This window comes from Macaca thibetana, chromosome 11 (genome assembly GCF_024542745.1).
Source record: "Macaca thibetana thibetana isolate TM-01 chromosome 11, ASM2454274v1, whole genome shotgun sequence".
Lineage (NCBI taxonomy): Eukaryota > Metazoa > Chordata > Mammalia > Primates > Cercopithecidae > Macaca > Macaca thibetana.
In genome coordinates, this window is record NC_065588.1 from 112,655,397 (window position 1) to 112,727,485 (window position 72,089).

At 47.5% G+C, this 72,089-nt stretch overlaps 1 long non-coding RNA gene across 1 annotated transcript; it reads right to left on the reverse strand.

Annotated features, from left to right (window-relative positions):
- Positions 1–24,495: 24,495 nt before the first annotated feature.
- LOC126930352 (uncharacterized) lies at positions 24,496–24,661 on the reverse strand. The gene is made up of 2 exons (XR_007717581.1): positions 24,612–24,661; positions 24,496–24,541 (listed from the first exon to the last, which is right to left on the reverse strand). It is a non-coding gene; the product is annotated as an uncharacterized LOC126930352 (long non-coding RNA).
- Between the last annotated feature and the right edge of the window lie 47,428 nt (positions 24,662–72,089).

Consider the following 72,089-nt stretch of genomic DNA (forward strand, 5'->3'; position numbering starts at 1 on the left):
GTCCTCCCGTCCACCTTTCTCACTGTTTCATCTCAAGTCTGTATTTTATGTATGTGCTTTGTTAGAGACAGGATCTCGCTCCCTCTCCCAAGCTGGAGTGCAGTGGCATGATCATAACTCACTGCAGCCTTGAACTCCTTGGCTCAAGTGATCCTCCTGCCTCAACCTCATGAGTGGCTGTGACCTACAGGCACGCACCACTGCACCTGGCTAATCTTTTAAAAAAAAAAAAAATTTAGAGATAAGTGTCTTTTTTTTTTTTTTTTTTTTTTTTTGAGACGGAGTCTCGCTCTGTCGCCCAGGCTGGAGTGCAGTGGCCGGATCTCGGCTCACTGCAAGCTCCGCCTCCTGGGCTCACGCCATTCTCCTGCCTCAGCCTCCTGAGTAGCTGGGACTACAGGCGCCCGCCACCTCGCCCGGCTAGTTTTTTGTATTTTTTAGTAGAGATGGGGTTTCACCGTGTTAGCCAGGATGGTCTCGATCTCCTGACCTCGTGATCCACCCATCTCGGCCTCCCAAAGTGCTGGGATTACAGGCTTGAGCCACCGCGCCCAGGCCGAGATAAGTGTCTTATTGGCCAGGCGCAGAGGCTCATGTCTGTAATCCCAGCACTTTGGGAGGCCGAGGCGGGCAGATCACAAAGTCAGGAGTTTGAGACCAGCCTGGCCAACATGACGAAACCCCGTCTCTACTAAAAATACAAAAATTAGCTGGGCGTGGTGGCATGCGCCTGTAATCTCAGCTACTCAGGAGGCTGAGGCAGGAGAATCACTTGAACCAGGGAGGTGGAGGTTGCAGTGAGCCAAGGTCGTGCCATTGCACTCCAGCCTGGGCGACAAGAAGCAAGACTCCAACTCAAAAAAATAAAAAAGAGGGAGAGAGAGATAGGTGTCTTACTATGCTGGCCAGGCTGGTCTCAGTCTCCTGGCCTCAAACAATCCTCAGCCTCCCCAGTAGCTGGGATTACAGGTATGCAGCACAATGCCTGGCACAAGTCTCTATTGAATGGGTGGTCTACAAGGTTAAGGACTTTAGAGCTGTGCTGGCAAGGACTCTTGGGAGAGAATGGGAAGAAAGTGAGGAACACCTGCGTTAGTAGATTGCAGAGTTCTAGTTCATGATTATCCCTTGGTCTCATCTCTCTGCACCCTCCTGGAATCCTCTCTATGCCTTGTTGATAACCATTCTCAGCGAGGGGAGGCCCTGTCCCTCCCCTCCCCAACCCTTGGCTACCTCTTCTGCTGGCCTATCTGCTTCTTCTTTAAGAGTGATCAGGCCGGGCGCGGTGGCTCAAGCCTGTAATCCCAGCACTTTGGGAGGCCGAGGCGGGCGGATCACGAGGTCAGGAGATCGAGACCATCCTGGCTAACACGGTGAAACCCCGTCTCTACTAAAAATACAAAAAACTAGCCGGGCGCGGTGGCGGGCGCCTGTAGTCCCAGCTACTCGGGAGGCTGAGGCAGGAGAATGGCGTAAACCCGGGAGGCGGAGCTTGCAGTGAGCTGAGATCCGGCCACTGCACTCCAGCCTGGGTGACAGAGCAAGACTCCGTCTCAAAAAAAAAAAAAAAAAAAAAGAGTGATCAGTCATGCATTGTCCCTTTTATGTTCTTTCCCTAGGGTCCCCAGGCACACGTAGCCACTCCTCAGCTCTGGATTCCACTCACATACATGCACTTCCTCAACAGTGATCTGCAATGGTTTGTCTATAGGTAAATTTCATCTTTAGGCTGTGAGCTCCCAAAGGGCAAGGACCGATTCACTTTCATCCCTCTATCCTCAGCACTGAGTCCTGCAGACATAGCAGGTGCTCAATAAATATCGCTACATACCAGAGACCCAAGAAAGGCCTTTGGAATTGAACTGAATTGAAAATAATAGTGAAGACTAAAGATTCTGAGCATAAGGACTGACATTCCTCTGGAAGAGGGAGAGCAAAGGCTGACTGCCTCATTTCTCATTTGTAGCCCTCTGGATAGTCTGAGGAGGACAGCCACAGCCAAAGCCCTCCCCTATCCAAATTCGGGACATCTGAAGGATCCGACACAACATTGTACATGGGGAAAATCAATATGCCCCCAGTGCTCTTTTATTTCTTCCTTCCAATTCCAGTCCCAGGAACTTCCTTGCCATCATTCCGGGGGTGAACGAATTGAGCTCTATGCCCTCCCTTCCAGCACAAGGTATGCAACCCCCACTTCTCTGTGCCACATCTTTCCATTCCAGGGTTAATAGAAAACACTGATAAAAGTGGTTTTCCCTGGGTGGGTAAGGAGACACCCTTGGTGTGCTGTATCCTTAACTGAGGTGGATCATTTCCAAAGACCCCATCTCATATGCTCTTTTGCAATGGATTTTGCCACTCCTCCCATCCAAAGGAAGAATTCTTTATCCTCTCCTTGAATCTGGGCTGGCCTGGTGCCTTGCTTTTAGCAACAGAACTCAGGAGAAGTGAGGCTGGGCAACTTCCAGGCCTTGCAGCTTCTATTTTCACTTTCTTGGAACCCAGCCACCATGTAAAGAAGCCCAAGCTATCCTTCTGGAAAGGCCACATGGAGGAGAACCAAGCACCCCAGCTGACAGCCAGAACCAAGTGCCAGACACGTGAGTGAGGTCATCTTGGGTCTTCCAGCTCCAGCCAAGCTCCGGGGGAGTGCAGTCACATAAGTGAACCCAGATGATACCATGTGAAGTGGAAGAACTGCCCGGGGGGCCCTGCCTGTATCTCTGGCTCACAGAACCATGAGCAATAACGTAGTTGTTATTTTAAGCCACTGTGGGTTTGGGGTGGTTTGTTACACAGCCATAGATAACTGATACATTAACTTTTTTTTCTGTATGAGCAGAAAAATTGATGAGGGGGTGGTCTGTGGCTTCTGAGCTGGGACTCAGGGTATCATTAGAATTCAGGCTTCTCTGTTTTTGTTTTGTGTTTAGCTTAAAAGAATACAGTCTCAACCTGGTGATCAAAGTTGGCATCCCCAGAATGAGGCAAATTGACAGTATGTGCCACCTGATAGGATGCACTGTGAATGAAAGCGTGTAACCTGAATCTAACCATGAAGAAACAGCTGACAAACCCAAACTGAGGGATGTTCTATAAAATCTCTGACCTGTGCTCTTGAAAAATGTCAATGTTATGAAAGACATAAAAAGACACAGGAACTGTTTCAGACTAAAGAAAGCAAAAGAGAGGACAACGAAACGCCATATGACATCTGGAGCTTCCTTTGGTGACAAAGGACATCATCAGTACAAATGGGGAGACCTGGAGACAGTTTGTAGACGAGACAATATTGCTGTATCAGTGTTCATTCCCCGCATTTGATCATTGTATTGTGGTTTTGTAAGAGAATGTTGCTTGTTTTTAGGATATCCACAGTGAAGTATTTCACAGAGGTGTTATGTGTGAGAAAACAAGCATTTTTCTCCTCTTTGTAGCTGGATCTATAAATACGGGGATAGGGGTGAGGAAAGGATAACAGTAAAGTGGTAATGTGGTAACATTTGGGAAATCTGGACGAAAGGTACATGGGAATTCTTTGTATTGTTCATGCAACTTTTTCCTAAATCTGAAATTATATTTAAATAAAAAGTAAATTGGGTTGGGCACAGCGGCTTACACTTGTAATCCCAGTGCTTTGGGAGGCCAAAATGGGAGGACTGGGGTTTGTGACCAGCCTGGGAAACACAGCGAGACCCCCATCCCTACTAAAAAATAAAAAAAAAAATTATCTGGGTGCAGCGGCATGCACCTATAGTCCCAGCTACCTGGGAGGCTGAAATGGGAAGATGGCTTGAGCCCGGGAATTCAAGGCTGCGGTGAGCGGAGATCACGCCATTGGGTGCCAGCCTGGGCGACAGAACAAGACCCTGTCTCAAAAATAAACAAAGAAATGCATGAAGTAAGAAGTTAATAAAAAAAAAAAAAAGAAGGAAAATAAACTGTCATGTGTGCATGGCGGCTCACTAAGAGGAAAGAACCAGTTGCCTGGGGCAGGACCATTCAGGCTCTTCCTGGAAGTCCCTGGCTCAGAGCAGACTCTTGCCCCTTTCCCCTGTCCCTCTGCCTCTGGTGGCACACATGTGACAAGGAGCCACTGACCAGCCTGGCTGCCCGCAAGGCCCGGAGCCCGGCATCTGGAAAGGATCAACTGCCACCGCTAAACTCACCCCTCCACCCCCAGCTCATTCTGGGAGTCTCTGAAGGCGGGGCTGAGCCTTGGGGGTTTCGCAATAAGAATCTACACATCCTCTTCTGAGGAGGCTGTCAGGAAAAAAGCCTTCTCGGGAGATCCCTGCAAGCACTTTGCCAAGCCCTCAGTGACACCTTTGCCTTCCGCGCTCATCTGAATGTTGGGGGTTCCTGTCCAGAGGCCACAGAGCACAGGATGACAGAGGTGATGGGAGAGCAGATCTTCTGTCAGGAGGCTTCCTGGGTGGTTTAGCTATTTCGTCTGCCTGGGGCAGGGAGAGAGGAGGGGATCCCTGTGGCCCCGGGGGCATCACGACATCTCTCCAGACTTTTGTGCTGAAATCTACACTTTACCTCTCACTTCATCCTCGCTGCGCTTCTAACGCAGTGCCGGCGGCTTTCATGGGATTTGGGCCATGCAGGACTCCCAAGATTAGCAATGTCAACCACGCACGTTTCTGGGCAGAGCTTCCAGAGGGGCGTGGGCTGGGCTGGAAAGGGTTTTGGAATCCAAGCCAGTCAGGAGGGCAGTCTCCGATTCACCACTTCCAGGCTGGGCAGCATTGGTCTAAAGACTTCTCCTAGGGGCCAGGCACGGTGGCTCACGCCTGTAATCCCAGCACTTTGGGAGGCCGAGGCAGGTGGATCACAAGGTCAGGAGATCGAGACCATCCTGGCTAACACGGCAAAATCCGGTCTCTACTATAAATACAAAAATTAGCCGGGCGTGGTGGCGGGCGCCTGTAGTCCCAGCTACCGGGGAGGCTGAGGCAGGAGAATGGCGTGAACCCGGGAGGCAGAGCTTGCAGTGAGCCGAGATCGCGCCAAGGCACTCCAGCCTGGGCGACAGAGCAAGACTCCGTCTCAAAAAAGAAAAAGAAAAAAAAAAAAAAAAAAAAAAAGACTTATCCTAGGGCAGAGCTTAACACCCCCATATGTGTAAAATGGGAAAAACCAAACACACCTGGGAGGCGAACGAAGCGATTGGAAAGTGCCCGGCAGAAAGTAGATTTGTCCACATAACCAATTCTGCAACTCCGCCTGCACTTAGTGAACACTGAGGGGGAGCCAGGGATAGCATGAGGGCCCCCCTAGCACGTGCCCTCTGCCCCACAGCGTGGACACAGTACCTGCCCCTCCGTGCTGCTTCACCCTGTTCTCCTTCTCACATGACAACGCTGCAGCCCCAGCCCAGCTGTGGGAGCGTTTAGGTTCAAATCCATACCTCACCTCCAAATAATTGAGTTTAAATTACCCAATGTAACATGTGCCTGGTTTCCCTAGCTGGTAACAGGTATAATAATAGCATCCACTGGCCAGGCGCAGTGGCTCAGGCCTGGAATCCCAGCACTTTGGGAGGCTGAGGTGGGCGGATCACCTGAAGTCAGGAGTTCAAGACCAGCCTGGCCAACATGGTGAAACCCCGTCTCTACTAAAAATACAAAATTAGCCAGGCGTGGTGGTGTGCACTTGTAATCCCAGTTACTCAGGAGGCTAAGGCAGGAGAATTGCTTAGAACCTGGGAAGCAGTGGTTGCAGTGAGCCGAGAATGCACCACTGCACTCTAGCCTAGGCAACAGAGTGAGAGTCCGTCTCAATAATAATAATAATAATAATAATGATAATAATAGCATCCACCTCTTAGACTCCTGTGGGGATCAGCTGAGTCCATACATGTAAATTCATTAACAGTGAATGCTTCTGTAGCAGATATTGCAGGCCAGACATGGGTCTACACTCTTTATTAGTATTACTCCCATTTTACAGATGAAGAAACTGAGGCACGGAGAGACTGGGTAATTTAGTAAGAGGCAGAGGTGGATCTGACTCAGGAGTCTGGGTCCAGAGTCAGTGTTCCCAACCCTGAGCTTTGCAGCCACAGGCATACAGTAAGTGCTCAATTAATGTTAGCTGCTACTAATGCAGGGCCAGTTTCACGGGCATGAGACCAGTGCCCACACAGGGGCTGGTGCTTAGAAGGGTAATGCTGTCTTGAAGCTCTGATGTCACCAACTTGAACTTTGTAATAATTTTTGCACAAGGGACCCTGCGTTGTCATTTTGCCCCAGGCTGCACAATGCAGCTGCCCCTGCTGAATATCTTACAGGGACAATTGCCTGCTTCTCCCTCCTCCTCCCTCAACTCTGAGCTCCTTGGGATGTAAGATTCAGCTGAGTCATCTTTACATCCACCCCTAGCCCAGGCCGGCCTGCAGCAGGTGTTCCCATTCTGGTGGGGAGCGACAGAGGTAAGCAGAGCCACAGCTGCTGTTCCTGCCCCCACAGCCCCCTAAACACCCCAAGGATAGCTTCTAGCCCAGGGAGCCTCGGGAACGGCCTGAGAACAAAACTTTCCCAAAGGTGCAGAGAGTCTGGCCAGTAGCCACAGAACCAGGCCTTTCCAGGATGATTGGTGCCACCGGGAGACCTTGGAGCTCTCTGCAATGGAGAATCCTAGCCAGGCCTGTAAGACCCTAATCAACAGTTCATTAAGATGCCAGCTCAGAAAATGCAGGGAGACCCAGCGTAACGTGTAACTCTGCCGGTGCGGGCTGGAGCGGAGCAGGGTTTTCACAAGCTGGCAGGGCTCGCAGATAACACCGAGCCCAAAGTGCAGGCTGTGGTCGGAACACAAGGCAAACATGACCCTCCCTAAGTGGCAGACGTGATTCAGTCCAAAGGTTCAAGTACGGCAGTTACACTGGTTATGAGATTTTTTTTTTTCCCTCTTTATACAGGGAGCTGGCAGTGTGGGGGAGGGGGAGAAACCAACACTTGTTGAGCACCTACTATGTGTCTGACTCTGATCTGGACACACATTAGGAGAAAGGGGCTCAGGGCCAGGCAAGAAGTGGGTTTAGGTATTTCTGCGGGTGGAGTTGGACATCATTTCTCTTTCCCACCTCCCTGATGCCTCCCCGCTCTATTCATAATGACTGATTTTTTAAAAAATTGAAGCGAAATGCAGTAGCAGAATAGATGGTTGTTGGCCGGGTGTGGTGGCTCACACCTGTAATCCCAGCACCTTGGGAAGCCAAGGTGGGCAGATCACCTGAGGTCAGGAGTTCGAGACCAGCCTGGCCACCGTAGTGAAACCCCGTCTCTACTAAAAATACAAAAATTAGCCAAGTGCGGTGACACACGCCTATAGTCCCAGTTACTCAGGAGGTTGAGGCAGGAGAATCGCTTGAACCCAGCAGGTGGAGGTTGCAGTGAGCCGAGATTGTGCCACTGCACTCCAGCCTGGGCAACAGAGCAAGACTCTGTCAAAAAGAAAGAAAAGAAAAGAAGAATAAAGAAAACAAATGAAAAGAAAAAAAGAAAGAAAACGAAAGGAAGGAAGGAAGGAAGGAAGGAAAGAAGGAAGGAAGGAAGGAAGGAAGGAAGGAAGGAAGGAAGGAAGGAAGGAAGGAAGGAAGGAAGGAAGGGACAACATAGTGGCATTTAGTACATTCCCAGGGTTCTGCAATCACCACCTCTATCAAGTTCCAAAATATTTCTGTCACCGCAGAAGGAAACCGTAAACCCACTATTTTTCATTCACCTGCTCTGCTCCTATTCTCTCTCCTCCCTGCCCCTTTCCCTGTCGTCCCTGGCAACCACTCACTCATGTGCTTTCCGTCTCTATGGATTTACCTATGCTGGACACTTTACAGAAATGGAATCATACAATTTGTAACCTTTAGTTAATGGCTTCCTTCACTTCTTTAGCACGATGTTGCTAGATTCATCCATGGCATGGTGTGTGTCAATACTTCATTCCTTTACTGCCAAATCATATTCCGTTGTATGGCTATGCCACGATTTGCTCATCTTCCCATTCATCGATGACCATTTGGGTCACGTCCACTTTTTGGCTTTTATGAATAATATTAGGTACATTACACTTGCTATGTGTACACGTTTCCATATATGTTTCGATTCTCTTGGGTGTATATCTGGGAGTGGGACTGCTAGATCTTAGGGTAATTGTATGTTTAGCATTTTCAGGAACTCTCAAACTGTTTCTGACGGCAACTGCACCATATTACCTTCCCCCACCAATGTAACATGTGTAACACGTAGGAATGCAGCATGGAAGGAATGTACGAGGGTTCTGATTCTTCACACCCTCGCCAACATTTATTGTTTTGTTTGTTTCATAATCACCAATTTTTCATGCCCGTGGAGATGAGGCCCTGACTGCCACGGGGTCTTGTGCACAGAGCCATGTCTTCCAGATTTGCAGGAGAGTCAGATTGCAAGAAGAGCAATTTGGGTCCCGCCAGAAAGAATTAATCATACAGCCTGATAGGCTGAGAAGCTCCAGGCTGCACTGGTCTTAAAGGGCCTGCCTCCGGATGGTATGTAGGTGCCTTGGGGAGAACGTGGCTGTGTGTGTGAGAGAAAGCTGGGTCACTTGGAGTTGGTGACTTGGAGGCAGCTATGCCAGGGACACCTCTGCCCAAGTGTTACTGCAGTAGGCAGCGTTTTGCCCACTCTGCCATGTCACTGATGGCCTGCATGAGTTGGCAGACAACGATGCTGCAGGTGGTTGGAGCAGATCCAGCCCATGTGAATTAATCACGTGACATTTCCTACTCCAAAAGGAATCAAGAAGTACAATCATATTATCCTTGGAAGGGAAGAGAACCGGAACTATTTGGCAAATAGCATTAACAACTACCACATTTAACTGCCTGTAAAGAATGTACTGACAATAATGTATTGATGGGTAAGTAATAATTACAATAATGGGCTGGGTGCAGTGGCTCCTGCCTATAATCCCAATACTTTGGGTAGCCAAGGTGGGCAGATCACCTGAGGTCAGGAGTTTGAGACCAGGCTGGCCAACATGGTGAAAGCCCCCCTCCACTAAAAATACAAAATTGCCCAGACATGGTGCTGCACACCTGTAATCCCAGCTACTTGGGAGGCTGAGGCGGGAGAATCGCTTGAACCCAAGAGGTGGAGGTTGCAGTGAGCCAGGATTGCACCAATGCACTCCAGCTTGGGTGACAAGAGCAAAACTCCATCTCAAATAATAATAATAATAATAGTAATAATGTTTCCTGAGTGCTTCTTAGGTGCCAGGCATTGTGCTAAATGCACCATTTGATGAATTCTCACAGCAATCCTAGGGAATAGGCATCATGATCTCAGATGATGCTCAGAGAAGGCAAATACTATGTTAGTCTGTTATTTAGAATGCTTTAGGCTGCAAGTTATAGACCACACAACTTAGGTGGGCTCAGATGCTCTTAAGAAATGTCATTACTTCACATAATAAGAAATCCAGGCAGGACACAGTGGCTCATGCTTGTAATCCCAGCACTTTGGGAGGCTGAGGCAGGAGAGTCACTTGAGGCCAGGACTTCAAGACCATCCTGGGCAACAGAGGAAGACCCCATCTCTACAATTTTTTTTTTTTTTTTTTTTAATCAGCCAGGCATGGTGGCATGAGCCTGTAGCCCTAGCTACTCCAGGAGCTAAGGCAGGAGGATCGCTTGAGCCCAGGAGTTTGAGGCTGCAGTGAGCTATGACAACACCACTGCACCCCAAACTGAGCAACAGAGAGAGATTTCATCTCTAATTTAAAAAAAAATCTGGCCAGATGCGGTGGCTCACACCTGTAATCCTAACACTTTGGGAGGCCGAGGCGGGTGGATCACCTGAGGTTGGGAGTTCAAGACCAGCCTGGCAAACATGGGAGAAGCCCCGCCTCTACTAAAAATACAAAAATTAGCCGGGCATGGTGGTGGGTGCCTGTAATCCCAGCTACTTGGAAGGCTGAGGCAGGAGAATCACCTGAACCCGGGAGGCAGAGGTTGCAGTGAGCCGAGATAGTGCCACTGCACTCCAGCCTGGGCGACGGAGCAAGACTCTGTCTCAATACAATAAAAAATAAATAAATAAATAAGTAAATAAAATATCCAAGGAAGGGCACGCTTTAGCTGTAACACAGCCCACAGCTGCGCAGTATCATCCTCAACATTGTGAGTTCTTTACAACTTGGATCTAACATCCTTGGAATCGACTCTGTCTCAGGCTGCAGAGATTCCCAGCTTTTCATTCAGACACAGAGAGGACTGTTCAGTGTCTCCTCCTTAGGAGGAGAGAAGTTTTCCCAAAGGCCCTGCAGACTTTCCTGTCACTAGATCATGTGGTCACCAGTGAACGAGTCAAGGGCCAGGGGAATGGAAGTCCCATGCCTGGCGTCATCAGTTGGGTAGAATAGATGTTGGGGACATGGGGTTACGGGGAGAAGGACAGGGTCAACTATAGTGAACACAGCCACAGTTTGCACCCAGAGCTGCCTTCTTTTTGACCTCCTGAATATTCAAGCAAACACAACCCAGGCAAAGGTTGTCCTGCAAATCTCCAGCCTAGGGAAGGAAGCCCCAACCCGACTTCCTTTTTTTTTTTTTTTTTTTTTTTTTTTTTTTTTTTTGAGATAGGGTCTCACTCTGTCACCAGGCTGGAGTGCAATGGCATGATCTCGGCTCACTGCAACCTCCACCTCCCAGGCTCAATCAATTCTACCACCTCAGCCTCCTGAATAGCTGGGACTACAGGCATGCGCTACCACACCCAGCTACTTTTTGTATTTTTAGTAAAGGCAGGATTTCACCACGTTGAGTCCAGGCTGGTCTCGAACTCCTGGGTTCAAGTGATTTCCCTGCCTTGGCCTCCCAAACTGTTGGGATTACAGGAGTGAGCCACCGCACCTGGCCCTGACTTCCTTTTTTACCATGGTTTTAGCACCTGGGCATCCTCTCCCTTTGATCTGACACCCCTGGGGTCCAGCCAACCAGTGACCCAGCATGTCTATTCCAATCAGCCAGTCCAGCTCAGAGCCAGGGCAGGAAACTTCTCATTCTGCTTCTGATCATGTGTCCGCTTGCCTCAGCCTTCCCGGGCCACCCACAGGGCTGAGGCCTCTGAGAGCCGCTCCTGTTCACTCAGACATATCCAGCAGATCAGCAGTTCTGGGCCCAGGGCCTCTATGGCAGGGGCCTTTTGGATTGGCTGTCTGTCCACATGCATCAGCTGATCCTGGCCGGTGGCTCCAGCACTGCCTGCAATATGGAGTGTGAGGCCCGGCCCCATCATCAAAGGAAGCTGGAGGGAGCTGTGCAATTAGCACATAGCCTTTCTTGTACAGGATGCTAAAGCCTGAGACTCGGCATAGGCAAGGAAATGCACAATGATGGGGAGGGTTTCGGGGGAGTGAGAGGGAGGGATGAGAGAAGAACAGAGGAAATAGAGGCCGAGCACGGTGGCTCACACCTGTAATCACAGCACTATGGGAGGCTGAGGCCGGCGGATCACCTAAGGTCAGGAGTTTGAGACCAGCCTGACCAACATGGAAACCCCGTCACCATTAAGGACACAAAAATTAGCCAGTTGTGGTGGCACATGCCTGTAATCCCAGCTACTGGGGAAGCTAAGGCAGGAGAATCTCTTGAACCCAGGAGATGGAGGTTGCAGTGAGCCAAGATCATGCCACTGCACTCCAGCCTGGGCGACAGAGAGAGACTCCATCTCAAAAAAAAAAAAAAAAAAACAAAAAAAAAAAAAAAAAAAAAAAGGGGGGGGTGGAGAAAATAGAGCAGAGAGGGAAGGAACAAGGAGACTCTGAGATGGCAAACTCACCTTACTCTTGTCTGCACCTCTGGCACCTATAACACAGTGGTATGTACAGTGATACGGGCACGGAAGAGTTGTTTGAACTGGCCTGAAAAATGAGAGAGACAGAAAAGATTCCAAGATAAAGGAGGAAGATGAAGGGAGGAGAGGAAAGAAGAAGAAAGAGTGGCCAAGCACAGTGGCTCATGCTTGTAATCCCAGTGCTTTGGGAGGCTGAGGTGGGAAGACTGCTTGAGGCCAAGAGCTCGAGATCAGCCTGGCCAACAGAGCAAGACCCTGTAACACATGCTCCTCAAAAAGGAAAGAGATTCAGAGAAGATAGCAACATGGCAGGGCAGGAATGGGTAACTATGACCCTAAAGGGACAAACCTTATTGCCTTGTTTGTCTTTTTTTGAGATGGAGTCTCACTCTGTTGCCCAGGCTGGAGTGCAGTGGAGTGATCTCCACTCACTACAACCTCCACCCCATAGGTTTAAGCGATTCTCCTGCCTCAGCCTCTCGAGTAGCTGAGACAACAGGAGCCCACTGCCAGGCATGGCTAATTTTTGTGTTTTTAGTAAAGACAGGGTTTCGCCATGTTTGCTAGGCTGTTCTTGAACTCCTGACCTCAAGTGATCTGCCTGCCTCAGCCTCCCAAAGTGCTGAGATTACAGGTGTGAACCACCACACCTGGACTTATTTTCTTTATGCTGTCATTGCTATGGTCTGAATTTACGTGCCCCTCTCAAATCCTTACGTTGAAATCAAACTCTAGGAGGTGGAGCCTTTGGGAGTAGATTATGAGGGTGGAGATCTCGTGAACGGCATTACTGCCTTCATAGAAAAGGCCTGAGAGAGCTTGTTCACCCTTTTGCCCTGTCCAGCCTGTGAGGACACAGCAAGAAGGCCCATCCAGGAAGCAGAGACCAAGCCCTCACCAGACATGGCATCTGTTGGTGTCTTGATCTTGGACTTCCCAGCCTCCAGAACTGTGAGCAATATACCTCTGTTGCTGAGAAATTACCCAACTTCAGGAATTGTGTTAGAGCAGCTCAGATGGACTGAGATACTCACTGTGAGATCAGTCCCTGGAATTCTGTAGTGGTTGCAATAAATGTTTGTCTTGCTGAACTGAAAGAAAAGGAAGAGAGGCTGGGCATGGTGGGTCACGCCTGTAATCCCAGCACTTTGGGAGGCTGAGGCGGGTGGATCACCTGACGTCGGGAGTTCGAGACCAGCCTGACCAACATGTAGAAACCTCATCTCTACTAAAAATACAAAATTAGCTGGGTGTGGTGGCGGGTGCCTGTAATCCCAGCTACTTGGGAGGCTGAGGCACGAGAATCACTTGAACCCGGGAGGCAGAGGTTGTGGTGAGCCGAGATCACGCCATTGCACTCCAGCCTGGGCTACAAGAGCAATACTCCATCTCAAAAAATAAAATAAAATAAAAAAAGTAAAGGAGACAGAATAGAAGAGGAAAGAAGACAGAAGGAAAATAGGATGGGGTAGGGGCCTTGGGATGATGAGAGGAGGCGCAGAGACAGAGAAAGGGGAGGGGAGGAGAGGATAGGAACCAAGAAAGGCTGGGACTGGAAGGCATCGGAAGAGGGAAGGGCGAGAACAGGCAGGGACAACCAAGCAGGGAGGTGGAAGCAAAGAGGTTGGACCAGCCATGGGATCTCTAGCAGGCTCTTCCTTTGATGAAAATGCACATTAGTAAACGTGCTAGGATCTGGCAAGCACCAACAGGCCCATCGCAGAGTTAAAAAGCTCTACATCTGTCAGGGTTTCAATTTTTAAGTCAGCACTTTCCTTCTTCTCATGCTGGGATTCTGCAACTGTGGTTTCCCCCCACCCCCACATCTCCCGCCAGTGCGTGGGGATTGTCATGGAGCCGTCAGACTTCTGAGGAGCCTGGCAGGGCAGAATGGGTATGGGTTGTGGGGGTGGGTGGTCTACGCAGGGTGAGGACGGTGGCCTCCTCCACAGCAGCTGTTGCAGGGATGTCCTGTGGAAGGAGGGCCCGGGGAAGTGGGTGATGTGGTAATGTTCTGTGCAGATACTGGGAGCCTCCAAGGAAATGAACTTCTGTAATGGGTTGAAGAGTTTCCCCCCAAATTCATGTCCACCCAGAATGATGGTGTGTGACCTTATTTGGAAAAAGGGTCTTTGTAGGTTGATATGGTTTCGCTGTGTCTCCACCCAGTTCTCATCTGGAATTGTAGCTGCTATAACTCCCAAGTGTTGTGGGAGGGACCCAGCGGGAGATAACTGAATCACGGGGGAGGTTTCCCTTAATACTGTTCTCGTGGTTGTAAGTCTCACGAGATCTGGTGGTTTTATACGGGGAAACCCCTTTCGTTAGGCTCTCAGTCTCTCTTGCCGCCACCATGTAAGATGTGTCTTTTGCCTTTCACCATGATTGTGAGGCCTCCCCAGCCATGTGGAACTGTGAGTCCATTAAACCTCTTTTTATTTATTTTTTTAAATAAATTACCCAGTATGTCTTTATCAGCAGTGTAAAATGGACTAATACAGAGGTGTGATTGGTTACGGATCTCCAGATGCAGTTATCCTGGATTTAGGGTGGGCCTTAAACCCAATGACTGGTGTCTTTATAAGAAAAAGACACAGAAACAAAAAGAGGCAAGGCCAGGTGGAGACAGAGGTAGAGGTTGGAGTGAAGCATCTACAAGCAGAGGAACGCCAAGAATTGCCTGGAACCACCAGGAGCCAGAAGAGAGGCCTGGATCAGACTCTTTCCGGAAACCTCCAGAAGGAACCAACCCTATCCAAACCTTGATTTTGAACTTCTGGACTCCAGAACTGTGAAACAATAATTTCTATGGGTTTAAGCTACCCAGTTTACAGTACTTTGTGACAGCAGTCCTGGGAGACAAATATACCCTCCTGGCCTTGGGGACATGTTTTCCCTGCTCTTGTGTCCCAGGGGGATTTGGCAGGACTGTTAGAAATGAGGGTTGAGCCTGCATTTGGCCCACCATGGGCCAAACCTCCAGAGCTGGAGAGCGCGATTTCTCCGCACTTGGGAGTGGTGTTGATTCTCTTCTCTCTAGAGCTCAAGGTCCTGGGCTAGCAGCTGGAGAATGGGACTCTAAGGGACTTTCATCCAGCCATGCATTCAGGGACCCAATGAGGGTGATGGGAAGCCACCAAACCCTACCGAATCTGCGCCTGCATACTGAAGAGGGACCAACCTGGGTGCCCCTTAAGCATAGGATTCAGACTCCCACACATCTGTTTTGTTTTTGTTTTAGAGACAGGGTCTCACTCTGTCGCCTAGTCTGGAGTGCAGTGGTGTGATCATAGCTCACTGCAGCCCTGACCTCCTGAGCTCAAGTATCCTCCTGTCTCAGCGTCCCAAGTTTCTGGGACTACTGGTGCTTTCCACCGCATCAGGCTAATTTTTACGGTTTTTGTAGAGACAGGGTTTCACTATGTTGCCCAGGCTGGTCTTGAACTCCTGGCCTCAAGAGATGCTTCTGCCTCGGCCACCCAATTTGCGGTGATTATAGGTGTGAACCACTGTGCCTGGCTTACATGAGTTTTAAATCCTACAACTTTCTAGGTGTGCTAGCCTGGATTGGTCACTCAGACTGCAGGGTTTTACAGTCTTATGTGTAAAACGAGAAGGAGAATATCTACCTCATGAGGTCACTGGGAGATTTAGAGAAAAAACACACATGAAGAGTTTAAATAATGATGATAATGAAGACCTTTCAAAGCCTGTTTCTGTGTAGCCCTGAAGGGTTACTGTGGGTCACCCTAAGGAAAGATCTATGCTCTCAAGCAAAATCAGAAGACTGGACATAAATGTGTGAAATGAGGAAATCATAAAATATACAAGATTAGCAAGTGACTAGGATTTAATCCAGGCTGACTGGAGTCAGGTTTTACATGGTGTCATGGAGGTAGGTAAGGTAGGGTGGCCAGCTTTTCTCAGTTTGCCTGAGACTTGCCTGGGTTTAGCACCGGAAGTCCCATGTCCTGAGCAAACTAGGATAGTTGGTCACCTTGCAAGGAGAAGCATTGAAGGAATCATCCACCTATCCATCCATCCACCCATTCATTCATCTATTCATTCATTTAATCATTCCATGAACATGCATTGAGTGCCCATCATGGCCAGTCTCTTTGAGGCACTGCCCAGGATCGAAGGAGCCCCTATAGCAGTCACATGCATACTTGCATTCATTCATTAAGTAAAGCATCTATTATGCAACTACTGTGTGCCAGGCATTCTTAGGTGCAGCAAAGACAAAGACAAGTGGTATCATTTATGTCATTAAGATGTTTATATCTGGCCAGGCGTGGTGGCTCATGCCTGTAATCCCAGCACTTTGGGAGGCAGATCACAAGGTCAGGAGTTCGAGACCAGCCTGGCCAATATGGTGAAACCCCGTCTCTACTAAAAATATAAAAAATTAGCCAGGTGCGGTGTCGCACGCCTGTGGTTCCAGTTACTTGGGAGACTAAGGCAGGAGAATTGCTTGAACCCGGGAGGCGGAGGTTGCAGTGAGCCAAGATTGTGCCATTGCACTCCAGCCTGGGCGACAGAGCGAGACTCCATCTGAAAAAAAATTAAAAAAAAAAAAAAAGTTAGCCCAGCATGGTGGTGGGCACCTGTAATCTCAGCTACTAAGGAGGCTGACACGGGAGAATTGCTTGAACCTGGGAGGCAGAGGTTGCGCCACTGCACTCCAGCCTGGGTAACAAGAGTAAAACTCCATCTCAAAAATAAAAAGACGTTCATATCTAGCAGTGGAGAGACATGGGGTGGCAGACAATTTCCTCCCATGCAAGAAAGGCTGTTGCAGCATTGGTTAAACAGAGGCCTTAAGGAGGAAGACAAAGGATTTCCAATTCCACCCTAGGGTGGAACGGGTGAATAGGAAAGCTTCTGGAAAGAGGTGGTGCTGAGCTGTCTCTAAAAGGACAGCTGGCTGGAGGCAGCTAGAGAAACAAGTAAGGGCATTGATGCAAAAGGATCAGGCTGAACCATGGTGGCCAAGTGAATTCCGCACTTAAGAAGTGCAAGCATGATGCCATAGGGAGGTGGGAGAGACGAGGAAGGGCAAAGAGAGGGGAGGAAACAGAGGAGCTTGGTTTGTAAAGGTACAGAGATAGGGGCTTGGAAGGACTTGTGGAAGGACCAACAGTGGGGTGTTGACAGAAGGGAGGTGTTTAGATTTTATTCCCTGGCCTGGGGTGGGCCAGTTGTTCTGGCTGGTGGTCAGGAGTGAGGGCCTGCCAGAGCAAAGCCCTGGGAGAAGATCTGAAGAAGGAAAGAGATACAGGATAAGCTTCAGGACTGACCACCCTATGGGAGAAACAAGGAGAAGAAATAAAAGTTGGGCCACTCTGGCACTGGACAGGCTGGATACCATCTTAGTTTTGGGTCTAGCTTTTAGGACAGTAAGGTGGCACTGAGTCTTCCTTGTGTTCAGGTCAAAGAAGCTCATTGTCCCTACTTGCTCTGTTAATTTTTTCTGTCCAGTGCAAAAACATTTATTGAGCATCTTGGAGTTGGGCCCCCCATTGCTGAGCCCTCACTGTACAAAGAGAATTAAGATAAAAGCTCCATCCACAAGGAACTTATGATACAGTGGTGAAGACAGATGCAGACACACACACACACACATACACACACACACGAAGAATACAATAACAGAAAGATCCATTGTAGTGACCACTTTCTCTCTCTCTCTCTCTCTCTTTTTTTTTTTTTTTTAAACACAGTTTCACTGTCGCGCAGGCTGGAGTGCAGTGGTGCTATCTCAGCTTACTGCAACCTCCACCTCCCAGGTTCAAGCGATTCTTCTGCCTCAGCCTTCTGAGTAGCTGGAATTACAGGTGTGCACCACTACATCTGGCTAATGTTTGTATTTTTAGTAGAGACAGGGTTTCATCATGTTGGTCAGACTGGTCTTGAACTCCTGATCTCAAGTGAGCCTTTCGCCTCAGCCTCCCAAAATGTTGGGATTACAGGCGCGAGCCACCGCACCCAGCCATCCGCAACTTTCTGATTTCCTTTCGACTGGATCCCACTTCCCCTACTAGGGAGGTGAAGACAGCGACTCTGCAGGCATCACAGAGGACTTCTCTGGGTTCTATGGCTGCCTTGAAAGGCTTGGAGTGTCTGGACAGTGGGGCACTGCCCCTGGCGCTTGGGACCCAGCCCTGTGCTCTGTTACACAGTCTTTACGTCTGCCCCTTAATTTCCAGGACTTTCAATTTCCTGATCTAAGAGCATTTTATAGACATGGTGTGCGTGGCTGGCTGTAATAACCGTCTGTTGAATAAATGACCCCTTCTGTCTTGACTTGCAGGTAGTTAAACCTCATGCTGAGAGCAAAGGTGAAACACTCGGGGCGAGCAGGGTGGGAGTTTGCTTTGCCAGTGACCTGCAGGCTGTCTTCACTCTTTCACTTTGTCACTGACAGAACATGACTAACAATGTTTATTTAACTCCTTTGGTGTTTGGAACTGCTTAAGCAAAAATATTTGGTGTAAGAAATGCTTCCTGAATTCTGCTGCTGGGTCCCACTGAATTAGCACCCAATTTTCCTCTAGGGGAGTCACCTGTCCCCCACCTACCCCATGTGTATCTTGGGCTTTGGGTAATATTAAATGCATCCTGGCCAGGCGTGGTGACTCACACCTGTAATTCCAGCAATTCAGGAGGCCAAGGCAGGCAGATCACCTGAGTTTTGGAGTTCAAGATCAGCCTGGCCAACATGGTGAAACCCCATCTCTACTAAAAATACAAAACTCAGCCATGTGTGATGGCAGGTGCCTGTAATCCCAGCTACTCAGGAGTCTGAGGCAGGAGAATCACTTGAACGTGGGGGACGGAGGTTGTAGTGAGCTGAGATCGCATCACTGCAGTCCAGCCTGGGTGACAGAGTGAGACTGTCTCAAAAAATAGAACAAAACAAACAAAAAATGCATCCTTCAGCTCTGGGGGTGCCATGTGACTCAGGATTGGCCAATCAGAGCACTGTGTTTTCCTGGCCACAGGGATCGGATCAGAGATAGGCCTGTGGTCCAATCAGAGCCGACAGGATGCAAATATTTTTGCAACAACTTTTGGAAAAGGCTCCCTAATCTTCTCCACTGGACTTGAAGCTGAGAAAATGGGACAGGGCCTTCTGGCAGCCATTTCCTGGAGACAGGAGTGGAAGCAGTATGGAAAAAAAGCCAGGCTCTGGTGAGATTTGCACCCCTAGATTCCACAGGGCCTGAAACCAACCCTGATGGTTAATTATATATGTCAACTTGAAAGGGCCACGGGGTGCCCAGATTAAACATTGTTTCTAGGTGAGATTAGCATATGAATCTGTGGATTCAGTACAAGTAGACTGCCTTCTCCCATGTGGGCGGACATTGTCCAATCCTGAATGAAACAAAAGGCAGAGGGAGAATGCATTCCCTTTTTTCCCCGCCTCAGTGTTTGGGCTGGGACACCTTATCTCACCTTCTCCTGCTCTTGGACTGGGATTGACATCATGGACTTCCCTGGTTCTCAGGTCTTCAGACTCTGGCTGATTGACACCACCGGCTTTCCTGGGCCTTCAGGTTGCTGATGGCAGATCGTGGTGCTTCTCAGCCTCTGTAATCGCATGAGCCAATTCCTCATACAGTGTGTATAAGCATATATTATAGGTTCTGTTTCTCTGGAGAACTCTGGCAAACATACCACCTATTCTCTAGACTTTTCAGTTGTATATGCCAAAGCATTCCTCATTTTGCCTAAACCAGCTCAAGTTGGAGCAGTGCCTACTTAGAATCTAAAGAGTCCTTGTGTGCTCATCATTTAGACTAGGGGTCAGCAAACCACGACTTGTGAGCCAAATCCAATCCAACACCTATTTTTTTTCCCTCCTTCTTTATGAACCTTATTTACATCGTGTCAAATTTGTCCATTTAAAGTATATGATTTGATATGTTGTAGTAAATATATACAGTCATGCAAACCAGCACCAAAATTATTTTTTGGAACACTTCTATCCACCCCCACAATTTCCCTCATGTCCTTTTTTGCTGTATCGGTAAATGAATTTTTTTTATAATAGCTTTTTTGAGATGTGATTCATATGCCATAACATTCATCTATTTAAAGTATACAATTCAATGATTTTTAGTACATTTATAGATATGTGCAACCATCGCCACAGTCAATTTTAGAATACTTTCATCACTTCAAAAAGAAACTCTGTGTCCTGATTCCCCCAACTCCAGCCCCCAGCAACCATTAATCTAATTTCTTTCTCTATGGATTTGTCTATTGTGGACATTTCATATAAATGTAATTATCTCATGTGTGGTGACTGACTCCTTTCATTGAGCATAATCTCAAGGTTCTTCCATGTTGTAACCCATATCACTACTTCATTCCTTTTTATGGCTAAATAATATTCCTTCCTATGGATATGCCATATTTTGCTTATCCATTCATCCAGCTGAGGGACATTTGAGCTGTTCGTATATTTTGGCTATTATGAGTCATGCCACCATGAACATTCAGGCACAAGTTTTTGTGTGGACATATGTTTCCAGTCCTCTTGTGTATATAACTAGGAGTGAGATTTCCAGGTCATATGGCAATTCTATGTTTACTCATTTGAGGAACCAAGTACCTGTGGAAAACAGAACCTCGGTGTTTTTCAGAGTGGCTGCATCTTTTTTTTTTTTTTTTTTTTTTTTTTTGAGTTGGAGTTTTGATCTTGTTGCCCAGGCTGGAGTGCAATAGCACAATCTCGGCTCACTGCAACTTCCACCTCCTGAGTTCAAGTGATTCTCCTGCCTCAGCCTCCTGAGTAGCTGAGATTACAGACATGCACCACCACGTCTGGCTAATTTTGTATTTTTAGTAGAGATGGGGTTTCTCAATGTTGGTCAGGCTGATCTCAAACTCCCGACCTCAGGACATCTGCCCGCCTCGGCCTCCCAAGTGCTGGGATTACAGACGTGAGCCACCGTGCCAGCTGCATCATTTTACATTCTTTTTTTTTTTTTTTTTTTTTTTTGAGACAGAGTTTCTATTGGCCATGCTGGAGTGTAGTGGTGACATCTCAGCTCACTGCAGCCTCTGTCCCCCAGGTTCAAGTGATTCTCCTGCCTCAGCCTCCTGAGTAGCTGGGATTACAGGCACCTACCACCATGCCTGGCTAATTTTTGCATTTTTAGTAGAGACGGGGTTTCACCATGTTGGCCAGGCTGGTCTCAAACTCGTGATCTCAGGTGATCTGCCCACCTCGGCCTCCCAAAGTGCTGGGTTTACAGGCTTGAGCCACTGCACCCAGACCATTTTACATTCTTACTAGCTGGTTTCTCCACATCTTCACCAACACTTATTATGATATTTAGATTACAGTCATCCTAGTGGGGGTGAAGTGCCTCCACCAGTTTTGTAAATAAAGTTTTATTGGAATACTCACATTCGTTTGTCATTTACATATTGTCTATGGCTACTTTTTTTTTTTTTTTTTTTTTTTTTTTTGAGATGGAGTCTCGCTGTCTCCCAGGCTGGAGTGCAGTGATGTGATCATGGCTTCACCTCCCTAGCGCAAGAGATCCTCCCACCTTAGCTTTCTGAATATCTAGGACCACAGCTGCATAGCACCATACTCAGCTGGTTTTTAATTTTTAAAATTAAACTTATTTTAATTTATTTTTTGGTAAAGATGGAATCTCACTATGTTGCTCAGGTTGGTCTTGAACTCCTGGTCTCAAGCTATCCTCCTGCCTTGGCCTCTTAAAATGCTGGAACTAGAGGTGTGAGCCACCGTGCCTAGCCTAGGACTGGAATCTTTCTGGGACTCAGTCCCAACATCTATGAAGTGGGATACAATACCACCTTATAGGGCCAGGCCCCATGGTTCACATCTGTAATCTCAGCACTTTGGGAGGTCAAGGCAGATGGATGACTTGAGGTCAGGAGTTTGAGACCAGCCCCGCCAAAAAGGTGAAACCCTGTCTCTACTAAAAATTCAAGAATTAGCAGGGCTTGGTGGTGGGAGTTTGTAATCCCAGCTGCTCAGGAGGCTGAGGCACGAGAATCGCTTGAACCCAGGAGCTGGAGGTTGCAGTGAGCTGAGATCGTACCACTGCACTCCAGCCTGGGTGACACAGTGAGACGTGGTCTCAAAACCAACCAAGCAACCAATCAGCCAACCAACCATCTTAAAAGATGTGATGAGGCTTGTAAAGCAAGGGCAGTCAAGTTCTTGCCCCGGGAATAAATAGACATTAAACCCAGCACTTCTCTAGAACCTGAGGTGCCTGGTTCCTGATCTAATGGCCTGCACATCCCCTAATTTCTCATCGAGATACTTTTTCCGTCACCCAGCTGGCTCTAGCTGAGTTACTGGTGTTTCGACTGAGTCTTCCTTACTCTGATCTGGAAAGCCTAAGTTATGTATCTTACATAAAAATTAGAATCATGGGGCAGGGTGGCTCATGCCTGTAATCCCAGCACTTTGGGAGGCTGAGGCAGGTGGATCACTCAAGGCCAGGAGTTCAAGACCAGCCTGGCCAACATTGTGAAATCCCGTCTCCATTAAAAATACAAAAATTAGCTGGGCGTGGTGGTACGCATCTGTAATCCTGGCTACTTGGGAGGCTGAGGCAGGAGAATTACTTGAACCCTGGAGGTGGAGGTTGCAGTGAGCCAAAATCGTGCCACTGCACTCCAGCCTGGGTGACAGAGCGAGACTCTGTCTCAAAAAATAAATAAATAAATAAATAAATTTACACATCTGGATGTATCACTCAGCATGCAGAATGGAGTCCTCTCTTCTCTCCCACGTCCTGGCGTCTCTTTTGTCCTCTGGCACACCATCACTGTTGGCCAACAAGCTGGGTCTCTCATCTCTGCAGCCTCGTCTCCATCCTAGCTCTGTGTCAGAGGGTCAGTACCAATTTACATACACACATTCATGCATCCCAGGACAAGGCCAAGCTTCTGTTGGGAACATGGGCTCTATTTGAAGTCAGGCAGGTAGGGTGGGGATCTGGCCATTATACCTGGCTGTGGACACTTGAGTGTGTTACTCAACCCCTCTTGGCCTCAGTTTCTTTATCTGTAAAGCATGGACAGCCATGTTTACCTGTCAAGGCCACCCTGAGTATGAAATGAACTAACAAATGGGAAGTCAGCATGGTTTAATGAACGTGTTCTCCAGGAAACAGGGGTCAAAAAGCAGCCCTCTCTCTATATTGCAGCACTGTAAAGAGCCTTATATGCATTCTTCCCATGTTACAGTGGGGACAGGGGCTCAGAGACGTGAAGTGAGCTTCCCAAGGTCACACAGCAAGTGAGTGGTAGGGCTCTGCGCCTAACTTCCTATACCACCTCAAGCCAGGTCATTCTCCACTTGGGGCCTCTGTGTCCCCATCTGTCCCCATCATTGTTCAGATCATCTAGAAGCTCTCATTCTATTTTCTTTTCTTTTCAGACAGAGTCTCACTCTTTTCGCCCAGGCTGGAGTGCAGTGGCACAGTCTTGGAACATGGGAGGCAACCTTCACCTCCTGGGTTCAAGCAATTCTCATGCCTCAGTCTCCCAAATAGCTGGGATCATAGGCGCCCGCAACCATGCCTGGCTAATTTTTGTATTTTTAGTAGAGACAGGGTTTCACCATGTTGGTCAGGCTGGTCTTGAACTCCTGACCTCAGGTGATCTGCCTGCCTCAGCCTCCCAAAGGGCTGGGATTACAGGTGTGAGCCAGCGCACCTGGCCTCTCGTTCTATTCTATATCCAGAGTCCTAACTCCCTCATGGTTCATCTCCTGGGAGGGGTGGGGATGACTTGCCCACCTGTCCTTCACCTGGCTTCCTGACCCACAGGCAGTGCCCCCATATCTATCCCCAAGGCTTCTCTCCCCTCCCTTCCCTCTCTCCTTCCTGCTGCTTAAGAGCATTATTTGCTTCCTGCAAAATGGACGCATGCCGGGGAGAGCCTCCTCTGGGTCCTACAGGTATTTCTGCTCTTGGCTGACTTGTTTTCACAGTGCCGATCTGACAGTTCTGCAATGGAAATGAGGGTTTTCTCGCATGGCTGTGGCAGGGTGCGGAAGCTTTACTCAGTTCAGACTCATGACAATGATGATTCCTCATCACAAGCCCTCTCATCTGAGTCAGCTACCCAGGAATTCTGTAAAATACGTGGGAAGAGGCCCCTGGCGGGAACTTAGATCCCGATGGTCACTCTGCCTGGTGTGGCTGGTCCTGCCTTAGTTACTGCCACCTCCCTCTGCCCTTCACAGCCAATTCCTTCTTCTCCTTCAGGCCTGGTCTAAAATGTCACCTCCTCAGAGAGGCCCTCCGAGATTGCTCATGTTAAGTAGCCTCTTCTCTCCATTCTCATCCTAGCTTCCTGTTTGCTTCCTTCAGCACACTTAACCCAAATTACAATTTTACACATTCATGTTATTTGTGGGCTTGTTAAGTATTAAAGATTCTGAAAGGGGTGGGGCTGGCGACATGTTTTTCATTGATCCCTGCCCCAGTTCTGTCAGTGTCTAGCACATAGTAGGTAGTCCATGCATTTTCGGTGAATGAATAAAAACCTTGTTTGGAGCAGTGAAGGCGGCCTGGGGAGGCTGCTTTTTGGCAGTGAGAACACGCGGAGCTGGAGATCCTCCTGTAGGGAGCTGACTTCATCCTTCTTGTTCCTGTCCCGAACCTTGTCCAGAGGCTACAGGGAGAGAACTGTATGTACAACTATATTTGCAGCTTTTCAGACTTCCGAACAAGCTGCCTTCCCAAGAAAACACATTACCCAGAGCCTTTTTTCCCCTCCTGCTCAGACAGGCAGTGGCCCAAGGAATAGCGTTTTGTTTACGATAATAAAGTGGGACCCATGGCAACGCATTGTGATGTCATGGCAGTGTGAGGTCATAAATCCTTCCAGGGGAAGAATGAAGTGCAGCGCACACAATGGCTTCTCAGCCTCCCCTGGCCCAACTGGGGCTGTTGCTAGATATGTTTTTCCTGTATCAGGTGGTTCATTTCTTTTTTTTCTTTTTCTTTTTGCCTCTTGATCTTTTTTTCTTTTGTCCCTAAAGAAAAAAAAAGTAAAATAAATAAATAAAAGTTTTTTAAAAAAACTCTGAGTGGAAAGATTTGTCCCAGGAATTTCCTGCTGGCGAATGTCCAGTTCGCGGAGAATGCCAGCAATAATGGGAACAATGCTCGCTCGTCCTGGACCTGCGACCAGAAAACTTTCCCAATTCCCCAGTTCCGGGGCCGAAATATGGCAAAGCCTTGGAGAGTTACTGGGCTGCGGACCATGGAGCTTGCAAGGAAAGATGTTTCTTGCTCACACTCTTAGTCTGCCCGTCCACTGTCAACCTTTCTCTCTCTTTTGCTCCTTCTCCGCTTCTGTTTCTTTTGCCGCTCTCAATCGGTCCGGCTCTCTCTTATTTGCGTTTTCCGTCTGTTTCTCCACCACTCTCCGTTTGTCCCTCTCCAGCTTCGTCTCAATCTCTCTTTCTCAGTCTGTCTGTATTTTTCTTTCTTCATGTTTCTTTCTCCTGCTGAGTCTGTCTGTCCCTCCCAAGCTCTGTCCCGGTCGTCCTCACTGGTTTTGACTCGCTGTCTCTCTCTTTCCCTACTCACTTTCCTCTCTCCCTTCCCTTCGTGCTCATGTTACTGAAGCAAATCACATTTGGAACTCTGAGGACTGAAGAAGGGCAAACCTGCCACTGGGGCTTTGTGGTCTGCAAGCTGAGTGGCGACGGGTCCCTATTTCCAGGGTGTGGGTTCCGCGAGGCAAGCCAGACCCCGATGCAGGATATCTACCCCCATTCAAGGAACGTGTTGAGCCTACGATACGGGAGCTGGAGAGATGGTCACTGGCCACGGTCTGCCAGGGCCTGTAGACTTTCCAGCACTTCTCCCTGCCAGCCCCACCCATGCCTTCTCTGCTACCATCCTCCCCACCGCCAGCACACACTGCAGTTGGGGAGGGGAGGAGCTCACTTGGCGGGAGGAAGGAAGGGAGGGGAGTAGGCTCTTCCAATCTTTGGCCATCCCAGGGCCCTCGTCCCGCCTAGAGCCTCCTTTTCACAACCCATATTCTGTTCTGCAGCAGCCCTCATACATCTAAACCTGGGTTTTTCAGCCTCAGACCTACTGACATTCAGGGCTGGATGATTATTTGCTGTGGGGGGCTGTCCTGTGTTGTAAGATGTTTAGTAGCATCTCTGGCCTCTATTAGATGCCACTACGAACCACTCCCCTCGCACTGACACAACAAAAATGACTGCAGGCCAAATGTCCTGTGGGGGTAGCGATGGGGGGTGGGGTTAACACCACCGCTGGCTGAGAATCACTGGTCTAAACCATCTCTGCTCCTGCTCCTTCCTTCCACATTCCTCCCTGTTACTCTCATTTTCTCTCTTGCTAAAACCCTCCATCGCGCCCTATTAGTAGTAGTAGTAGTAGTAGTAGTAGCAGCATGAATATCAGCAAACACCTATATAGGGCTTTCTGTGTGCCAGGGATTGGGCCACGTGCTTTGTGCATATATAACTAATTTCTTAGCCCCTATCTCACAGGGCTGTTGTGAGGTTGATCAGTACAAAGCAATACAGCACCTACCCCGGTGCTAAGAGGTTGTTATTACTATGAGTCTGTGGGTCTTAGTGTCCCTAAGCCACACCCTCTCATGCCACTAGGCTTTTGCACCTGCCTTTCCCACTGCCTGGACCCACTTTGCCCCCTTTCTCCACTTGGTGCCCTTCTCCCCACTGGGACCTGCTTCCCGTCTGAGTGGCTCTCCCAAGACTTTCCTCAGGGCCTAGAGCACCCTGGGCCCCTCCACTGGAGGCTCCTATCTCCTGTCTCAAAAAAAAAAAAAAAAAGATTCACGCATCTGGACGTGTCACTCAGCATGCAGAATGGAGTCCTCTCTTCTCTCCCACGTCCTGGAGTCTCTTCTGTCCTCTGGCACACCATCACTGTTGGCTAGCAAGCTGGATCTCTCATCTCTGCAGCCTTATCTCCATCCTAGCTCTGTGTCAGAGGGTCTCCAGTTCAGCAGACTGGCCAGGAGCTGGAGGTGGCGTGGGGGTGATGGTTTATTCAGGGATATTGGGTCTGGAGGTTCTTCTTCTTCTTCTTCTTTTTTTTTTTTTTTTTTTTTTTTTGATACAGTGTCTTACTCTGTTGCCTGCCGCCTGGAGTGCAGTGGCATGATCTCAGCTCACTGCAAACTCCACCTCCCGGGTTCAAGGGATTCTCCTGCCTCAGCCTCCCAAGTAGCTGGGACTACAGGCGCCCACCGCCAGCCCAGCTAATTTTTGTATTTTTAGTAGAGGTGGGGTTTCACCATGTTAACCAGGCTGGTCTCCAACTGCTGACCTCAAATGATCTAATAACAACAATAATAATAGGCAGCCATGAAGGGTTTTAGCAAGAGAGAAAATGAGAGTAACAGGGAGGAATGTGGATGGAAGGAGCAGGAGCAGAGATGGTTTAGACCAGTGGTTCTCAGCCAGGGGTGGTTTTAACCCCTACCCCCCACAGCTACCCCTGCAGGACATTTGGCCTGAAGTCATTTTTGTGTAGGTCTGAGGTTGAAAAACCCAGGTTTAGATTAAGTATTGAGGCTGCTGCAGAACAGAATCCAGCCTGGGTCTGGAGGTTATAATGAACAAGGGCCAGTACCCTTGGTGGGAAGCCTAAGAATGATGAGGGCAGAAATAAGCATCAAAGTCCCACCATACCCTCCATCCTCCCTTTCCCCCCATCCCCCTATCCCCACCTCAGTCTCAGGGCTACAACCATCCTCTATACTGTCTCCGTAGTGCCATGTGACCCAAACCTGACCAATGAGATGAAGCCACACCCCTGGCCTCGGTCAAGGCTTGTGGCTGTGCATGTGACTTCACTTGGTCCAATGACATTTTTGGACACGAGGTGGGGTTAAAGGTGAACCTGGGTGCGGTTCCATGCAGTGGTCCTGTTGGGAATCAACGTCAAGAAAGCTGGGACTGAGATGGAGCCCGAGGCTGGAGGCCGCTATTTGAGGCCTGTGGCCAGGCGGTGCCGGAAGTTCCGCCTTGGGCTCCCCATTTCCGGGGCCCTGAGTCCGTCTGTTTCCCTGAAGCTGTTGGGAGGTGACTTTTCTTCCTTCCCCCTCAGTCACGCCCCTGACTTCCATGCCTGTGCCCTGTGCCCCTGGGTCTTCCCACCATGCCTTCCCAAGTCCTCCTTTCTGTGGCGTCCTGGGTTCTTCCCATCTCAGACATGAATCCTCCAGAATTAATGAGAACCCCTGCGGCCCGGCTTAGCCCTGCACACTCCTCCTCCCCAAGCTCTGGGTGATGCCACAGGAACTGAAAACGCATAGAGGGGCCCCCAGGGAGGAGGAGGGGGCTGCCCAGTGGCTCTCACTTTAGGGTCTGTCTGCTTCGGGCCAGATCTAGACACGCAGGCCTCCCGCAGAGCAACGGGAAAGCCCGATGTGGGGGCAAGCTCGGGGAGCCCACACCTGCACGTGTCCTTGTACAGGGTACCCCAAGTTCTACCACAGCCTCAACGCCTCTGTGCACGGCCCTCCCCTCCACCCCTGCGCCTCCAGCTGCAGCAAAGGCAGCTCGCTAAAAAAGTGAGCTGTGGTGGGGAGGCTTGCGGGGCGGGAGGGATGGCAAAAATCACTCATGTGGATGCAACTGTACCTTCTAAAATGAAGTACAGATGGGCAAATTAGGGTGCGCATGTGTATGCAAACCCTGTGTATGAACTAACGTGCGTGGCATGCCGCAGATCATATTTTCATACCAACAGCATGGCTTTGGTGCATCAGACATAGGCCCACGTACACACACACACACGCATACACACACGTATACACACCAGTATTAAGCACTTTTAAGCAGCACTCCATGAAGGATTATGAAATCCTAAATTGGGGACAAATGTGTGGCAGGGTGCTGCTAAGACAGTGAGTGTTGGGAGAAGCCAAGAAATGCTTCTTCATTGTATACACGGTGTCCTCCACCTTCTCCAAATGTAAATGGCCCCCAGTATCTGGGGTTCTGGGAAGCTGGCAAAACAACCCCCAACCCAGCTACTTTCTTGCCACTTTCCACCCTCACGCCCAGATGGTGCCCGAGATATAATCGCCATATAACCCCCCTCCCCAAGGCTTCAAGCCATGGAATAAATTTCGAGCCATGCTATAAACTGTGCTTTTGGATGTCATTGAGCGCACCCGTGCCAATGACATCACTGTTTCCATGGCAACTAATATAATTAACATGAGAGAAAGTGCAAGGAGAAAGAGAAGGAAAAGAGGGAAAACACCAAGTCCAACCCCAAACAGAGAAAATTACACGGTGGGGGAGAGGAGGGGGGCAGAGGGGCCTATAAAATGTTTTACTGCCACTTGTTAGAAAGGCCCGGCATAACTCCGCTCATAGCTGTGGGGGTAATGAGATCATTTGCAAACTGTATCTTTTGCAAAATACAGAAGGGGCTTTGTCGCCTTCACAGTTTATGGAGTTGAAACAGAGGAGCCTGCTCCAGGTGAGGCGGGAACTCCTCCAACCTTGATCCTTCCCGGTTCAAGGTTCTTATTAAGCCAGGTCTGCTCTACTCGGGACTCGAAGAGACATAAGCACACCCAGGTTTGGTCCTCTGGGTGTTCATATTCCCAGACGGGAAATGAGGACACATTGAAACATATCCAGGCATGAAGCTGAGATGGGCAAGGAGATAAAGCAAACATTCATACTTCTGTGTAGAGCGGTGACATCTCATTCCCAGGTTGGGCATTCCAGCTCATAAACATCGCTGGCCAGGCCTGGTGGCTTACGTCTGTAATCTAAGAGCTTTGGGAGGCCATGGTGGGAGGATCGCTTGAGCCCGGGAGTTTGAGACCAGCCTGGGTAACATAGCGAGACCTATCTCAAAAAAAAATAAAAATAAGAAGCCTGGATGCGGTGGCTCATGCCTGTAATCCCAGCACTTTGGGAGGGCGAGGCATGCAGATTGCTTGAGGCCAGGAGTTTGAGACCAGCCTGACCAACATGGAGAAACCCCATCTCTACTAAAAATACAAAATTAGCTGGGCGTAGTGCTGGGCGCCTGTAGTCGCAGCTACTTGGGAAGCTGAGGCAGGAGAATCACTTGAACCTGGGAGGCGGCTCCATCTCTAAGAAAATAGGCTAGGCATGGTGGCGTGCACCTGTAGTCCTAGCTACTTGGGAAGTTGAGGCAGGAAGATTGCTTGAGCCCAGGAGTTTGAGGCTGCAGTGAGCTATGATCATGCCACTGCACTCCAGCCTGGGTGGCAGAGTGAGGCTTCATCTCTAAAAAAGTTAACAAAAGAGTCTCAAGCGCACTATCTTGATGAAGCTTAGTCCTAGGTGCCTGGTATTTTACTCCCATTCAACAGATGAGCACATCGAGGCTGCAAGAGGAAAGCAAACTGGCCTGAGTTGGCCAAGCTGAGGCTTGAACCCAGCCCTGTCACACTCTGAGCACAGAGGCTTCACTATTTCAGAGTTGTCGGCCCGCTTTGGGTGGAGTCTGAGGAAATCTTTCATCCAGTCCTGGCTTTCTTCCTGAGAGCACTAGGTTAAATCATTCTTCCTCACTATACCTCGATTTCTGCAGTTTCCAGTACTTGACACAGTCAGAGTTGGAAAGCTGTGGAAGAGATGCACCATCCCAGTCCATGGCCAGCCTCGGGTTGGAGCCAGCTGGGCCTGCGAGAGCGCCTCATCCAAGGCTTTCAACCTCCATCTGACAGAGACGTGAGGTTCCTCAGAGAGATTTGGGGTGCATATGGGGTTGGGGATGCTAGCAATAGTGGGAGCAAGATTGATACCTAATTTGTGGTGTCCATTGCAAAATGAAAACATGAGGCCCTTATTCAAAAAGAGGGCACTGTACTGTTAAAAGTACTAAAATAATGACCAGGCGCGGTGGCTCACGCCTGTAATCCCAGCACTTTGGGAGGCCGAGGTGGGTGGATCACTTGAGGTCAGGAGTTTGAGACCAGCCTGGCCAACATGGTGAAACCCCGTCTCTACTAAAAATACAAAAATTAGATGGGTGTGGGGGCGGATGCCTGTAATCCCAGCTACTCAGGAGGCTGAGGCAGGAGAATCGCTTGAACCCGCAAGGCAGTGGTTACAGTGAGCTGAGATTGGGTCACTGCACTCCAGCCTGGGTGACAGAGGGAGACTCTGTCTCAAAAAGCAACTTGGCCATGAAGAAACCCGAGAAACTCTGCCTTACCAGGTGATCCAGGTCAGCAACAACAGTGAGATCGTGTTGATAGTATGGATTCTTCTCCTGATGTAATAAGAATGACATTTTATCTCTGGATCTTCCTCCCCAAAAGGCATGACCCTGGTGTCTTAGTCTGTTTTGTGCTGCTCTAATGAATACCTGAGACTGGGTAATTTATGAAGAACAGAGATTTATTTCTTGCAGCTCTGGAGGCTGAGAAGTCCAAGGTCGAGGGGCCTGCATCAGCAACGGCCTTCTTGTGTGTCTTCTGATGGCCGAAGTGGGAGGGCAAGAGAGCACATGGGAAGTGGGGAGAGAGAGAGGGAGGGAGGGAGAAAGAGGGAGAGAAAGAGAGAAGGGAAGGAAAGCGAAAGGAGGCAAACTTATCCTTTTATCAGTAACTCTTCTCAAAATAACTAACCCATCCAGAGATAAAGGCATTCATTCATTCTTGAAGGCAGAGCCCTCACGACCTAATCCCCTCTTAAAGGTCCTACCTCTTAACACTGTTGCATTGGAGATTCAGTTTCCAACATGCGAATTTTGAGGGGACACGTTCAAACCACAGCACCTGGTCCCGTTCTGAGAAAAACATTCCCACAGATGGACTTTCTCCAAAATATCTGACTAGTACTCCTCAAAACTATCAAGGCCATCAAAAACAAGGAAAATCTGCAAGACTGTCACAGCCAAGCAGAGGCTGAGGAGACATGAAGACGTGAGTGTAATGTGGGATCATGGATGAAATCTGGAAACAGAAAAAGTGCATTAGGGAAAAACTAAGGGAATGTGAATAATAAAGTATGGGTTTTAGTTAATAATAATGTCATCAATATGGGTTCATTCATTATAATAAATGTACCATACTAATATGTTAATTATAGGGGAAACTGGGTGTGGGGTATATTTGAATTCCCTGTACTGTCTTCACAGTTTTTCTGTAAATATAAAACTGCTCTTAAAAATGAAGTCTGGCCGGGCGCGGTGGCTCACGCCTGTAATCCCAGCACTTTGGGAGGCCGAGGCGGGCAGATCACGAGGTCAGGAGATCGAGACCATCCTGGCTAACACAGTGAAACCCCGTCTCTACTAAAAACAAGACAGAAAAATTAGCCGGGTGTGGTGGCGGGCGCCTGTAGTCCCAGCTACTTGGGAGGCTGAGGCAGGAGAATGGTGTGAACCCAGGAGGAGGAGCTTGCAGTGAGCCGAGATCGTGCCACTGCACTCCAGCCTAGGCGACAGAGCAAGACTCCATCTCAAAAAAAAAAAAAAAAAAGAAGTCTATTGACCAGGCACGGTGGCTCATGCCTGTAATCCCAGCACTTTGGAAGGCCGAGGCGGGGCAGATCACCTGACGTCAGGGGTTCGAGATCAGCCTGGGCAACATGGTGAAACCCCATCTCTACTAAAAATACAAAAATTAGCCAGGAATGGTGGCGCATGCCTGTAATCCCAGCTACTCAGGAGTCTGAGGCAGGAGAATCGTTTGAACTTGGGAGGCAGAGGTTGCAGTAAGCTGAGATCGAGCCTCTGCACTCCAGCCTGGGAGAGAGAGTGAGACTCCATCTCAAAAAATGAATAAATAAAGTCTATTAAGAAAAGACAAGACACTCCACCCTCCCCCCGCCCCACACACACCTAGTCCAAGGCCTTCATAGAATGAATGAAGGCAACACAGTGAAGTGTTCACAATCGTGGACGCTAGAGGCAGGAGATCTGGGTTCAAATCCTCGTTCTGCTACTCCAGCTGCGTGACCTTGGACAGCTGACTTGACCTCTCTGAGCTTTAGTTTTCTCATATGTCGAAAGGAGGTGAAATTAACAGTTCTACCATCACAGAGCTGTAGAGATCAGAGGGGGGTCTTCAAGTGAAGGCATAAGACTTGGGCTGCACCCTAAGGTGGGGATCCACCCATAGACACAAATTAGCCAGAGCCTTTTCCATCTGCATCAGGGCAACCCTGGGACAGAGCATGTCTTTTGAACATATCTATTATACATCCAGCAATGGCTTGGTTTCCATGACGACCTTATTGAGTAATGGCAACTCTGAATTCAAAATGCCAGGTTTCACACCTGGTCACTGGGTTGTATCACTGGCCTTCGAAAAAGATGGTGTGATCGCAAGTTTTCTTTTTTTTTTTTTTTTTGAGACAGAGTCTCGCTTAGTCGCCCAGGTTGGAGTGCAGTGGCGCGATCTCGGCTCACTGCAAGCTCCGCCTCCCGGGTTCACGCCATTCTCCTGCCTCAGCCTCCCAAGTAGCTGGGACTACAGGCGCCCGCCGCCTCGCCCGGCTAATTTTTTGCATTTTTAGTAGAGACGGGGTTTCACAGTGTTAGCCAGGATGGTCTCGATCTCCTGACCTTGTGATCCGCCCGCCTCGGCCTCCCAAAGTGCTGGGATTACAGGCGTGAGCCACCGCGCCCGGCCAAGATCGCAAGTTTTCTATGATAAGACACATTCAAAGAGAAATGAGGGTCAATCCAGATGCAGGAGCTGTGGTATTGGAAAAAATACTTCCACTGGATTTCTTAAGAGTTCTTCAAGCCGGGTGGGGTAGCTCAGGCCTGTAATCCCAGCACTTTGGGAGGCTGAGGCAGATGGATCACCTGAGGTCGGGAGTTCGAGACCAGCCTGACCAACATGGAAAAACCCTATCTCTGCTAAAAATACAAAATTAGCCGGGTGTGGTGGCGCATGCCTGTAATCCCAGCTACTCGGGAGGCTGAGGCAGGAGAGTCGCTTGAACCCGGGAGGCAGAGGTTGCGGTGAGCCGAAATCATGCCATTGCACTCCAGCCTGGGCAACAAGAGTGAAATTCCGTCTCAAAAAAAAAAAAAAAAGTTATTCAAAAGGGTGAGGTCTCCACTTCTCCCTTCCCCTCGTCTGTGCTTCTCTCCTCTAAAGCCTTTTCATGCCTATATTGCTCATGAAAAATCTTAATGATAGATGTCCTCCCCCTTATAAGGATACCTGTACTCTCTGACCCATCCCAAAACTGATCTCTTGGGAGTTGGTGCTCCTCCATTCTGAAGATTGTTTGTAAACATAAATGGAACCATCTACTGGGTTATTTCTTGGACAGTTTAGAGAAAAGGGAGACTAACCCCCAGCAGAGGCTGTATACGTGCATGCGCTTGGACAACATGGACTTGTCTCCATTTTAGCCAAGCTTATTAACTCTCTGGAGCCTTGGGGCCCTCGTCTGTGAACGATGGACAGTAGTATCATCCACCATCCAAGGCTATGGTAGGACTAAAGGAGACGGTGCATAGAGAATGTGGAGGCCAGAGGTGTGGCTCAAGACAAGCATTCAGTAGAGATTAGTTATGATTTACTGAGCTCCAACTAGGAGCTATGCCAGCAGCTGACATTGATTGAATCTCAAACTACATAACCATCCTCCAAGCAAGATCTTATCTCCCTTTCTCAGGTGAGGAAACTGAGGCACAGGGCAGTTAACGAGCTTGCCCAAGGCCCCCCGGGGAATGCTGAGAAGATGCAGACAAGCCCACGGTCTGCATAAGGCTAAGGCACAGTGAGGGATGGACTTGTGTTTGCAAGACCTGCAGTCCTTAATTCAATTCAGCAACTGTTTGTGGAGCACCTACTATGGGCTGAGTGAAACCAACCTAGAACCTGCCCTTGGCGATTCCCCCAAAGAAGAGCATCAATGCACACCCAAGACCCAGCTGCCCACTTCTGGGGTCATGAACCAAATGCAGGAAGTCGAGCCCTTGTCCAACAATGGAGCTCTTGGGTGCTGGCACCTAATACCTCAGAATGTACCCAGAGTATGGCAAGGTGCGGTGGCTTACGCCTAAAATCCCAGCACTTTGGGAGGCTAAGGTGGGCAGATCACCTGAGGTCAGGAGCTTGACACCAGCCTGGCTAACATACTGAAACCTCATCTGTACTAAAAATACAAAAATTAACTGGATGTGGTGGCACAGGCCTGTAATCCCAGCTGCTCGGGAGGCTGAGACACGAGAATTGCTTGAACCTGGGAGGTGGAGGTTGCAGTGAGCCAAGATCACGCCACTTCACTCCAGCCTGAGTGATAGAGCAAGACTGCATCTCAAAATAAATAAATAAATAAATAAATAAATAAATAAATAAATAATGTACCCAGAGCTATGGTGACTTCTGGGATTCTCCTTGTGCAGTAGGGTGACCAACTCATCCCTGGGTCTTCACAGGTTTGAATACTGAAAGCCCTGAGTCCCACCTCTCAGTCCTGGGCAAACCAGGGCAGTTGATCTCCCGATAGGAAGGCAGGATGTGATGATTACATGAATGATTGTCATGAGCATTTATCAAGAGCTTGCTGTGTGCTGGGCATATATTAGATCATCTCATTCTCACTAGCAGCCAATAAGCTACGTTCCATTATTATCCCCATGTCACAGATGAGGAGACTGAGGCTCAGTCAAGGTCAAATGGGGCAAGCGGGAGCTAGAGTCAGCTGTGTCTTCTGGAAGAAGGGTTTTCTTTTCCCCTAATTCCCACTGTGCTACCCTATGGGCTAGCAGCAGTTCTATGAACAGAGACGGGATTTGCACTGAAATTGATGTTGCCTCAGCGACTGGGCTGTTAACCACAACCCTCTAAAGTGCCCAGATTATACTGCACTAAGGCAGCAACCCTGGCTTCGGCATTTTCTATACCTGTGGAACGGTGGGTTGAAACATTTCCTAAATCATATCCTTGGAGCTTCCCAGGAAAGGGGAACTATTCAAATCCAAGGCGATAATTTTCCTTTGCATTCACAGCACAAGGTCTGCTGTTTGGGGCATTTGGTGCAAGGTGTGCAAACACCACCAGCTGTAAATATTAATGTTGAGAATCATGGCTGAGCCCATTATCAGCAAGCTCAGGTTGACTCACAGGTGGCCTTGGACAAACTGCTTCTGAAGGATGCAAAAGGCACCACCTGCCCCAGCAGTCCCCCGATTGGCCTGCCACAGCCTGAACTTCTCATATTAGACCTTAATGAACTCAAAGGCAGCATGCGGTTGTCTCCTGCAGGCTGCTAAGATAATGCACGTTTCCCAGGAAGGACTCTGGTTCTGCGACCTGGCAGGCAGTTGGTTTTTTTGTTTTTTTTAGATGGAGTCTCACTCTGTCACCCAGGCTGGAGTGCAGTAGTTCGGGCCTGGCTCACTGCAACCTCCGCCTCCTGAGTTCAAGCGATTCTCTTGCCTCAGCTTCCCTGTAGCTGGGATTATAGGTGTGCACCACCATGCTCAGCTAATTTTTTGTATTTTTAGTAGAGTTGGGATTTCACCATGTTGGCCAGGCCGGCCTCGAACTCCTGACCTCAGGTTATCCACCTGCCTTGGCCTCCCAAAGTGCTGGGATTACAGGCACCAGCCACTTCACCTGCCCAGGATTGTTTTAAAAAGCGGTCCCGACCCCTCTCCAAATTTGGAGCCCAGGGGACGGTAAGCTCTGTGCTCACTTGGTCAGGGCATTGTACTTCCCTTGCCCTCCACCAGAAAGCACTTTGTGCAGTTCTAAAGCCCCAGGGGAATGGAAGGAACTGTTTCTCCATTCATGCTTGATGGTGCTACACTGCTTGGTCACGTGTCTCAACTTTTCTGCCCCCTCCCCTTCCAGTCTAGGAGTCTAGGGAGATATTTACACATAGCATCTGCTTCCTAAACATTCCAGTTAAGCCCATGAGTAACGTCCATCCATTCCTCTGATTGCTCTTCCTTCACTGCCCACTTCACTTCTCCACCTCTCCCCTACCTGCCTGAGTCAGGTCTCTGGTGCCTGGGAGATCTGGGTGACAAGTGCATTTCACTGGGGTGCGCTGGGCATGGGGGCGGGGAAGGAATTTGGGGCGGGAGGGTCAAACAGGTGACTTTGCAGGATGAAGGGGGTGCCTATAAAATGGGGGGACAGCTCCAAGTCAATCTGTCCAGGACAGTTTTCCCAGGGCTGCTGTGATGGAGCGCCATACCATGGCGGGATCTCTACTGGGCACGGTATGAGATATACCTTCCTTGGCAAGATGGAAGGATCAATTAATGATGCTTGGAAAGTGCTAGGCATATGCCCGATACACAGTAAATCACTGCTGTTATTTTGGCTAATGTATTCGCTAATTGATGCCAGCATGTGTCCTCCCCTGTGCAGTGCTCACCATCGTCTACACATATTCACAAAGCCCCCAAGCGCCCATGAGGTACCAGAGGTAGTAGGTAACACCCAGATGTGGAAAGAAACTTCCTGATCACTTGCCCAATGCCAGGGCCTTGACCTGGGTTGCTTTGCACAGCCCTCCAGGAAACCTAATAGGAAGACAGAGTGACTTTTATTTTATAGATTCAGAAACTAAGGGGCCAAGTGTGGTGGCTCATGCTTGTAATCCCAGCACTTCAGGAGGCCAAGGTGGGTGGATCACTTGAGGCCAGGAGTTCGAGACCAGCCTGGCCAACCCGGTGAAACCCCATCCCCATCTCTACTAAAAATACAAAATTAGCTGGGCATGGTGGTGCGTACCTGTAATCCCAGCTACTTGGGAGGCTGAGACAGGAGAATCCCGAGCCCAGAAGGTGGAGGTTGCAGTGAGCTGAGATTGAACCTGGGTGACAGTGAGACTCTATCACAAAAAAAAAGAAAAAGAAAAGAAAAAAGAAACTGAGGTTAAGAGGCAGTGGCATTCGGTATCTTGTTTAAGGGGCGGAACTGAGCTTTGAAGCCTGCTGATGTCTGGGACCAGAGTGCGTGGCTTCATCTGGACCTCTCATGTAGAAGATACAATCCCTGCCTTTTAGAAGCTGAAGAACTGCAAGTCAGTCAATGACCTCCAATGAGCATCGATATGGGTGATGTAAGCTCAGTGAAAGCAGATTTCACTGTGGGCAGGAAGGCTTCCTTTAAGTGGACATGGAGGACTCTGATAGGAGCGAGCCGACAGAACACATTAAAAAGGAGCAGAGAGAATTCTGATGCCAGTTAGACTTGGGGACAAGAGGTGAGGGAGATGCAATTTTGATGGAGGCCCATTTGCAAAGCCCTTAGCAAATAACCAACTAAGGTCAGACTTCGTTCTGGAGGCAATGGGAAACTGGTGTTGGGTTTTCGTTTCTTTTTTGTTTGTTTGAGATGGAGTCTCACTCTGTCTCCCAGGCTGGAGTGCAGTGGCCCCATCTCAGCTTACTGCACACTCCGCCTCCTGGGTTCAAGTGATTCTCCTGCCTCGGCCTCCCTAGTAGCTGGGATTACAGGTGTCCACCACCATGCCTGGCTAATTTTTGTATTTTTAGTAGAGACGGGGTTTTGTCATGTTGGCCAGGCTGGTCTCGAACTCCTGACCTCAGGTGATCCACTCCCCCTTGGCCTCCCAAAGTGCTGGGATTATAGGTGTGAGCCACCGCATCTGGCCTGGTGTTGGTTTTTTAAAGGAAGAAAGTGACTAGGAAGCAGTGTCTTGGGAAAATCCATCCAGTTGTGTATCATCATGGTAACTGCAAATACTTCGATGACTACTTTTTGTTTGTGCAGCTTCTAATCAGGCACTGTGTTCAACCCTTTAATGCCTTATTTTATTTGTTCAAATGACAGTTTGTGGGAGGTTTTAGAATCATCCCCATTTCCAATGTCCATCTTTCTACTTTCAGATGTTGGGATGAGGTGAATATATTTTGCATGTAAGATGAACATAAATTTTGAGGGATCAGAAGATAACTTGGTGAGGTGGCTCATGCCTGTAATCCCAGCACTGTGGGAGGCCGAGGCGGGTGGATCACTTGAGGTCAGGAGTTCAAGACCAGCCTGGCCAACATGGTGAAATCCTGTCTCTACTAAAAATACAAAAATTAGCTGGGCATGGTGGCAGGCATCTGTAGTCCTAGCTACTCAGGAGGCTGAGGCAGGAGAATCGCTTGAACCCAAGAGGTGGAGGCTGCAGTGAGCCGAGATCATGCCACTGCACTCCAGCCTGGGTGACAGAGTGAGACCATGTCTCAAAAAAAAAAAAAAAGAAGAAGGTAGACTGTAGTGGGTTGAATAGTGTGCCCCCAAAATTCATGTCCACCCAGAACATCAAAGTGCCACCTTATTTGGAAACAGGGTCTTTGCAGATGTAATTAGCCAAGGATCTCAAAGAAAAAAATCATCCTGGATCAGGAGTGGGCCCTAAATCTAATGACTGGTATCCTTCAAAGAAGAGAGAATTAGAATTATCATTTGAGCCAGCAATCTGCTTACTGGGTACCTACCCTAAGGAAAAGAAACCATTCTCCCAAAAAGATGCCTGTAATTTCATGTTCATTGCAGCACTATTCACAATTGCAAAGACATGGAATCAATCTAAGTGCCAATTAGTGGATGACTGGATAAAGAAAATGTAGTACATATACACCATGGAATACTATGCAGCCATAAAAAAAGAATGAAATCATGTCCTTTGCAGCGACTTGGATGTAGCTTTAGGTCATCATCCTCAGTAAATTAACAAAGGAACAGAAAACCAAATGCTGCATGTTCTCACTTTTAAGTAGGAATGAATAATAGGTACTCGTGGACATAAAGATGGGAACAGTAGACACTGGGGACGGCAAAAGAACAGAGGGAAGGAGGGAGGAAAAGGTTAAAAAACTACCTGTCAGATACTGTGGTCACTACGTGGGTGATGGGTTCACTTGAAGCTCAAACCTCAGTGTCACACAATATACCCAGTAACAAACCTGCGCATGTATCTCCAAATCTAAAATAATAATGAAAAAAGGAGATGGCACAGAGACAAAAAGAGAGGAAGACAAAGTGATTAGGGAGGCAGAGATTGGAGTGATGTGACCACAAGGCAGTCGAGAAACCCCAACAATTGCTGGGAGCTGGGACAGAGGCGCTGGACAGACCCTCCCTCAGTGCCTCCAGAAGGAACCAACCCTGAGGACACCTTGATTCTGGACTTCCAGCCTCCAGCACTTTGAGAGAATGAATCTCCGTTGCCTAAAGCCCCCCGATTTGTGGTAATGTGCTGCGGCAGCCTCAGGGAAACAATGCCTATTTTGGACATTTGGGATTCTGACTTCAGGGCCCGGACCCTCTCTGCTTTGGCCTGATAGAGGGAGACAGGGACAGTGGCTGATGGCATTATGGAGGCCTGCTGGGGTTTAGAGCAGAAAGCAGGGCTGCTGCACCCATAAGGATGTGTGCCCCGGGTCCCACATGGCACCCAGTGCACAGTAGGCGCTCTGCATGTGTGTATGGCAATGAAACAGTCCGCCATAATAGGTGCTGAGTCCTACCACATAGCGGTTGTCCACTGTTATGAAGGGGAGTGTGAAGACCTCTGAGATAGAGCGAGTGAAAGGAGGAAAGTGAGAGGAAGTAAATGGTCTGGATCAGGGTTTGGAGACCAGGAGACAAGCGAGGACTGTCCCCGCTTCTCTCCCCTTCAACCATCAGACAGAGACCGGCTGATTGTAAGATTCTCACCCCCATCATGCATTTTATTTACTGATTGATTGATTTTTAAAAAAAAATATTTTTAGAGGCATGGTATCACTTTGTCACCTAAGCTGTAGTGCAGCCTCTACCTCCCGAGTGCAAGCTGTCCTCCCACCTCAGCCTCCCAAGGAGCTGGGACTACAGGCATGTGCCACCACACCAGGCTAATTTTTAAATTTTCTAGAGACAGGAGTCTCACTTTGTTGCCCAGGCTGGTCTCAAACTCCTGGTCTCACAGGATCTTCCTGCCTCGGCCTCCCAAAGTACAGGGATTACAGGTTTGAGACCTCATGCCCAGCCCATCACACATTTTAGAACTTAAACCTGACTCTTTCTCCAGTGTGGAGAACTGGAAATAATTCCAAGATCATTCCAAGTGATAATTTTAAGTGCCAGCTCATTAAAATCAGATTCTTATACCCTCATCACTCCCCACAAAAACCACACAACTCTCACAGCAAAAAGTCCTAAATGGGGGCGGGGTGCAGTGGTTCAGCCCTGTAATCCCAGCACTTTGGGAGGCTGAGGTGGGAGGATCATTTGAGGCCAGGAGGGCGACACCAGCTTGGGCAACATGGCAAAACCTTGTCTCTGCAAAAAAAAAAAAAAAAAAAAAAAATTAGCCAGGCATGGTGGCACATGACTGTAATCTCAGCTACTCGGGAGGCTGAGGTGGGAGGATTGCTTGAGCCTGAGATGTTGAGGCTGCAGTGAGCCGCGATGGTGCCACTGCACTCCAGCCTGGGCGACAGAGAGAGACCCTGTCTCAAAAAACGAAATAAAACAAAAAAGTCCTAAATGGTCCCTACAATACTGAAGGGCTAGAGAGCATATTTGTTCTTTGTTAAAAAAAAATTCTTATCTCTCAGCATAGAGGAGAGATAGCAGATATTTTTCAGTTAGGCTGCTGATTCTTTTAAATCAAAAGGAAATTAAAAAAACGGGATGATATACATTTCTTATGGGGGAGAGCGGGAGTCTTATTCCTTGCCTGTCTCAAAATAGCCTGACGGAACACAGTATTTGCATTATACTCAGGGTCAGCTGCTCTGGGGACTACGGCCCAGCCCTGCCTGGAGAAAGGAGCGAGGGGCTGAGCTTTTAGATTTACTGCATTAATGCTTCTCTAGTTTCCGTGGAGTAGCCACTGGAGAGAGGCTTGGCTGCGGATGTAGTGAAAGAAACATGCAGAAATGCAGTAACAATAACTAAATATAACTCACATCTGAAATGCCTTTCACCACACCAGAGTGCTTTCCAAATATATTATCTTATTAAATCCATACAAGAGCTGAGGGAGGTAGGGTCCTCTCCTGCCCCGTCTTATCGGGGGAACGAATTTGCAGAGCCCAGGTCTTGCGAGGACATGTTCTTTCATTGCACCTGTGGTCTTCTGCGTGGGCTTCCCAGAGGATCCAGATTCTACGGAGATGCCCTGGGGGCAGACAGTGGAGATGGGGCTATGTTCATTAAGGCAATGCCAGCTGCTGTAACAAACTGACCCACAAGTATCCATGAGTTAATGCAGCATCCATTTATGTCTCACTATGCGGACTCCAAAATGGGTGCTCCTGTTTCGCAGGTAGCCTTCCACAGGGTCATTTAGGGATCCCAGCCCCTTCCAGTTTGCTCTGGTCACCCCTCAGCCTTTGCATCCTCTGTATTTAGCCTGCAGATGGGAAAGGGTTTTTATGAACCAGGCCTGGAAATGCCTCCCCGGCCCCTGCCCTCATTTCCATCCACTATCCATTGGGTAGTTCTCAGTCACGTGGCTACATTTATCTGCAAAGGAGGCTGGGAAATGCAGCCCAGCTCTATTGCTGGAGAAAGAGGACTGGGTGTGGTGAAGAGCCAGCCATCCTGTTTCGTGGGATCTTCCACTCTTTTTAAAAAAATTGTTTTTAAGAGATGACGTCTTGCTCTGTCACCCAGGCTGGAGTGCAGTGGCACAATCAGAGCTTACTGCAGCCTCAAACTCCTGGACTCAAATGATTCCCCTGCCTCAGCCTCTCAAGTAGCTGGGACTACAGGTGGGCACCACCACACCAGGCTAAGTTTAAAATATTTTTGTAGAGATGGGGTCTTGCTGTGTTGCCTGGGATGCTCTGAAACTTCTGACCTCAAACAATCCTCCTACCTCAGCCTTCCAAAATGCTGGGATTATGGGTGTGAGCCACTATGCCCAGCCTCCACTTCTACTTCCTGTTCCAAGTAGGGCAGCTCTGATTTTATGCATTTCATATATTGCATTCTGCATAAAATTTAGTTCGAATAAAGGGCATTCCAGGACTTTATGAAAAATGTGTCAAGGCTCTAGATCAGTGCCCCTCAGACAAGCTTGATCATCTAAATCAATCGGGGAGGTTGTGAAAAACAGATTCATGGACCACTCCCTTGGTAATTCTGATTCTGCAAATACAAGGTCCTTTGTGTGTCCAGCTGGCATCTATACCAAGATTCTTCACTTGCCTTTGCAAATTAATGAATAGTTTGGTGAAGGATGGAGATAGCAGATGATCACGGGGTGTCAAAGATAGAGATATCAAGAAGCATTAGTGAGGATGTGAAGGAACAACTCTTGTACAACCACGTATCCAGTAAAGTTGAAGATACACACAGTCTATGATCCAGCAACTCCACTCTGAGTTTATGTTTGGAAGAACTCTTACACATGTGCACCCATAGACACATACAGCAAAGCATCATTGTTGAGATTTCTGCTATGGTTTGAATGTGTGTGTCCCCTCCAAAATTCATGTTGAAATTCAATCCCCAGTGCAACCATGTTAAGAGATGGTGCTTTTAGGAGGTGATTAGGCCATGAGGCTGTGTCCTCATTAATGGGATAGCGCCCTACAGAGGAGCTGGAAGGAACTAGGTAAGCCCTTTTGCCCTTTCACCTTCTTCCATGTGAGGATGCAGCAACAACGCATCATCCTGCAAGCAGAAACTAGGCCCTCACCAGACACCAAACTTGCCAGTGCCATGTACTTGGATTTCCCAGCCTCCCGAACTGTGAGAAATAAATTCCCATTGTTTGCAAATTACTTGATCTCAGGTGTTTTGTTATAGCAGCACAAACAGACTGAGACTATTGCCAAAACCTGGACATGCCCCAAATGTCCATTGACAGTAGATGGGATAAGTGGCTGCAGGTTCGTACAGTGGAGCACAATAAAGCAATGAAAGCCAATAAGCTGCAGCTCCAGCAAGAGCATGTTCAAATTTCACAGATATTTTGATGACTACAAAGAAGGAAGAGAAAACGCATTGATGAGCAGGAGTCCATTTACATCAAGTTGTAAATTAGGCAAAAATGAAACTAAATAGTTTAGAGATATAAACATAGATGGCAAAACAATTCGAAATAAATATCTGAAGAATCGGGATGGGGCAATACCTCTGGGAGAGACACACAAGAGATCCCTGAGTGGTGGCTGTGTTCTATCCTCCTGTCCCTTCCCCTCTCCTCCCGTCTCCTTTCCTCTCCTTCCCTTTCCTTTCATCTTCCCTGACATAGGTGAGGGTATCCTTGGATCTAGGGGCCTTCAAGATGAAGTTTGCTATCTTGAGCACCACACCCATTATCCAGTGATGGCCTCACTTCCCTATACCTGACCAAAGGAACTCTCTGCAAATATTTTTAGAACAGCAGAGGTCATTTAAATATTCCAAACACAGAATTTCCCAAGGACTCCCAGGGGACTGTTACATGAAAGCAGGATTCTGTGGTCAAATGTGTTTTGGAAATACCTAGTTATTCACAATTTAAAAGATGCCTGACTGCAGGACTTCTCAGAGCTTTTAATGTCTAAGAAAATCCAAAGGAGGACTAGAAATGCAGAAGTTCCCAAACTAACCACAGAGTTTCTGGTGAGATTGGTGTTCCCCAGAACAAAGTTTGGGGAAATTCCACTGTGGCTGGAATTTCAGATTGACAGCATACGAAACAACACTCCTGCTTTCATTGAGTCCACTAAAGAACTGTTTCTGGCCAGGTGCGGTGGCTCATGCCAGCACTTTGGGAGGTCAAGGTGGGCAGATTACCTGAGGTCAGGAGTTCAAGACCAACATGGTGAATGAAACGCCATCTCTACTAAAAATCCAAAATTAGCCAGGCATGGTGGTGCATGCCTGTGGTCCTAGCTACTCGGGAGGCTGAGGCAGGAGAATTGCTTGAACCTGGGATTCAGAGGTTGCAGTGAGCCAAGATCATGCCACTGCACTCCAGCCTGGGGAACAAGAGCGAAACTACATCTCAAAAAAAAAAAAAAAAAAAAAAAAAAGAAATGTTCTGTTGAGGGAAGATGAGCCAGGCAGTACCCTGGTCTCTGTTTGCCTCGCTGTACCCAGCAGCAAAATGGGTGCAGAGTCATTAAGACCAAGGCTGTCAAGAGAGTCGATTACAGTTTGTTACGTGATCCAGGAAGGAGACATTATTATTATCATCAAGGATATATAATAGTGGGCAGCTTCATAGCATCATATAATTTCAGGATGACAAGAAAAGCTTCCCATTAGATCATCTAATTGTTTCCTTTGGTTGGAACAGGAAGGTTCTAGCCTATCTAATCACACCCTTGGCTTTGCGGGCACACCTTCCTCCAAGGAGCTCAAAGGGTTTCACTCTTTTTAGGGTCCAAAGTCTGGAGGGGATAGAAAAGGGGAAGGGTAGTTTCCTCAATTGCAAAACATATTCATTCCTTTAGGTTACAAGAGAAGCATCAGTCTAAGATGCTAAATGGTAGCCCTACTGGTCTAATAGTTACTAGAACCCCACAGTGGAAATTACTCCAACAATTCTCAGAATTGGATGGGTTTGGATGGCCCTGTAAGAGGTCATTTAAGTGACTTAGCCTCCAGGCACAGCCATGCCCACACCACCAAAGACTGATGCCTGGCCTACATTCTGCCCATAGCTCAAGCTATACCAGTTGCTGCTCCTTTGATGATACACAGAGGCTGTATTTTAAAATTCTCACCTACTTGATTTGGAATCACAAAGGTATTAATAGGAATGTCAATCACTGAACAAGAGCCAGTTACAGACACTCTCTTTAACTGCTGCTGCATACTTTCTATTGAAAACCGGTACAGTGTGGCATCAAATGGGCTCCAGCATTTGCCAGCTTGCAATATAGGGCAAGTTATATAACCTTTGTGAGCCTTGGGGTCTGCTCTGTGAAATGGGCAGGAATAGTACCTACCTCACAGTCAACGTGAGGATTCAGTGTAACGGCATGGAGCCACAGGAAGTGTCCAGTAATGGCAGTAACCACCGCAGGCCTTGAAGATGAAGCCTGGGCATGAGACTTTGTGCTGGAAAGACCTTTGTGATAAAGCTGAAGGTCCTTCGGGGAGACCAGTGGTGTTCAATTTAAGGGAGAGGTTAGGTTCACATGTCAGCATGTAAGGTAAAAGTGGATGGAGTTGGGTTACCCTTGAAAATTCTCTGCCCATTAAGTAGGATATATATGGCATTGCACACGGAACATTCAGGTTAGAGAACCACTGAGTCGGACCATAGGAGAGAGTAAAAAGAATGTTTATCTTCAGCTGCCTGGGCATTGAAATCATTCTGTTTCTAAGAAAGTGGGTCTCAATTGGGGGTGGTTTTGTCCTCGCAGTGGACATTTGGCAATGTCCAGGGAAGGACACTATCATGAACTGCTGGTGGGAATGCAAACCTTCCAACCAGCTGTTCTGCAGAGCATTTTGGCAATAAGTAGCAATGACCTTAAAAAAAAATACACGTCCTTTGACCAGCAATTCCACTTCTAGGAAATCATCCCAAGGAAATAAGAAAGTGTTCAACATCTTACTTAGCTATAAAGACACCACAGTTTTGGCAAGAACAGCAAAAGATGGGGAGCAACTTAAATTCTTGACAATTAGGAACTGATTGAGAAGTCTGTGCTGGTGCCATGTCACACAGCCATTGGGAACGATGCAAAAGTATGCGTGCATTGACATAGAAAGGCGTTTTTGATGTACTGTAGAGAAAACAAGCAGATGACAACAAAGCTTTGTAAAACATTTTAAAAGTGTATATGTGTACATATGTATAGAAGGAAGGCTGATGGCCGATAAACACATGAAAAGATGCTCAGCTTCACAGTAATCAGGGAAATACAGAGTAAAATAATGCACCATGCTCACCCACGAAATTGGCCACACGCACAGAATGAAAGATTGATCATTTCCACTGTTGGCAATAGCACAGGGATCAGATCTTCTCATGGACTGCTAGTAGAAGTATAATCTGGTACAGCTTTTTTGGAGAGGAATTTGACAATTATTTATTTATTTATTTATTTATTTATTTATTTATTTATTTTTGAGACGGAGTTTCGCTCTTGTTGCCCAGGCTGGAGGGCAATGGCATGATCTCGGCTCACCATAACCTCTGCTTCCTGGGTTCAAGTGATTCTCCTGCCTCAGCCTCCCAAGTAGCTGGGATTACAGGCCTGCACCACCACGCCCAGCTAATTTTGTATTTTTAGTAGAGATGGGGTTTCTCCATGTTGGTCAGGCTGGTCTTGAACTCCCAACCTCAGGTCATCTGCCCACGTTGGCCTCCCAAAGTCTTGGGGTTATGGACGTGAGCCATCACTCCTGGCTGAAAATTTTTTATTTGTAAGAGAAGGGTCTTACTCTGTCACCCAAGCAGGAGTGCAGTGGAACCATCATGGCTCACTGCTGCCTTGAACTCCTGGCTTAAGTGATCCTCCTACCCAGCCTCACGAATAGCTAGGACTACAGGTGTGCATCACCATGCCCAGCTAATTTTATTATTTTTAATCTTTTGGTAGAGATGGGGTCTCCCTCTGTTGCCCAGGCTGGTTTCAAACTCCTGGCCTCAAGCAATCCTCCTGCCTCAGCCTCCCAAAGTGTTGGGGTTACAGGCGTGAGCAACTCTGCGAAGCCTGGAATTTGACAGTTCTATCAAAATTTAAATTTCATATTACAGTGGCTCGAGAATTTCACTTCTATCAATCTATCCCACAAAAGTACTTGCACAGTGGACAAAGATGTATGCTTTGTATTAGTGATAAATTGGAAATGACCTAAATACCCATCAGTAAAGGAGTGGGCTGACCAATTGCAATTTGTTGATGTAGTGGAATGTTACCCAGTTATCAAAGAAAATAAGGAAGATTTAAATGAGTTGATATGGACAGCACTCTAGGATAGGTAAAAAAAAAAAAAAAAGCAAATCACAGAAACATACATATTGCATGATCTTGTCTATGGATTTTTTATTTTTTTATGGAGATAGAGTTTCACTCTTGTTGCTGAGGCTGGAGGGCAGTGATGTGATCTCGGCTCACAGCAACCTCCGCCTCCCGGGTTCAAGCAATTCTCCTGCCTCCGCCTCCTGTGTAGCTGGGATTACAGGCATGTGCCACCACACTGGGCTAATTTTTGTATTATTAGTAGGGACGGGGTTTCACCATGTTGGCCAGACTGGTCTCGAGCTCCTGACCTCAGGTGATCCACCCACCTTAGCCTCCCAAAGTGCTGGGATTACAGGCATGAGCCACCATGGCTGGCTTTTTTTTTTTTCATACTACATATATAGCTGTATACACATACAGGTCTAGCAATGTATGTGTTACCGAAACATGAGGGGTTCGGTTTAAGCCCTGTTGTTTGCTGCACAGAAAGCTGATCACTGAGACAATGAGTATTGCCAAGGAAGAAGCCTTTAATTGGGTGTTGCAGCTGAGGAGATGGGAGCTTAATCTCAAATCCACCTCCTTGACCAACTAAAATCAGGGGTTTATATAGCAGGGAAGAAATGTAACGATGTGTGGGAAAATAGGTATTAGGGAGAGGTAAGGAAGAGGAGGTCAACAGGGAGCAGGTGGTCAGTTAGGCCATCATGACTTGTGAGGGGACTGACATCTCACTGTCCAAACGCAGTGACCTGGTAAGTTTCAGCTCCTTGATATACTATTTGGGAGGCCTGATGGTTGGTTTCCGGAGAAAGGAACTCGGATAAGACAATTGTAACTTTCTCAAGTTTTAAGGCTAGGAGGATCAGTTTCTATGTTTATTCAAAGGAGCCATAAACATCAGTTCTATGGGACAATTGGGTGAGTTTCATATGGACCAAGTTCTGACAGACTCACACTAAACAGTTAATAGTGGTTATCTCTGTGAAGGATTGGAGGAAAAAAATAAGCACATTCTCTCTTATATTCCACATCTTTTTAAATAGGTTTGCATGCATGAATGTAATACTTGGCTGATTTTTCTTTTTTTTTTTAAAGCAAACAAAAAGAACTGTGGAAAGATGTGAACACAGAGTCTTTCTGGGCAGAGGGGTTATGGGTGATTTTTTTAGTTTCTTGTGGCTCGTCAGAATTTTTCTGCTTTTTCTACAATGAACATGTGTTAACTGTGCTATCTTAAAACATTTTTAATTGTAAGAGGAATAATAGTAACAGAAACATGTACAAAGGCATTTAAATAGAGACAGCTAAGCAAAGTATAGAACATTGCTCTCTACCTTTAAGAGTGCTGTGATCTAATGGGGTTCTCTCTCTCCATCTCTCTTGTCCCTTACACACACCTACACATACACACTCTACAAGACAGGACATAGGCAGTAAGTGTTTCTGGAGGTCAAAGGATGAAGGGAGCTGTGTACAATGGGCAGCGGGGAAGGGGGACCGTGTCCTAGGGGCTGCGCTAGTTAACACTGCCTTGTAGAAACAGGCAGGCTTTAATAGACAGAAACCCTCCAGCAATTGAAATGCTATTATCTGTGCTGGTGGCATCCTGCTCTGGGGATTAATGACCCTTGTTATCAATTAATTCTTCTTGGATTCCAAGCTAGATATTGGCTTTCACGACTTAAGTGGCTTTCTATCATGTTTATCCTTCGTGGACACAGAAACCTTTCTGTACATCTCAACAGAAAAAATAAGCTGTGCACCTCACCCATCTCCCAGATTAAGACCACAAATGAAGGTGAAGACACTCTCTCTGATGTGAAAACACAGTTCCATCCACCCCTACCACCACTGGCTAGTCCTTGATAGTAGAGAAATGAACTCCGGCGATGGTTTCGTGGGTGTACACTTATCCCCAAATTCATCGAGATGTATACATCAAATGGGTACAGCTGTTTATATGTCAATCACCCCCCAATAAACTGGTTAGGAAAGAAAAGAGACTGGGCACAGTGGTTCACACCTGTAATCCCAGCACTTTGGGAGGCCGAGGCGGGTGGATTACCTGAGGTCAAGTGTTCGAGACCAGCCTGGCGAACATGATGAAACCCTGTCTCTACTAAAAATACAAATTTACACGGGTGTGGTAGTGTATGCCTGTAATTCCAGCTACTCGGGAGGCTGAGGTAGGAGAATCGCTTGAACTTGGAGGCAGAGGTTGCAGTGAGCCGAGATCATACTATTGCACTCCAGCCTGGGCAAAAAGAGCGAAACTCCATCTCAAACAAACAAACTAAAAATGAAAAAGAGAGAGAGAAAGAAGAAGGAAGGAAGGGAGGGAGGGAGGCAGGGAGAGAGAGCTTTTTGCTCTTTGAATCCCTCTCTTCTCTAGGTTTGCGTGTTTGCTATCCGATGTGTGTCTTTATCATGGGCAAACTGTATCACCTCATTCCATCCTTAAATAAACTCCAGGAGGTGGCTATGTATTGTCACCATTACACAGATGGGAAAACTGAGGCTCTGTTGACCGGAGAGATTGAGTTCAAGGCCGGGAATAGTTTACTGTGTCTGCCTCATCACAGCTTTGAACTGATGAGGTCAAGGATTTGGGTGATGTTCTCTCTGAGCTGATGAGCTTCTGAGTCTCTCTGTGATAACTATATCCCGCCCCACCTAACCTAGGGCAGACACAATGGCCTTCTGTCTCTGCAGATCAGATCAGAACGTGTCTATACTGGCACACTTCCTGCCTCCCTCTTGCCACCCTGAACAGGGGCTGAGCTTGAATATAGGCTCTGGAATCAAGAATAGAATGCATTGAAGAGTACTGCCTCTGGGCTCACAGGCAGGTGCAGGAGACAGACCCTCCAACATACAAGTTCAGTACAGCACGGGAAGTGCTATAGTAGAGAAGACGTGGCCAGGAGTTGGAAGAGGTGGAGAGAAGCTTCCTGAGGAGATGATGTGCAAGCTGAATCCTGAGAAACAGAGTTTCACTGGCCAGATGGCCGGGTGCGGTGGCTCATGCCTGTAATCCCAGCACTTTGAATCACTTGTGGTAGGTCGATCACTTGAGGTCAGGAGTTTGAGACCAGCCTGGCCAACACAGTGAAACCCTATCGCTACTAAAAGCACAAAAAAGAGCTGGGCATGGTGGTGCGCTCCTGTAATCCCAGCTACTTGGGAGGCTGAGGCAGGAGAATTGCTTGAACCCAGGAGGCAGAGGTTGCAGTGAGCTGAGATCGCGTCACTGTACTCCAGCCTGGGTGACAGAGCAAGACTCCATCCCACCCCCCGTCAACCCCCCAGAAAAAAAAAAAAAGCTCACCGGCCAGGAAAGGAGGAAGAAAGGGGATACCAGAAAGATGGAACAAAAGAGCAAAACAGGGCATCATCCTGGGTGTTTATGTGCTGGCCACAGAGCTATTTGTCTTGGATCTTCTTGTGTGGCAGTCACCCAGTCCTATAAGGCAGGCACCAGTTTATCCTCCTTTAAAGCAACTTGGCCAGGGATGGGTAGCTCTTAGGGTAAAGGCTAGCAATTGGACCCAGATCTGTCCGGCTTGAGAGTGAGGGGCCTGACTCTTGCACACTTCCACCTTCCACTGAGCGGTGGTTCTCAACTAAGGGTGATTTGGCCCCCAAGGGACATGTGGCAATGTCTGGAATTTTTTTTTTTTTTTTTTGGTTGTTACAACATGAGTGGGGGCAGGGCACAGTGGCTCACACCTGTAATCCCAGCACTCTGGGAGGCTGAGGTGGATGGATCACCTGAGGTCAGGAGTTCAAGACCAGCCTGGCCAACATGGCAAAAATCTGTCTCTACTAAAAATAATAATAATAATAAAATAGCTGGGCATGGTGGCACGTGTCTGTAGTCCCAGCTACTTGGGAGACTGAGACAGAAGGATTGCTTGAACCTGGGAGGGGGAGGTTGCAGTGAGCCGAGATAGAGCCACTGCACTCCAGCCTGGGTGACAGTGTGAGCCTCCATCCCACCACCCTCCCACAAAAAAAAAAAAAAAAAAAAAATAGTGGGGAGGGGGATGCTACTGGCATTTAGTGGGTGGAGGCCAGGGATGCTGCTCAACATGCTGCAATGCACAGGGCACCCTCCCCACTGCAAAAAATGAGCCATTCCCAAATGTCAGCAGTGCCGAGGCTGAGAAGCTACAGTGCTGGAGATCCGCTAAATGCCCTACGCTGGGCACTTTATGGGACACCAGGAAGGACGATACAGGAAATGAGCTATGGAGACAGGGCCACGTAAGGTCAAAGTGAGCCTTGGGCTTAGCTTGGCCCCGGCCTGAAGACTTGAAGGGTTTTGGGCAGGGCAGATCTGTACCTTAGGACCAGCGCTGTGGCGCTGTAGGGAGCATGTCTCGGAGGAGGTCAGCACCGTCCTCCAAGTGTCCAGGTGAGACTCTTAAGCGGGCAGATGCAGAGGCAAAAGAGCGGAGGGGAAGGAGAAGCAGCTCCTCTGAGCAGCCGATGGGTCGGGAGTGGCGTGTCCCACTATGAAGGATGGTACATTAAACCCTCTAAATGAGAGTAGCGACCTGATTAGAGATGGAAGTGACGGGCTCCCATTGGGATGCACGCAGATTAGCACGGTTATTCAAGCAGCCTCAGCGCGCTGCGGAGGAAGCCAGGCAGCCCGAGGGCTACCTGGCCTGCGGGTGCTGATGTTCCCTGAGCCTCCCCTTAGTCTCCGCGGGGTTCCCCCATCCCTTCACCCCCAATCCCGCAGGCCCCCATTCATGTGTCCTGCTCTTCTTCGAATCCCTTCCACTTGGTCAATATCCTCCTGTAGAGTGAGGCTGGGGATGGGGCTGGGGAAGCCGACTGAGACCAATTCCTCCCGCAGGTGGAAGTTCCTCTCTGGTCCCGTGCCCCAGCACTGCTGAGCTTTTCTCCACTGCCGGCCCTGCAGGAGGGGTTCTTGCAGTAAGGGTTCTCGCAGGGACCAACTTCTGCGGGAGCGGGTGGAATTCCTTTGTGCTGAGGATCCAGATGGAGTTGTTTAGGCTGAGCTGAATCTTTTTACTTAATTCTGAAGACAGGAGGCTCTGGAAATGGACCCCTGAGGATTCTCCAACCCAGGTTAGGCCACTGGTTGATTCATTCCAAAAAGCGAAAGTAGGTGGGGTGCGGTGGTTCATGCCTGTAATCCTGGTACTTCGGGAGACTGAGGCAGGAGGATCTCTTGAGGCTGGGAGCTCAAGACCAGCCTGGGCAACACAGCACGACCTTGTCTCTACAAAAATTAAAAAAAAAAAAAAATAGCTGAGCATGGTGGTGTGTGCCTGTAGTGCTAGCTAGTCAGGAGGCTGAGGCAGGAGGATCACTTGAGCCCAGGAGTTCAAGCTTAACAGTGAGCCATGATTGTGCCACTGCACTCTAGCCTGGGTGACAGTGCAAGACCCTGCCTCAATTTAAAAAAAAAAAAAAAAAAAAAAAAAAGCCTGTGAGGCCTGAAACATGCTATAAATACAGATGAAGCTTCATTCACTTGCCCGCTGCTCACCTCCTGCTGTGCGGCCTCGTTCCTAACAGGCCACCAATACCAGTCCATGGCTGGGAGCCTGGGGACCCCTGCTATAGATTTCTGAATTCTGGACTCTCGCGTGAATGGCATCATACCATATGTGGTCTTTTCTGACCAATTTCTTTCATTTAACATAATGTTTTTGAGGTTCATTCATGTTGTAGCAAGTGTCAGTACTTCCTTCTATGGCCAAATAGCCTTCCACTGTGTGGATATATCACATTTTGTTTATACATTCATCTATTCATGGGCATTTGGGTTTTGTCCACCTTTTGGCTATTATGAATAATGCCACTATGAGCATTCGGGTACAAGTCTTTATGTGGACATACATTTTCGTTTCTCTTGGAGTATTTGTTGTTTTTATTGCTTTCTTTTATTCCTGGTCATGCTTTATTTATTTCGAGATTTCAAACAACATTAGAACATGAAATGGTTAACGGTTATACACAGAGAAGGCACGAGTTTAACTAAGCCTTAAGAAATACTGCTCTGTGTGATAAAGTACCTTGATAAAGTGGACAGGAGCCCTCCTGAATGGCAATGATCATGGCTGATATTTCTTTTGGATCTATAGCAATTGCTCAGTGAGTGCTGGCTGAGTGACCTGATGCCTAAATCAATTCAGATTCTACAAATGTTTACTGAGCTGAGTCTTTTCCCCATGCCTGGGCACATTTATCCTGCAAGGCGTAGAAGAGTGTGTGGCGCAAATATTCATTCCCATTTTACAGATGGGGAAACTGAGTGAGGAGCGAAGGCCACAGCCCTGTGGCTTTGAGGAGTATTGGAAAAATGAACCATGAGAAGTCATCAGTGCTAGAGGTATAGCAGTGCACTTTTTATTCCGTTGACTTCCCCATGGAAATTGGAAGCCGGGGGGCTCTGCTTTAAGCAGGAAAATCTGGGTTGTCCCAACGGATACACGATCTGGTGTTACTCATTTTACAAAAGGTTCTTTATTGCACAAAAGAACTGAAGACCATGGTCCTTGCTGGGTTCCCGGGAGGCCGGTGCTTTTCGGTGCTGCCGGCTGCAGAGTGCATCACTTCACACGCCAGCTGGGCTTCTGGCGGAGTTGTAAGTCAAAGTTTTGTAAGTTAGATCATATTTTAGGGAACAGATAAAAGAATAAGGCTCTGAATCTTTGAGAAGGATCTGTGTGTGTGGCGATAATCAGAACCAGATTTATGACTCCTGTAAAGGCGAAAATAAGAGATAAATGTCAACAACGCCAGGAATCCCGTGATAATTAATTAAGAGGCTATGTGTGTAATAGGCACTGTCCTAGCTTTCAAGATTTTTTTTTCATTTAAATCTTGCACAAGCAGAAACAATGACAACAAAAATTGTGTTTGAGGTAGGTGTTATTGATCGCCAGCTTAAGAGTTGGGGAAACTGAGGCTGGCGGATATTAAGTAACTTGCCCAAGGTCACAAGAACTAAGAGGTAGCGTTCGAATTCCAGCCAGACCCATACTTGTTTTTTTTTGCTTGTTTTTTGTTTTGTTTTGCTTGGAAGCACTGGTTCTTTCCAGGAGACAGTGCATGGTTATGTGTCAACTCAGAGGTCAAACTGCTTGGCTGGAGCCCTAGCTTCATCCCTTACTCTCTGTGCATCTGTTTCCTGGGTTGTAAAATGAGCTGCAAAAGACCGACCCTAAAACATGGCTGTGAAGTTCAAATTGTTTAAAGAGCCTGGCACACAGCAAGTGCTTAATAAATGCTAGCATGCTGAACTGCTCCTATAATGGAAGGATCCTTTCATTAAATGAGTTGAATAAATTGAACTTCACAGCCATGTTTTAAGGTAGGGTTTTTGCAGCTCATTTTACAGCATTTATCAAGCACCTACAGTTCACAGCACAGCCCAATACCCCAACAGCATCCTACGCTAGGATAATAACCAGATCATCCCATTCCGTAGTCACTTACTCACTGTGGGACTTTAGCAAACTGCTTAACCTCTCTGAGCCGCAGTTTTGGTAAAAAGAGGCAATAGTGGCCGGGCGCGGTGGCTCAAGCCTGTAATCCCAGCACTTTGGGAGGCCGAGACGGGCGGATCACGAGGTCAGGAGATCGAGACCATCCTGGCTAACACAGTGAAACCCCGTCTCTACTAAAAATACAAAAAACAAAACTTAGCCGGGCGAGGTGGCAGGCACCTGTAGTCCCAGCTACTCGGGAGGCTGAGGCAGGAGAATGGCATGAACCCGGGAGGCGGAGCTTGCAGTGAGCTGAGATCCGGCCACTGCACTCCAGCCTGGGTGACAGAGCGAGACTCTGTCTCAAAAAAAAAAAAAAGAGGCAATAGCACTCATTCCCAAAAGGGCCTTGGTGATGATTCAGTGAGCTACACAATGTAAAGTAACTTAAATTAGGAATCACTCAGATGGCAGTCCTTATTATTATTATCATTATTATTGTTATTTGAGACGGGATCTTGCTGTGTCATCCAGGCTGGAGTGCAGTTGTGCAATGATGGCTCACTGCAACCTTAAACTCCTGGGCTCAAGTCATCCTCCCACCTCGGCCTCCCAAGTAGCTGGGACTATAGGCATGCACTGTCAAACCCAGCTAATTTTTAAAAAAAATTTTTTATAGAGATGGGGTCTTGCTATATTGCACAGGCTGGTCTTGAACTCCTGGGTTCAAGTGATCTTCCCACCTCGGCCTCCCAAAGCTCTGAGATTTCAAGGGTGAACCACAGTGCCCGGCCAGCCCTTGATATGATTATGTGCTGGGAACTTTACACGTGCCCTTTCCAGTGAATCTCACCACAATCTACATTTTAGTTTTAAGAGAAGGAGGCTGAGGTCAGAGAGGTCAATAACGCTCCAGGTGCCACCAGCGGTCTGGGGTGGAGCAGGGCTTTGTGCTCAGGCCCATTAGGCGTTGAACATGCCCTGAAGGTTACCTATAGAACAGCCATTCCTGGCCAGGCGCGGTGGCTCATACCTGTAATCCCAGCACTTTGGGAGGCCGAGGCAGATGGATCACAAGGTCAGGAGATTGAGACCATCCTGGCTAACATGGTGAAACCCCGTCTCTACTAAAAATACAAAAAATTAGCTGGGCATGGTGGTGCGTGCCTGTAGTCCCGGCTACATGGGAGGCTGAGGCAAATATAAAAGATTAGCTGGGTGTGGTGGTGCACGCCTGTAGTCCCAGCTACTCAGGAGGCTGAGACAGGAGAATTGCGTGAACCCGGGAGGCAGAGTTTGCAGTGAGCCAAGATCACGCCACTGCACTCCAGCCTGGGTGACAGAGCGAGACTCCGTCTCAAAAACAACAACAACAAACTCAAAACAAAACAGAACAACCATTCCTCTCTACCCTGGCCCCTGATTTTATTTGGGTGTACAACACCCCATGTATAGAGAATGAGACTTATCCCTACTCCCAGAGGAATATGTGAATGTGGGTGTTCTGGGAATGAGATTCCAAGAGGACAATAGACGTGCAAGAAATTTACTGAGATGCCTGTGATAAGGATAAGGATGAGAGAGAGAGAGAGGATAAGGATAAGAGAGAGAGAGAGAGCAGGAGTGGTCGGGGAAAATATTCAGGGTGTGATGTGGGTCTGACATTTGGGAAAGGAGAGGGGGAAGGAAGGAGAACTGGGTTGGAAGAGGTTCAGGCTGCAGCCCAGCTCTGAGAAAGTCTCAGCCAGGCTGATGGGGAGTTAGAGTCCCCCACTGGACAGAAGTGCCCAGTTCTAGGCATGGTGGCTCACGCCTATAATCCCAGTACTTTGGGAGGCCAAGGCGGGTGAATCACTTGAGGCCAGGAGTTTGCAACCAGCCTGGCCAACATGGTGAAACCCTGTCTCTACTGAAACTACAAAAATTAGCCGGGTATATTGGCACATGCCTGTAGCCTCAGCTACTTGGGAGGCTGAGAGAGGAGAATTGCTTGAACCCGGGAGGCAGAGGTTGCAGTGAGCCTAGATCGCGCCACTGCACTCCAGCCTGAGTGACAGAGTGAGACTCTGTCTCAAAAAAAATAAATAAATAAAATAAAAAATAAAAAACGAAAAGAAAAAGAAGTGCCAGCTCTAGAAGCCCCACTATACAGTTCCTGTCTGGCAGCAGCCCGGGGAGAGCAGAGTCTCTGTATGAAGCAGACCCGATGGTGCAGCGCCCACAGGCTGTCAGATAACTACCCTCCCCATGGCAGGTTCTCTTGAAGGGAGATCTGAGTGGTGCAGCTCCATGGCCACCACAGGTACATGTCATTAGGCAAGTCAATCAAAGCAATTTCACTGCCCTTGATAGCATCTGGTTTGGGCAGAAGTAGATGTTGCACCTGGACCAATGAGACATATGGGAAGTCTACTGAGGGGTTTGTGGGAAATGTGTTTTTCTTCTACCTTTCACCTCTCAATGCAGCTGTATGATGATGTGGTGTCTGGAGCTGTGGCAGCCACCTTGAGATCATGAAGTGACAAGCATGAAGGCAAAAGCCAATATGCTCAAGTTAGAGTAGGGAGATGGAAAGAACATGGAGCTTTGATGATATCAGTGTGTCCCTGAATTAACCACCCTGGAATATCCTCCCTCAAGAAACTTGTCATGTGAGATCACAGGTCTCTTATTGCTTAAATTATCTATTGCTATGTAATAAATTACCCCCAAACTTAACAGCTTCCTAACGACAAACATCTATGTCTTAAACACAGTTTCCAAGAACCAGGAATCCAGAAGCAGCTTAGCTGGAAGGTTCTGGCTCGAGGTCTTTCATGAGGTTGTAGTCAAGATGCTAGGCAGGGTGGCAGGTATCCAAAGGCCTGACTGGGGCTGGCAGATCCTTTCCGAAGATAGCGCACTCACGTGGCTGTTGGTTGGAGGCCATAGAGCAGCTCACCATGTGGACCTCTCCATAGAGCAGCTTGAGTATCCTTACAACATGGCAGCTGGCTTTTTCCAGAATGAAAGTGATTCGAAAGAGAGAGAAAGAAAGAGGCTACATGCTCTATATGACCTAGTCTCTGAAATCACACACTGTGTCTTCTGTCTTATTCTGTTTGTTAGCAGCAAGTCACATAGCTCAAGGGGAGAGAGATCGAGCTCCACTTTTTAAAGGGAAGCATATTGGCCTGGTGTGGTGGCTCAGACCTCTAATCCCAGCACTTTAGGAGGTCACAGGGAGAGAATCACTTGAGCCCAGGTGTTTAGGACAAGTCTGGACAACACAGTGAGACTCTGCTTCTACAAAAAAAATATAAAAATTAGCCAGGCGTGGTGGCAGGCACCTATAGTTTCAGCTACGCACCTGTAGTCCTCAGTCCCATGCTGAGGCAGGAGGATCGCTTGAGCCCAAGAGTTCTAGACCAGTCTGGTCAATATAATGAGATCCCACCTCTACAAATATATTTAAAAATTTAGCCAAGTGGGGTGGCACGCACCTGTAGTCCCAGCTACTCAGGAGGCTGAGGTAGGAGGATCCCTTAAGTCCAGGAGTTCAAGGCTGCAGTGAGCTATGATTGCACCACTGCCTGGGCAATAGAGTGAGACTCTCTCAGAAAATAAAATAAAACAAAGGGAGCTGTATCTATGAATTTTTGGATTTAAAACCTCCGTAGCTACTTTCAGCTGTGCCCTCTTTATTTACAGAGATCCCCAAAGCGATATTCTTTACATCACACATCACTGCCAGGCCGGGCAGGGGAAATTGTGTGCTCAGGAGATTACAACAGACCCAATAATCCTCAGAAGACTTTCTCAACTGAGAAATCCTCCAGTTCCAAAAGATTCTTGCAGAATAAGTCTGCTTAAAGGTACATATGCCTGTATAAACATGCCCTACCTAAAAATAAACTTAGATGTAATCATCCATTAGGAAATACCAAAAATACACAAAAAGGGATAAAGAATAATTTAAAAACTCCCTTGACCCACCACCTCGCTTAAGAAATAAAATAATACCCATGTGATGGAAGCTCTAGATCTTCATATACTCTGATCATACTGTTCTTCTCACCCGCAGTGGGAACCACTACCCATATTGGGGTGTTTTTCATTGCCACAACTTTTTTTTTTTTTTTGGTCTTATTTTTTTGAGACAGAGCCTCTCTCTGTTGCCCAGGCTGGAGGGCAGTGGCGCCATCTCAGCTTACTGCAAGCACTGCCTCCTGGGTTCAAGTAATTCTCCTGCCTCAGCCTTCTGAGTAGCTGGGATTACAGGTACCCACCACCACCCCCAGTTAAGTTTTTGTATTTTTTTTAGTAGAGACAGTTTCACCATATTGGCCAGGCTGGTCTCAAACTCCTGACTTCAAGTGATCCGCCTCTCTTGGCCTGCCAAAGTGCTGGGATTACAGGCATGAGCCACTGCGCTTGGCCCCACTACTTTCTTTAACTGTGCCAGGTATAGACCTATGCAATATCTGGTATCATTTTGCATGTTTCTAAGCTTTGTGGAAATGGGGTCATACTGAATGTATTCTTCTGCCACTTGATTTTTTTCTCTAAACTATGTATGTAAGCTTCAACCATGCAAGGAGATGGAAAAATGGGAATCTCATACATTGCTGATGGGAGGGTAAAATGGTGCAGCTGCTTCAGAAAGCACTCTGGCAGTTTCTCAAAAAGTAACACGGAATTGCTGTATGATCTGTCCACTCCTAGGTATATACCTGAGAGAAATAAAACATATGTCCATATAAAAGCCTGCATGTGAATATTCCTAGCAGTGTTATTTATAATTTTTCTTTTCTTTAAATATCCTGCTGGATGCCAGAGTGTTATTTATAATAGTTAAACAAAAGCGGAAACAACCCAAATGTCCATCAATTGGTAAGTGGATAAACAAAATGTGGCATATCCATACAGTGGGATATTATTTGGCCAGAAATACTGATACATGCTACAACACAGATGAACCTTGGAATTGTGCTAAGCGAACAAAGCCAGGCACCAAAGACCACATAGTATACAATTCCGTTTATGTGAAATATCCAGAATAGGGCAAATCCATAAAGACAGAAAGTAGATGAGGGATTGCCTGGGGCTGGGGGTGGGGAGGATTGGAGACTGACTGCTCAGTGAGTACAAGGTTTATTTGGGGGATGGTGATAATATTCTGGAATTAGATCATGGAGATGGCTGCACAACTTTGTGAATATACTAAAAACCACGGCATTGTACACTTTTAAAAGTCAATTTTATGACATATACATTCTATCTCAATAAAAAAAGATTCAACTACGTATTCATCTGTTTTCACACTGCTAATACAGACATACCCAAGACCGGGTAATTTATAAAGAAAAAGAGGTTTAATGGACTCACAGTTCCACAAGGCTGAGGAATCACGGCAAAAGGTGAAGGAGAAGCAAAGACACGTCTTACGTGGTAGCAGGCAAGACAGCATGTGTAGGGGGACTCCCTTTTACAAAGCCGTCCAATCTCATGAGATTTATTTATTATCATGAGAACAGCATGGGAAAGACTCACCCCCATGATTCAATTACCTCCCACCAGGTCCCTCCCGTGACACATGTGGATCATGGGAACTACAATTCAAGGTGAAATTTGAGCGGGGCCACAGCCAAACCATATCAACTGTGTTAACACAGAGGCTCGATCATTCATTTTCACTACTGTATAGTAATCCCTTAGTATGACTATTGTACATCTGTCCGTTCTCCCACTAATGGGCATTAGTATTGTTTCTCACTTTGCTGCTATTCCAAGCAATGGTGCTGTGAACACTCCCGGCATATCTCTTTGTGCATGCAGGAGGGTTTCTTGAAGGTACATAGGAAGAAGGGTGGTTGCTGGACTGTAGCATTTATGCATCTTCAACTTCACACCCCCACTCTCTAAAACTCCTTCCTCAGTCTAGGGAGAGAAGAAAAGGAAGCGAGCTCTGCCTCCACCCTTGGCCCCTGCAAACCTCCCGAGGTCTCAGAAAATAGGGCAACTGAAATGGAAAACAAATAGCACAAATCAAATGGTGGGCTGTTTCCCCTGCCACCACCGTTCGGAGACCCGCTAGATGGGCAGCGGGGCCTCCCCCACCAGAAAATATTAACAGCATTTAATGAATATTCACAAGGATTCATTAAACATTTCCCGGTGCGGCTGAACAAAACAGTGTTCAAACCCCCAAGCCATTAACAAAAAAGGAAGAAGAACTATTACAGGGACGATATGCGCAAGCTAAAAACACCACAAGCAAGAAATCACTTTTATTTTATTTTATTTTTTCAACTCAACTTCATCTCTCTCATCTCACTGATGTTTAGAAGGGGCCTGGTGTCCTGAGTCTTTGTGAAGACTTGGAATAGGACAGTCCTGATTACTATGATTATATTTTTCTATTTCATATACACAGGAAGTTGTTTCATCACATCAATAATATTTATTTGTTTGTTTTTGAGAAAGAGTCTCACTCTGTCACCCAGGCTGGAGTCCAGTGGCGCAATCTTGGCTCACTGCAACCTCTGGTTCCCAGGTTCAAGCAATTCTCCTGCCTTAGCTTTCCGAGTAGCTGGGACTACAGGCACGTGGCACCAGGCCCAACTAATTTTTTGTACTTTTAGTACAGATGGGGTTTTGCCATGATGGCCAGGTGGGTCTCGAACTCCTGACCTTAAGTGATTCACCCGTCTCAGCCTCCCAAAGGGCTGGAATTACAGGTGTGAGCCGCCGTGCCCAGCCGACAATATTTAAATGAGACGTTTAAGTTGAAAAGAGCTTCTCGGCCGGGAATGGCGGCTCACGCCTGTAATCCCAGCCTTTTGGGAGGCCAAGGTAGGCAGATCACTTGAGGTCAGGAGTTCGACACCAGCCTGGCCAATATGGCAAAACCCCATCTTTACCAAAAAATACAAAAATTAGCCAGATGTGGTGGCACATGCCTGTAGACCCAGCTGCTTGGGAGGCTGAGGCAGGAGAATTGCTTGAACCCAGGTGGCAGAGGTTGCGGTGAACCGAGGTCACGCCACTGTACTCCAGCCTGATTGACAGAGCAAGACACTGTCTCAAAAAAAAAAAAAAAAAAAAAAAAAAAAAGGAAAGGAAAGAAAAGAGCTTTTCTGTGGGTCACCTCATTGGATGCACATAGCTCCCTGGTTGGATGGTGCAAGTTCTCTTACCCTCATTTAACAGACAAGGAAACTGAGGCCTATGATCATTAGTGAACTCAACCAAAATCACTGTACTGAGATGAGGCTATTATATCCTCAGTGCTTCGGCATCTTCCCAGGAGAGGTGACGGTGTGACCTCAACACCCGGATCCCATAGCAGACAGGCCCAAGCATAGAGGTCTTGGATGAGAGTGCTACCTGGCAGAGTCACCCGCCCCCACTGCAGAGTGACTGGAAGAGCCAGTTAGACACTCTTTCTGGGGAGGCTAAGTCTATTGGATGTGAACATAGACAAGTTGGGAGCTTGGACAAACGCTGAAAGACAAACAGAGGGAAAAGGCAGGGAAGCAGAGAACATGAGTCAGCAGAAGCCATGAGTCAGTAGAAACCATGAGTCAGCAGAAGCCATGAGGCCTTGGAAGCCCAAAGCAACAATCTCAGGCCCACATATTGGCTGGTGGAATGTGGAGTAGTAGACAACAGTCTAGAAACTGGGTTTGGTGGCTCACGCCTGTAATCTCAACACTTTGAGGGGCTGAGGTGGGGAGATGGCCTGAGGCCAGAAGTTCAAGACCAGCCTGGGCAACTCAGTGAGATCCCATCTCTACAAAAATTAAAATAAAATAAGAAGTAGAGCTAGAGAGTAGTTGGAGCAGTTTATCAGCAGAACACTTCAATAGGGCACTGCAGAGTGGTAAATCCTGAAATACTTTCTTTATTTTTTTTGAGACAGAGTCTCAGGCTGTCATCCAGGCTGGAGTGGAGTGGCGTGGTCTTGGCTCACTGCAACCTCTGCCTCCTGGGTTCAAGCGATTCTTGTGTCTCAGCCTCCCGAGTAGCTGGGATTACAGGCATACGCCACCACTTGACTACTTTTTGTATTTTTAGTAGAGACAGGGTTTCACCATGTTGACCAGGCTGGTCTTGAACTCCTGACCTCAGGTGATTCGCCCGCACAGGCCTTCCAAAGTGCTGGGATTACAGGTGTGAGCCACCACACCCAGCCTAATCCTGAAATATTTTCCACTCTCAGCAAGACCTGACTGTGCCTTACTGGTGACTGATCCTTTTTCCCTGTTTCCCCATTTCCTTTTTTCTGGGCCAGTGATTCTCAATTACAGGTGACTTTGCAATTACAATTTCTGGAGAGCCTCCCTTACTGGGGGACGGGTCCTATTGGCATCTCATGGGTAGAGGTGAGGGATGCTTCTCAGCATCCTACAGTGCTCAGGACAGCCCCCATCACAAAGAACCATCCAGAAAGTCAATAATGCAGAGATGGAGAAACCCAATGGAGGCCTCCTTTCAATCAGTGTTTTAGGGTAGGTAGGTTCTCTGGAGCAGAAGCTGAGACAGACTTCAACATTGTGAAAAGGAGGAAGAGAAGGAGGAGGAGGAGGAGAAGGAGGAGGCAGCAGGACTGGGCATCAGTGAGATGAGGGATATGAAGTTGAGTTGAAAAATAAAATAAAACAAAAGTGATTTCTTGCTTGTGGCATTTTTAGCTTGTGCATATTGTCCCTGTAATATTTCTTCTTCCTTTTTTAAGAAGTTGAACTGCGATGTGGGCACAAGACCTTGGCCAACCCCATGGGCATAGATGGCCTGTCAGAGTTGTCCCTGCCATGGGCCAAATTGGCCAGGCCTTTATATTCCTGCAGGGGTCGGTCATTGGATACAGGCTGACTCGGGAAGGGTACAGCCTGTGCGAGTTGGCTGCAGACAGCAAAGGCAATTCCTGAGGGGGGCTGACAGCTGTAGGCCATCTGTGAGCCACCTTCCCAGCAGCTGAACTCTAAGTCCTTCCTTGAAGGCAGATCCAGGTGGCTTATCACCATGTTCATCATAATGAATAACCATTGAATTGCTAGTTCATGCATCCACTAATTCAGGAAGTTTTGATGAAAAGAGCTGATCCCAGTTAGAACCTACACATAGATGAGTAGGTCTCCATAAGCCAATGCAATTAGCAGAACTGAAAACAAAGGAGAAGCCTGGAAAATAAATTTATATTTCTAACTCTATTTTTCCTAAGTCAAATGAGATGCATACAATGTATCTCTTGGTCAGCATTAAGATGAATGGGTGAATTGATGAATGAATGAATGAATGGTCGCAGTGGCTCATGCCTGAAAACCCAGCACTTTGGGAGGCCGAGACGGATGGATCACTTGAGTCCAGGGGTTCAAGACCAGCCTGGGCAACATAGCAAGACCCCATCTCTGCAAAAGATTTTAAAATTAGCTGGGTGTGGTGGCGTGCACCTGTGGTCCCAGCTGCTCAGGATGCTGAGGTGGACGGATTGCTTGAGCCTGGGAGGTTAAGGCTGCAGTGAGCTATGGTTGCATCGCTGCACTCCAGCCTGTGTGACAGAGCAAGACCCTATGTTAAAAAATAAAGAAAGAAAAGAAAAGGAAAGAAGGGGACATAGTAATATTGACCATAGATTATCTAGCGTGCCAGGAGCTCTGCTAAGTATTCTATATATATGATCTCTCAACCTCACAAAAGCCTTTTAGGGTTTTTCACCCCATTTTATGGATAATGCTTGAGTTAATCACCTATTGCTGCAGAACAAACTACCTAAAAATATAGTGGCTTAAAACACTCTCATGGCTGTTGGCTGGAGGCCTCAGTTCCTCCACAGGGACCTTCCCACAGGGCTGTTGAAGGCTCCGCATTCCCTGGTAGCTGGATTCTCCCAGAATGAGTGATCCAAAAGACTCCAAGGAGGAAGCCACAAGGCACTGGGTGACCCTGCCTTGGAAGTCACACACTGTCACCTAGCCACATTCCTTTACTTAGAAGTGAGTCATTAAGCCTGGCCCATGCTCAAGAGAAGAGGAATTAGGCTCCTTCTTTTGAAGAAAGGAGTAGCAAAGAATTTGTGGGTATTTAAAACCACCCCAAGGCTCAAGCTGTATAATTGGTAATTGGTGAAACTGGGGTTTATCCATTCATTCATTCATAAATAGCAGCACTTGTGTCTTTGCAGTCCAATGTGGTAGCCACTTGCCACATAGGCTGTTAAACAGTTGAAACACGGTCAATGTGACTGAGGAATTGTATTTTTTTATTTTATTCAATTTTATTTAATTTAAATTTAAAACTAAAAAGCTGATTCATTTAACTATTGGAAAACTTTGACATCTGTTTGGAATAACTTGAGTAAGAATCTAGTCTCCGTGTAAATTTTATAAAACCTAAATAAGATCAAGTATTTCCAGCTGGGCACAGTGGTTCATGCCTGTAGTCCCAGCTACTCAGGAGGCTGAGCCAGGAGAATTGCTTGAACTCAGGAGGTGGAGGTTACAGTGAGCCGAGATTGCACCACTGCACTCCAGCCTGGGCGACAGGGCAAGATTCTTGTCTCGGGGAAAAAAAAAAAAAAAAGATCAAGCATTTCCAATGAAAATTTAGACCCAAATTGAGATGTGCTGTAATATAAAATATAAACTGGATTTTGAAGACTTAGTGTGAGCAAAAAATAATGTAAACTAAACTACCACATTCACATTTTTACATTGATCACATGTGGAAATGAAAATGTTTTTGGATATATTGGGTTAAATAAAATATATTATTAAAATTAGTAAATTAGTTTTATCTGTTTCTTTTGACCTTTTTTAAAAATTATTATTTTAAAGAGACAGGGAGTCACCCAGGCTGGGGTGTTGAGATCATAGTTCACTGCGACCTTGAACTCCTAATAAATAAATTACATATGTGGCTTATCTTATATTTAGATGAATGGCATTGTATTCCATACTAAATGCTATGGATCCATAGTTCCTACTTTCATGGGGCTTGCCATCAAAAGAAGACAGCCATTAAGTAATTAATCCAAAGACTCAATTGAAAAATGAGGTTACAAGGCAGAGATCAGGGGAGCTGTGAGTTTCACAGGAGACCTGGCCCAGATTGGCCTGTCTCCTAAGCAAGCCGGTGATTTGAGAGGGGAGGGAGTTACAAAGCCCAGGCCCGGGAGCATCTGGTGGGAGGTGGATGACAGAGTCTCTGCACTGGGGAACACGGCGCCAGCTCCTGGGGTTCAGAGCCAGAGGAAGCGGATGCACCAGGAACGCTGTCACTTTGATGTGCAGGCAGGGCGCGGCTGGGCTGCCCTCAGCTGTCAGGTTGGCACTTGCTGCTCTGCCTACGCAGTAGCCAGGCTCGGGAAGCCTCCAGGGATCTCTGGGCGTGGCCTCCTGTGGCTGTACTGGAAATCACCGGGGGTCCCACAAAAGCTAAGCACCAAGCAGGGGGTGGCCCTGGCTCTGACCTGGGGCCAACCCTGAGTTCTGGACCTCTGGGTTCTTGCCCAGGCACCGGCCTGAAGGTGCCTCTGACAACCACACAAGGGCTGGACCATGACAACTGGGACTCCCTGAGTCCCTGCTGCTGGCAGGCAGGTTGCTCATGGTAGCCTCAGGTGATTCAACCTGGCCCCTTAGCCACCTTTCTCCTTCCTTCCCCAAATCTGCCCTTCTTATGTGACCCAAATTCCTATTGTTCCTAAAACACACCAAGCTCGTAGCAGCCTCAGGACTTTTGCCACTTGCCGTATCGTCTCCCTAGAACACTTCCCTTCAGATATTGGCATAGTTGGCATCTTCTTGCCATGTGAGTCTCAGCTGGAGTCACCTCCACCCCTGACACTTTCCTAACATTGTCTCCATGCCTTGAGTCTTTATAGTGACTCTCTGTCTCATTTCCCTGTGGGTTTTTGTTCAGGTCGTACTCCTCACTACCTTTCTTTAAATAAATAAATAAATAAATATAAGGCCTGACTCAGTGGCCCATGCCTGTAATCCCAGCACCTTGGGAAACTGGGGCGGGCAGATCACTTGAGGCCAGGAGTTTGAGACCAGCCTGGCCAACATGGTGAAACCCTGTCTCTACTAAAAATACACACAAATATTAGCTGGGTGTGGTGACGCACGCCTGTATTTCCAGCTACTCAGGAGCCTGAGACAGGAGAATTGCTTGAACCCGGGAAGCAGAGGTTGCAGCGAGCCAAGATTATGCCACTGCACTCCAGCCTGGTGATGGAGTGAGGCTTCGTCTCAAAAAAAAAAAAAAAAAAAAAGCTTAGAAATACACAAATTAGCCAGGTATCATGGTGCATGCCTGTAGTCCCAGCTACTCCGGAGGCTGAGGCAGAAGAATCGCTTGAGCCCAGGAGGCGGAGGTTGTAGTGCACTCCAGCCTAGGTGACAGAGCGAGACTGTCTCAAATATAAACAAACAAACAAATAAATACATAAATAAAGTATAGAGATGGGATCGCACCATGTTGCCCAGGCTGGTCTCCAACTTCTGGCCTCAACCGATCCTCCCTCCTTAGCCTCCTACAGTGCTGGGATTACAAGTATCAGCCACCACACTCAGCCTGGAATTATCTTCTTCATTTATTGTGTCATTCGTTGTCTTTCTCCCCCACCAGAAAATAACCTCTCCAAGAACTGGGACTTGCCCAGTTCCTGGCTCCTGGCAGGTGCTCAAAAAATAATTGTTGAATGAATTCATTCATCTTCCTAGAACGCAGATCTGCAAACCATTATGAAGCCCTCACAGGAATGTGGACAATTGTTTGTGATGAAATTTGAAGTTAAAAAAAGAGTAGAAAAATGATACCCTCTGATATTGTACGTGTAAAATATATTCGTGCAGGGACAAAGCAGGAAATGGAAAATAGTTAATTTGTTGGGAAGCATAGGAGTATGGGTGACTGGTATTTTTCAAACTTTTATTTAATATGGTTATGTTATCTTTTAATAACAGTTTTATTGAGATATAATTCATCTACTATAAAGGTCACCCTCTTTTACTGCATACAATCCAGTGGCTTTTAATATATTCTCAATGTTGTACACAGGGCCCTAATTCCAGAACATTTTTATCACCCCCCAAAAAAACCGTATACTCATTAGCCGAAATTCCCACTCCCCTACCCTCCTGTCCAGCCCATGCGACCACTAATTACTTCCAGTCTCCATGCTTCACCTACTCTGGGCATTTTGCATAAGTGAAATCATACAATCTACGGTCTATCATGACTGGCTTCTTTTACTTATCTAAATGTTTCCAAGGATCATCCAGGTTGTAGCATGTCTCATACTTTATTTTTTTTTTTATGGCTGAATAACATTCCATTGTAGAATATCCAATGTGGATACATCACATTTTATGTATCTATTCATCTGTTGAACACCTGAGTTGTTTCAGTTATATTATTTTTACCATGACCAAAAAAATGAAGAAGTGAAGTGGAAACTTCTCCCTTATTGCTCTACAAATATATTCTGGTCATTCCTCTGGCTCTCAAATCCTGGAGTCCTCCCAGTGCTTACAAGATACCGTCCAGCCTTTTTTGCTTACATTGCTGGTCCCTGGCTATCTTTCCAGCAAATTCTTCAGTTGCTTTCTCTGAGCCCCTGTGTGCTCTGGTGACATGCTAGCCACACACCCTCAGCCACTATGCCCTTGCCAATGCCATCTTCTCTTCTGCTTCCTGGAAAAAGTCATCTGCACACTGCAAAATTCAGCACAGAGACCAAGCATGATGGCTCACCCTTGTAATCCCAGCACTTTGGGAGGCTGAGGTGGGCAGATCACTTGAGGCCAGGAGTTTGAGACCAGCCTAGCCAACATGGTGAAACATCGTCTCTACTAAAAATAAAAAATATTAGCTGGGCGTGGTGATGCACACCTGTAGTCCCAGCTGCTCCGGAGGCTGAGGCAGGAGAATTGCTTGAACCTGGGAGGTTGCAGTGAGCTGAGATCACGCCACTGCACTCCACCTGGGTGATAGAGGGAGACTCTGTCTCAAAACAAAAAACAACATAAAACAAAATTCAGTTCAGATGTTCCTTTCTTTGTGAAGACTTCCCTCCTCCTGGTCCTCTGTTTACAACTCTCTCAGCTCCTAAAGGACTCCTTACCGTGTTTATTCCCCTGCCTGTTTGCTGCCTTAGTCTGTGATAGGAGTACCCTTAGGGTGTCGTTCATCTTTGTCTCCTTCGAAGCTAACATTGTCCCTGGCACTGATCGGGTACTCACTGAAGTCAAATGACTGCATGTATGAATGGAGCTGCTTCTCTGATGGACTGAATAGGAACCCAACAATACCACCTTTTGGCAAAAAAGACATTAAAATGTCAAGGTTAAAGTGTGGGCTTAGGAGTCGGAGGGACATAGTTTGAATCCCAACTCTGCTGCTTGCCAGTTTGGGTGCCGCTTGGAAATCATTTCTTCATCTTTAAATTGGACATAATGTCTCCCACCTGATGGAGTTCTTGGAGGATTAAATGCAGGTAAAATACCTAGCATAGAGTATTACGTTGGTGCAAAAGTAATTGCGGTTTTTGCCATTTAAAAGTAATAATTGGGCCAGGTGCAGTGGCTCACGCCTGTAATCCCAGCACTTTGGGAGGCTGAGGTGGGTGGATTGCCTGAGCTCAGGAGTTCCAGACCAGCCTGGCCAACATGGTGAAACGCTGTCTCTACTAAAAATACAAAAAATTTGCTGGGCATGATGGCGCACACCTGTAGTCCCAGCTACTCCGGAGGCTGAGGCAGAAGATTACTTGAACCTGGGAAGTGGAGGTTGCAGTGAGTCGAGATTGCGCCACTGGACTCCAGCCTGGGTGGCAGAGCAAGACTCCATCTCAAAAAAAAAAAAAAAAAAAAAAGTAATAATTGAGTCAGGCATGGTGGCTAACGCCTGTAATTCAGCACTTTGGGAGGCTGAGGTAGATGGATCACTTGAGGTCAGGATTTCGAGACCAGACTGGCCAACATGGCGAAACCCTGTCTCTACCAAAAATACAAAAATTAGCCAGGTGTGGTGTTGGGTGCCTGTACTCCCAGCCGTTTAGGAGGCTGAGGCAGGAGGATTGCTTGAACCCAGGAAGCAGAGGTTGCAGTGAGCCAAGATTGCACCACTGCACTCTAGCCTAGGAGACAGAGTGGGACCATGTCTCAAAAACAAACAAACAAAAAAGAAAACAATAAGTAATAACTGTTCAGTAAGTGATTGTTCTTTTAAAAAATTATGGTGTATGCCAGGCAAGATGGCACATGACTATTGTCCTAGCTACTCAAGAGGCTGAGGCAGAAGTATAGCTTGAGCTCAAGACTTTGAGTTTAGCCTGGGCAATATAGCAAGACTGTCTCTTAAAAAATAAAAGATATAAAATACATGCAAAAAATTTACATTTTAACCATTTTAAGTGTATAGTTCAAGTGGTTTTCCATACATTCAAACTGTTGTGTCCATAAGTGCTTTTATGAATACTGCTATATTATGTCACGAGTGTTTTTCTTTTTTTTTCCAAGACAGGGTCTCACTTTTTCACCCTGGCTTGAGTGCAGTAGCATGATCATAGCTCACTGCAGCCTCAGACTCCTGGGATCAAGTGATCCTCCTGTCTCAGCCTCCCAAGTAGCCAGGACTACAAGTGTGCACCACCATGCCCAGCTAATTTTATTTTTTTGTAATTTTTTGTAGAGATGAGGTTTTGCTATGTTGCCCAGGCTGGTCTTGAACTCCTTGCTTCAAACCATCCTCCCACCTCAGTCTCCCAAAGGGCTGGGATTAAGGCTTGAGCCACCACACCCAGCTAATTTTATTTTTTTGTATTTTTTTATAGAGATGGGATCTTGCTATATTGCCCAGGCTGATTTTGAACTCCTTGCTTCAAACCATCCACCCACCTCAGCCTCCCAAACTGTTGTGATTACAGGTGTAAGCCACCATGCCTGGCCTGTATCAAATGTCTTAATAGTTGGATTTTGCTAGAGACAGGACATGCTATTATGAACCAGTCATGGACTTGCCTAGGTCTCTGCTTTCTCTGGATCATTTCACCCTCTCAAGAATCCCGGGAGGTTTTATCATTTCCATTTCTACTGGACAGCTCTAACGATGTGCCCAAGGGCACTTGGCAGCAAGTGGCAGAGCTGAGACCAGCCCCCAGACCCACGGATCTGTCCACTACCTATCAACAGCGACTTGCTGAATTGTGATGACCCCAGTCTGACCAAATCACTTCTCTGAGGTTCTGACTTTGACACTGGGAGGGGCGTAGCTAAAATGAGAAAAGAGGCAGCCCCATTCTAGGACAGGTAAATGACCCGGGGGCTCTGGCATCCTCAGCCCAGACAGCAGCACAGGGCAGGGGCTGAAACAGCCTTGTCGAGCTGCTGATGTCTTTATGCGGCCAGGACTGGCTCCACGGTAGCAGGCCCAGCATGCATCACCCCTGTGACAAATGATAAAGATCTCACTCAGCATACGAGATCCACTCGAGGAACTGAATGGAGACAATTGAAAAGCGCTGCACACCAGCCACTGAAGCGGAAGCCTGCAGAGCCGGCTGATTTAAGGTCTTCTGTGTGGATTTGCTGATTCTGGAGATCTTAGCTATTTGGGCTTTATTAGTCTCTGGGCCTCCTCGGGGGAACTGAAGTGCTGGAACTCAGGGAAGACCTGTCTTGTCAAGTCCATAGTATCAGAGCATCCAGACAGGATGAATGTCTGACTTTGGCCAATCAAGTTTCATTTTGAAGACTAATTATGATGGATTATGATGGCTTTCTAATTCCTCACTACCTCCCTGGGAAACCTTTTTTTTTTTTTTTTCTTTGAGATGGACTCTCTCACTCTGTCCCCGAGGCTGGAGTGCGGTGGTACAATCTTGGCTCACTGCAACCTCTGCA